The sequence below is a fragment of the Mesoplodon mirus genome, assembly GCF_964341445.2.
Source record: "Mesoplodon mirus genome assembly, chromosome: 6".
Lineage (NCBI taxonomy): Eukaryota > Metazoa > Chordata > Mammalia > Artiodactyla > Ziphiidae > Mesoplodon > Mesoplodon mirus.
Window position 1 is genome coordinate 7,226,440 of NC_138982.1, and position 72,089 is coordinate 7,298,528.

At 42.0% G+C, this 72,089-nt stretch overlaps 1 protein-coding gene across 1 annotated transcript; it reads left to right on the forward strand.

Annotated features, from left to right (window-relative positions):
- Positions 1 to 21,916: 21,916 nt before the first annotated feature.
- Positions 21,917 to 51,573, forward strand: TRIM42 (tripartite motif containing 42; the record flags this gene model as incomplete). The annotated part of the gene is made up of 5 exons (XM_082625087.1): positions 21,917 to 22,245; positions 27,440 to 28,137; positions 32,343 to 33,166; positions 36,231 to 36,455; positions 51,487 to 51,573. The coding sequence occupies 5 exons, from the start codon at positions 21,917 to 21,919 to the stop codon at positions 51,571 to 51,573; spliced, it is 2,163 nt and encodes a 720-aa protein (XP_082481213.1).
- Positions 51,574 to 72,089: the final 20,516 nt, after the last annotated feature.

The window sequence follows — 72,089 nt, forward strand, 5'->3', positions numbered from 1 at the left end:
ACATCACTCAATTAACTACTGGGTCAAAGATAATAGATAAATAGCAATTGTCAAATATCTAAAAAATAAAATAATAACATCACAAATTAGAACTGGGATACATTCTAATTGTACCCACAGGGAGATTCATAACTTTAAACACTTAAACACAAAAATAGACAAGAATGAATATAAATTAAATAAGCATTCAACATAGAAAGTTAAAAGGGAAAGAAAAAAAAAGAAGTTCAAGGAAAAACAATGAATTTGTGATCAAAAAATAATAGAATTAAAGATTTTAAGATCAGGTTCTTTAGAGAAAAAAATCAACACAACTAATATGTTATTAGGTAGCCTAATCAAGAATGAAAGAAAGTGCAAAGTTATAAAGTTAGAAATGAATAAAGAAAACAAATATGCAAGAATAATTCAAAGATACATAAGAAACATTTTGCCCAACACCGTATTAGTAACTTTGAAAATACGAATGGAATATATGATTTTTAAAAGAAAATATAAATTACCAAAACTGCCAAATTAAAGAGAAAACCATGGTAGAAACTAAAAAATATGTCAAAGAGCTACCCCATCAAGATCTCACATCTGCCCAAAATACTACACCCAGATGATTTTACTAATGAATTCTAGCAAATATTTGAGGGGCAGATAATCCTCATTTTTTTTCAAAATTGTTCTAAAGTAGGTCCAAAGGAAGGGGATAAACGCTCTACCACCAGGTGAAAGAACTCACAGTTTCACATTTTAAGAAGAGCATATAGGATGGGAGATATTGTCATGCCCATAACTGGAAAATACAGTCTCACTTTCATACCCACAATTCTGGTCTCCTTCATAGTACCTGAGCTGTCCTTCAAAGCTCTAAAAAATAGACTTTTGACTGTTATGAGAACACCACAGAAAAAGTATACTTGATGCTGTCTTGCTGTATTTACTGTCCTACATCCTTCTGGTTGAAGCTGAGGCCAACTGTGCCTGCTGAAGTCGGGTGAGTATAATTGTCAGTTTGAGCCTAGGACCACAAGACAGGCTTTGTCCTTCACAAGTGTCTTTAAGTTCTTGTTCTACTCCTCTTGAAGAAATCCAAATTAGAAACTGTGGACATATGTACTCAAAAAAAGATACATACTCGAAGAAAAATGGCATGGCCATACTGAAAAACTTGGTGAATTTGTGTGCAAGTATATATTTTATGGTAAAATTAAAAGTTTAAGGTACAGGAATTCTGCTTCTGTAACAAGAGTAGTTTATATCAGATAAACTTTCCCACAGATATCAGTTATAAACTCTGGACAAACTTGGGGAAAATCTAATCTACCTGGAAGCATTAAAGAGCAATCAAAAACAGGTAGATACTGGAGGAGCTTGATAAAAGGGGACAGCACTGGATATTAGTTTGTGCAGATTTTCATCTGCAGACTTTCCCCAATCCATACAAAGTGGGGCTGGAAGTCAAGCAAACATCCACATCCACAGTTCTGCAGCCTTAAGGACTCAGAGAATGGAATACATGGCTTCCAGGGTGGCTGGAGAGTCAGGGGGCTACAGAGGTAAAGCCTACAATCTGCATGTAAAGCCTACCCAAATCCTCAGTTGACCCACGAATTACACACACATGGAAGAAAATACCTGGAGCCTTGGCAGAAAGCAACAGTCAAAAGGCAGAAAGAGGGGCTTCCCTGGTGGTGCAGTGGTTGGGAGTCCGCCTGCCGATGCAGGGGACACGGGTTCGTACCCCGGTCAGGGAAGATCCCACAAGCTGCGGAGCGGCTAGGCCTGTGAGCCATGGCCACTGAGCCTGTGCATCCGGAGCCTGTGCTCCGCAACAAGAGAGGCCACAACAGTGAGAGGCCTGCGTACCGCAAAAAAAAAGATAGAAAGAACTGAATGCATATTTCATCTGTTGCCCATCTTAGAAGAGACAGAGTTTGGAGTTTGAGTGCAACCAAGAAAACTCCTTCCTAAAATGAAAATCACCAGTCTTTGGAGGAAAATAAGAAAATCTAGAGTTTCAATCATGTGTCATCCATAATGTTTAGTATACAATTATATCTTACTAGACAATATGAGGAAACAGGAAAATGTGAACCATAGCTAAGAAAAAAACAATCAGTCAATATCACCTGTCTCTGAGATGACTCTGAGATGACACTGGATTACCAGTTAAGGACTTTAAAGCCACTATTATATTTTCAAACACTTAAAGGTAAATATAAAAATAGATGGACAGAGGAGGATCCTCTGCAGAGAAATGGAAACTATGCAAAAGAACCAAATGGAAATTTTAAAACTAAAAAGTATAATATCTGACATGAAACTTTTCTTGATAGGCTTAATGGCAAATTGGGAATAACAGAAGAAAGAGTCATTGAACTTGAAAGAGATCAATATCAGTTTTCCAATGTGAAGAGCATGGAGAACAAGGAATTTTTTTTAATGAAAGGGTCACAGTGTCCTATGGGACAATAACAAGCAACTGCAGTCCCAGAAGGAGAGGAGATGGACAATAGGGAAGAAAAGGACATTTGAAAAAATGATGGCAGAACTTTTTTTCAAATTTGGTTAACATCAATTTATAGATCCTGAGGCTCAGAGAAACCAAAACAAAACAAATACTAAGAAAATCAGAGCTAGGCATGCCATGGTCAAACTGCTGAATTCCAAAGATAGGTGAAAATCTCAAAAGCAGTCACAGAAAACAACACACTAGATTAAGGGGAAAATATATGAATAATGGCCAGTTCTCTTTAAAAACAACCGAGATCAAAGTACAAAAAGTGGTATCTTTAAAGTGCTGAAAGGAAAAATTCAGAATTCTATAGCCTGTGGAAAATATTCCCACCCAAAATAAAAGTGGATAATGACATTTTTAGATAAACTAAGATTGAGGACATTTGCTGTCATGGGAATAATACTTCAAGAAATGCTAAATGGGGCTTCCCTGGTGGCGCAGTGGTTGAGAGTCCGCCTGCCGATGCAGGGGACACGGGTTCGCGCCCCGGTCCGGGAAGATCCCACATGACGCGGAGCGGCTGGGCCCGTGAGCCATGGCCGCTGAGCCTGCGCGTCCAGAGCCTGTGCTCTGCAATGGGAGAGGCCACAACAGTGAGAGGTCTGCGTACCACAAAGGAAAAAAAAAAAGAAATGCTAAATGAAGTTCTTCAGACTAAAAGGAACTGATATCAGATAGAAATTCAACCCTACACAGAAAGGCTGAAGAGAACTGAAGTAAAGATGTGTGTAAATACAAGATATTATACAAATCTTAATTCCTTTAAAAGACACATGACTAAAACAAAAACTATAACACAGTTTTGCAGGCTTTTAACATCTGTAAATATAATATATAAGAATAGCACAAGGGACTGGGGGTAAAATAGAACCAAACTGCTATAATAATCTTACTATAGAACTTAAGTATAATACTAAAAACTATTTGATTAACCCAAATAAAGATAAGAAAGAGAGAACAAAAGATAAAAACAACAGATGGGGCAAATAGAAAACAATAAGATACTATAATTAAACCCAACTTCAATAATTGCATTAAATATAAATGGACTAAGAAAATACAATAAACTAGTGAATATAACAAAAAAGAAGCAGACTCAAAAATATAGAGAACAAACTAGTGGTTACCAGTGGGAAAGGGAAGGGGGGAGGGGCTATATAGGGGTAGAGGATTAAGAGGTACAAACTATTAGGTATAAAATAAGCTACAAGGATATATTGTACAGCACAGGGAATATAGCAAATATTTTACAATAACTATGAATGGAGTATAACCTTTAAAAGTGTGAATCACTATATTGTACGCCTGTAACTTATATAACATTAAACATCAACTATACCTCAATTTTAGAAAGGTCAGAGGTTGTCAGACTGAATAAAAAAGCAAGAACCAACTATATGCTGTCAACATGAGATGAACTTTAAATATAAAGGAAAAATAAGTTAAAAGCAAAAACAGACTCCATCAAATACGGAACATTTAAAAATTGGTGGTTAATTAATATGACAGAATCATATTTTTAAAAATACCTATTACAGGGACTTCCCTGGTGAAACAGTGGTTAAGAATTCGCCTGCCAATGCAGGGGACACAGGTTTGAGCCCTGGTCCGGGAAGATCACACGTGCCACGGAGCAACTAAGCCTGTGCGCCACAACCAATGAGCCCACAGGTTGCAGCTACTGAAGCCCGTGTGCCTAGAGCCTGTGCTCAGCAGCAAGAGAAGCCACCGCAATGAGATGGCCACGCACCACAATGAAGAGTAGCCCCTGCTCACCGCACAGCTAGAGAAAGCCCACACGCAACAACAAAGACCCAACACAGCCAAAAATAAAAATAAATAAATAAATATACCTATTGCAGAAAAAAGAGAGCTAAAAGAACCAATTCATTAGGCACTAATATATGTGTATGTGCTTAATATCTGAGCTTCCAAAATAAAGCAAAATCTGACAGAACTAAAGAAATAAATAGATAAAACCACAATCATAGTTGGAAAATTTCAACACACCTCTCTGAGTAATTTATAGAAGAACTAGTCAAAAAAATGACTAAAAATACAGATGATAAGAACATTATCAAGTGCCTTGGACTAATTGATATTTATAGACAACTGAAGAATGAACATGGGATGTTCTCCAATCTAGAACATATGTTGGCTCATATAAGGCTTAAGACATTTCAAAAAATTGAAATCTTACAGAGTACATTCTTGACCACCATACAATAAAAAATAAGAATAGAAATGAATAAAATTGAAAACAAATAGTAAGTAACATCAATAAAACCAAGGTTTTTTATTAATAAATTTAAAAATCCCTAGTAAGAATGGCAAGAAAAAATAGAAACAAATACAAAATACCAATTTCAGAAATTGAAGCACAAACATCACTACAAGTCTTGTAAATACTAAATAATAAGAGATTATGAATACTATGCCAATATATTCAACAAGTTTAAAAAATACATAAGTTCCTTTAGAAACACAACCTACCAAAACTGACAAGACTTAGTATATAATATGAATAGCCCTGTAACTATTAGAGATATTGAATCTGTAGTAAAAAAAAAAAAATTTCCTGCAATGAAAACTCAAAGGACATATGGTCTTATTTGTGAATTAAGAACATTTTTTAAAATACCATTTGATTGTCTCAATAAAAGCAGAAAATTATTTGATAAAGTAACATCCATTAATAATTTTAAAACTATGAACAGAAGGAACTTATAAAAGGAATATAATTTAAAAACTACAATCAATATCAATAAAACTACAGTCAACATTACTCTCAAGGGTAAAAGATAGAATACTTTTCCACTATGACTGGGAACAAAGCAAGCATGTCCACTATCACCACCTCTATTCAGCATTGTACTGGAATTCCCAGCCATTGCAATAAGTAAGAAAAAATATGAAAAGGAAAAAGTAAAGTATTTATGCACAGATGACATGATGGTGTAGAAAATCTTAAGAAATCTACAATGAAATTATTAGGATTAATTAGTGAATTTAGCAAGTTCATAGCATACGAATTCAATACACTAAAATCAAGTTCAGCAGAAAACAAATGGAAAATGAAATTTAAATGTTCAGTTACAGTGCAGTCAACAAACTTATTCTTTCAGGAATAAATTTAACATAAGATGTGCAATACCATCGCCATTTTAATGGCTCCATTATTTTAATGGATATAATGGGATCTGGAAATAGCAGAGAGACCAGGTGGTAAAAGTTAATCACCAGGAACAAGATTGGTGTAACCAGCATGCTGGGAAACTTAGATACAGTGGCTATCAAAGTTTTGACTCCATGGGACTTTGGGCAATGGATAATTGATCACAGCATCCCTCGGAATGAAAAAGGTTGACAACCTACAGAAGAATTAATGTATCTAGATAGCTGCAAGTACTCTAGGTTGGGCAGGAAGAAGCCTGATGAATCAACTCACAGAAGGTTAGAGCCTACATTGATTCAGAGGCAGTGGCTAAAGGTTTGGCTATAAGGTCAGGGTTTGGAAAGAAAAGAATTGGTGACCAGGAAGTCTGGAGGGGAAGTAGGTGGATGGACCTCTAATAATGGACATAACATCTGGATATGCGTATCTATCTGATTGCTCATTCAAAGGAGGTTGTTATTATCAGGGGGACAAAATAGAATCTGTTGATGTCAGTCAACCTCTTGCCCCAGTCACCGCAGTGCTTGCTCAACGAGCCCCTGAATGTAGTGACAGGGATGGAGACTATACGTGAGCTCAAAATGGACCTCCCCCACCAATTCTAACCTGCCTAACCACTGCTGAGTGGTGACCTGCCAATAACAGAGATCAACGCTGGAAGCCCAACCTGGCACCACTCCCTGGGGAGCCATCCAGTCACCTGGTGGTACAGTGATTACCATGCCACCCTTCCATCCTAGAGGAGCAACAGTGTGACTTCACTGAAATAGGTCCCTCTACTGAATATGGATCAGCCCTACTGAGCGCACAGCCATCCGTGAACTTAAATGTTTATTCACTGTCTCATTACCCCTCACAACACTGTTTCTGACCAAATAGCTCATTTTCACGGCAAAAGAAGTACAGCACTGGCTCACACTCATGGAATTCCAACCCATCCTACCACCTACCCCATCACCTAGAAACAACTGGACTCCTAGAATCAGAGAACAGCCTTCTGAAGACTCAGCACAGAGCCAGTTGGGAAACAATACCTTGCAAGATTGGGGCGCTCTCCTAAAGGATGTTTTTGAACCTATATCCAATATATGGTAGTTTTCCCTACAGCTAGTGTACATGTGTCTGAGAATCACAAGGTGAAAATAGGAGTAGCCCTACCCATGATTACACCTGACAATCCACTTGCAGAATTTTTACTTGCTGTCTCTATACCTTTGGGCTCTACTAGTTTTACAAGTCTTAGATGCAAGAGGGAAGTCTTGCCACTGGATGACTTGCCACTGGAAGTCCTTTGAATTGAAAGTCAAGATTGAGAGCTGGTCAAGTTGGACTCTGCATGCTAGTGATCCAACAAGCAAAGAAGTGGATTACTCTTCTGCCTGGGATGATTAATCCTAACTATTGAGGGGAAATTTGGTTGCTACAGGGAGTGCTGATGCCTGGAACCCAACTACTGAGCCCTTTCTACCCAGTGAAGACAGGATTCGCCGGTCTGGCAAGGATTCAGATTGTTCAAGTAAATGACATTGACCAGTTACTGTTAAGCTAACTCAGGGCTGTCATAAAATGAGAGTTCTGAATAATAAGGCTAATGTTCCCTGTCATATAATTAGCACAAGAGAAATATGAGGTTTTGAATGTAGCTTGGAGCTAATACAAATTAAATAGGCTGTTTACTTAATCCAATCAAGAAACTACTTATTTTCCTGTGGAATTCAAAAATCTTTTACTGCGAATTAAACATGTGAATATGTCATAGAAAAAAAAATGTGTCTACCTTTTGGGAGTATAAATGTCCCCCAAATTGGTTAATGAATAAAAATCAACCAAAATGATTTCATAAGAAGAAAGTAATACATTGAAGAACCTTGTTGCCAACCCTGAGATATAGTCCCTGTCTTAGTCCATTCACACTGCCATGGGCAGAGTGGCTTAAACAACAAAAATTTATCTTGTCACAGTTCTGGAGGCTGGGAAGTTCAAGATCAAGGCACAGATTTGGGATCTGGTGAGGACCCCTTCCTGGTTTATCGACGGAAGTCTTCTTGCTGCGTCCCCACATGGCAGAAGGGGCAAAGAATTCTTTGGGTCTCTTTTTTTTTTTTTTTTTTTTTTTAATTTGGCGGTAAGCGGGCCTCTCACTGTTGTGGCCTCTCCTGTTGTGGAGAACAGGCTCCAGACGTGCAGGCTCAGCGGCCATGGCTCACGGACCCAGCCGCTCCACGGCATGTGGGATCTTCCTGGTCCGGGGCACGAAACCGTGTCCCCTGCATCAGCAGGCAGACTCTCAACCACTGTGCCACCAGGGAAGCCCTGGGTCTCTTTTTTAAGGCCACTAATCCCACTCATGAGAGCTCCACTCTCCTGATCTAATCACCTCCCAAAGACCCCATTTCCAAATACCATCCCACTGGAGATTAGGTTTCAACACATGAACTTCAGCGGGCACACAAATATTTGGTCTATAGCAGTTCCAAACTGACTCTATTTCCTTGAGTCTTACTGCATATTGACTCAGGAGCTTCCCAAGGACTAGAGATCTCCCACATTGAACTGAAATGGGCTTCCTCAGGCAGAAGGAAGAAGCTTCCCAACACTAGAGAAGTACAAGGAGAGGCTGAGGGTGCATGAGTCGAGGTTGTTGGTGGAGTGTTGCTGTGTCTGTTCCAGTCCTGCTGGTATGACCCTCTTATCAGATGCTCGAGCCAGCTGCCAACCCTCTTCTCCCCTCACCTCTTCTGCCCCCAGAGCGTGCTAACCACTAGTAAGATTTAGTACTGAGACAAACAGGTGGTAGGTTGTGGTCTGGAAACCAAAGATCCATCTAATACCTTGGTTTGAAGCAGGTGCATGGAAATAGCTTTCCTTATCCCAAACTGTCATATTAGCTTTATTTACCACAGGCTTGCTGCTGATGGACAGCAGGCTCTAGAAAATCCTAATAGTGATTTCTCACATGCCAGACATGGCGAGAGACTCTGCAGCATCTCACTGATATATAAAAATGACCCATAAATTGGGTCCTCCTATGGTATCCTTCCCATTTCACAGATGAACAAACAGCAACTTTGAGAAAGTGATTTTATCCAAAGCCACATAGCTAATGAGTAACCACACTGAAACTTGAACCCAACCAGACTGACTCCAAAGTCCCCAAACTGGAGTGTGCTGAGGCTGCTGGTCCAAGGACTACACTTGGCCTTCAAGTCACATCTCTATTCTGCCTCCCAATAGAGTGGATCACTATTTAGCCCCTACTAGAGCCAGGCATGGCAGAGGATGCCCTATAGCCTTTACACCCTTAATTGCCACAACCGGCCTATGAGGTAGATATTATAATTCCCATTTAACCAAAGAGAAAATTGAGGCATTGAGAACTAAAGTGCTTACCCCAAGTAAGACAGATCTAAGAGGCAGACAGAACTCCACCCAGATCTGGCCAACCCCCAAATTATCCTCTTTACCCTTCACCAGGTTACTCTGATCCACTTGTCCCCATGGGAACTGGCAGGTTTGTTTACAGTGCAGTAGTTCGTGGATCAAGAAATGAAATATTCTCCCAGAAAATTAGGAGGCCACAGCCAATAATGATTCCAGAAGAAATATTACTACAAACTGTGGTACAATCCCGTGCTTTTGACAATTCTCTCAAGAGAAGATGCATTATGTTAGTTTATCACTTTAAATAAATTCTCAACAAGCTATTTACCTGCCAGTTTGTATCTGTGGAGACTGTTTTTGTAACATCAGATAAATGAGCAATTAGAGACTTTAAAAGGCTCTTAAATGCGGTGGAGCTTATAAACCTGAACTCTCAGGGACGGTAAATGTCACATCAAATGTCTTCAGCACTCATTTCCTGTCTACCCTTTGTTTCAACAGCTGTGATATGGCACTCCTTATCCTAGTCTGAGGACACCTGCCTTCCAGCAGGATGTAATGGGAAAATTGGGGACCTGGGATATAGGTCGCTTGGATTCTAGACCCAGCTGTTCTTGGATGACCTCGACCAAGTCAACATTTCTCTCAGTTATTTGTAAATAAAATGAGAGAGTTGAAACTAGAATATTGTTACGAGCTCTCCAGGCTCCAACATGAATGACTTCACGGATCTATGACTATGAAGAGCTTCATTCTTTATAATCCTAGGCAGGATCCTAAACATGGACAAGTTTAGCCCTCAATTAATATTAGTTACCATTGTCATCATCATTATTATCTGATGAAGGAAAAAAAATCTATTTGTAGCAAAACAAGCAGAACCATGATCTAAAATTCCACCGTTAGAGATTCATTTCTTTGGAGTTAGAGGGTTTTAAAATATCTCAGACAGGAGAAATGCTGTAAGACAATGGGTTATTTTTAAGAAGCAGGAATCTTCTTGCTTTTAAATAGAACTCTTTAGTGAGCCCCTCTATACAAACCATAGATATTGAACTTTCTGGTAAAGTGGGCAATGAAGCAGAGGCAGGGGGAATGGGTGGGAATACCTGGGAGTTCCTCCATTTAGGATGTCCTGCACCCTCACATGGCCCCAAGGCACTGCCTCCAAAACCTAGGATTCATTGGACAACCATTGAAAACATTTCTTTAAGCCACTACCAGCTCACATTCTTTAAGGATTAAAGAACCGATAGAGATTAAGATGAGTGATGGGGAATGGAGAACAGTGGTGTGGGTGTAGAGGATGCCAGTCTTATCTCAGTCATCTCCCACCTGGGTCACAGCCACGACTTCCTAACCGCTTCCCCACCTATCCAGAGTGTCCTATCAACATAGCCACTCTGCCCAGAACCACCGATAGATATGCTCTGATAAAAGCCAAAGTCCTTCACGGGCCTCCAAGGACTGCATGATCTGGGCCTGATCCCATCTGACTTCATCTCCTGGTTCACTCCACATACTCTCTGCTACAGCCATGCTGCCTTCCTGCTGCTCCTGGAAAATCTCAAGCACATTCCTGCCAAGGTGCCTTTGCACTGGTTGTCCCCTCTACTTGGGACACCCTTCTTTTCTCCAGATATCCACATGGCTCACTCCCTACCTCCTTCAAACCTTCTCTCCAGTGTCCCCTTCTCAACAAGTTTCCCTATTTAACACTGCAGGCTGCTCAACCCCTTGGACACTTCAATCTCCCTTCCTGTTCTGTAAATCCATGTTAAAGTCCCAAACCCCAATAACTCCAAATCTGACCTTATTTAGAAATAGGGTCATTGTCAGTGTAATTAGTTAAGATGAGGTCATACTGGAGTAGGGTGGCCTCCAGTCTAATATGACTGGTCTCCTTATAAAAAGGTCAAATTTGGACATTGAGACACACATGCAGAGAGGGAGAATGTCATGTGAAGACTGAAGTTAAGATGCCACCGGAACTACCAGGGAACTACCAGAAGCTAGGAGAGGTGCCTGGTACAAATCCTCCCCTAGAGCCTGCAGGGGAGCCTGGTCTTGATCTCAGACCTCCAGCCCCCAGACCTGTGAGACAATACATTTCTGCTGTTTATGCCACCCAGTCTGTGACATTTTGTTACAGCAGCCCTAACTAACTAATACACTTCCCCTGCTCTGCTTTTCCTCTTTCCCACAGAACTTTAATGTATCACAGAATCTACTCATTCATTCCTTTTAATGTCTATTGTCCATCTCCCCTTTTTGGATTATTACATCTGAAGGGGCGCAGATCTTGGTCTACTTTGTTCACTGCTGTGTAAGCTAGTAAGCATGAAGTGAATGCTTTCAAGTGAAGGATAAATGCACACATTTGGCTCCTTTTTTCTGTGTTCTCAAGAAACCATCATACAGTTCTACCTCACTCTACTGTCTTAGCGCTCAGACTGACTTTCCCTGACCGAAGCCCCTGCCCCACCTTACCCACTCTCAGTGCCCATCTTCCCACCCCTGGAGGAAATGCCAGCGGGTTGCAGAAGACTGTGGCCCAAGATGGTGCAGTGAGACTCATGTTGCACATATTTAAACCTCATAGTAACCCTGTGAAGCAGATGTCATAACTCATTTTATGGGTAAGGAACCCGAGGTTCATAAAAGTTAAGCAATGTGCCCATTGCACCCTGTGCAACTTATACATGTCGACCTTTCTCCTTCCCTCATTAGCATGGCAGCTTCCAAGGGACAGGAACTGCATCTTTACTGCTGTATCACCAGCTCCTAGGCCAGCCAGGCCCACAGGAAGTGCTCCACGAACACTGTTGAACGCTCCACAATGACACCACTGGTAAGGGGCAAAGCTGAACCGGAACGCAGCCTGATCCCACAACCCATGCTCATGCTACAGAGCTCATCTGCCAGTGACAGAGGCCACGTCATAGCTTCCTCATATTTTTACCAGCGTTTTTCAGCAGCCTCATCTCTCCACCATTCACCCAAAACACTTTCCCACTCCCCCGACCCCAAGGAACCCACGTCAACACCCCTCTGGACTCCCTCTCATATACACATAGTACACAAAAATGCACAGGTAGAGTTTTTGTCTTTTTTTTTTAATAATGAGGTTTTTTTTATATATAACGACCCAATAATGTCTGGTGGTCTCTGTTTGGCTCTATTAGCAGTCTCTGGGTCGTTGGGTATCTGTTGCTGTGCGAGGGCTTTTTCTATTTGCGGCGGCGGGGGGGGCTACTCTTCATTGCAGTTTGCGGGCTTCTCATTGCAGCGCCTTTTGTTGCGGAGCATGGGCTCTAGGTGCATGGGCTTCAGTAGTTGTGACACACGGGCTCGGTAGTTGTGGCACACGGGCTTTGTTGCTCCACGGCATGTGGGATCTTCCCGAACCAGGGCTAGAACCCGTGTCCCCTGCATTGGCAGGGGGAATTTTAACCACTGTGTCACCAGGGAAGTCCCTACATTTACTGTTTAATATAATCATCTATTAGCAGTTCCTGGTGATATTGTCTAGATTCATCTTTTCAGTAGGAGTTGCAATGGATGATATTTCAATTCCATCCCTCTTCATTTATTAGCTGGGATACTTCTATATAGAGAAAATTCCCTTTATCAACTCATTATCCTGAAGCATAGTTCATACAACAGAGTCTAAATAAATTCTCCCCCTTTATTACAAGGTTTCAAAATAACAAGTTAGTTTCCTAGTACCCTCTAAGTGAGGGTTGTTGGGATTTTTATTTTATTTTGGTTATCTTTATGAATTCATAGGTTTTTAAATGTGAATGAAGGGTTAACAAACTCTTTCTCCTTCTCTATGAAAAAAATGACCTTGAGTTAACTTCCTAGCTCTGTTCCCCTGGAAACATAATAAAGGTGGAAGTCATCTATGTTACCAGGCAACCTTGCTTACAAAATGACTTCTAGTTAGTAAACTACACCTTGCCTGGAGGACTACAAATTGCTTATAAATAAATACCTAGGGGAAATCCATAGTTTGAGCTTCTCTGAATGCAGTGCATTCTTGTAACGGTGCATGCCCCTTGCTAGGACCCCTGGAAGTTATTCCCCTGGGAGGAAATAAAACATATTGGCTTATATGGGGGTGGGGCTTATAAGCCTGAATGGCTCCCATACCCACCTCTTGGTCCAGGTTCCCCAAGAAACAAACTACTAGATGGAGATTTATGCACAAGAGGTTTATTGGGGAGAGTTCTTAGATAGTGAAGAAGACAGGATTGTGCAGCGGGAAGAGCTAAACTATAATATAGTTACAACTGAAATCTTCAGCCATTCCAATAGGACTTCCTCAGGAGCTGGGATGGCCCTTTAAAGTGGTCCCAATTTAGGCAGGACTGCTCCCTGAATAAGGGTGTAATCTTTGGCAAGGCAGCTCCCCTCCACTGAAAGCAATTTCCAGAGAAAGATTCAGGTGTGCGCTGCAAGCAGCCAACACTCCAGACAACAAGAGGAATGAGTATCTCAGACTTAACAAGGACACCTTGATGGTGCACTGCAGCATCACTATACCCACTCATTTGGTCTCCTTCCTTTATACCTGAGCTGTCACACCTTCCCCTGCCCTGCTGGCATGCTGTTCTTCTTGTCCTGTATTCTCTAGCAAAGCTAAAAGAACTAGTGCCAAAAGGGACCTGTGGAATTTTGTAAAATGTAGATCTAAACCCACATTTGTCTTGTACATTTCCTGCCCCAGACCTGGAATCACCCATTTCTCCAAAGAGCCCTGGTTCGTTTTACTGAAACTCAGAGACCACAAGGAGGTTCATTATTAGTGGGTAAGTCGTGGTTTCTGGACCTTTTCAGTGGCCAGAGTTAAGAAATTTTTTTTAAGGTGAAATACATCATGAGTTGATATTGGTATTTTTAATTGAAATCAGGACTACTGATTTTCTTAACTTCAGCAGTCATCCATCTGTATGTTTTCTCCCATGCCAAAAACTGTGATTCTCGTTGACATCAACAAAATTTCTCATTTATTTTATTGAAAAATACACACACAACCCTTTCAGAATAACAATACCAACCCTACCATTAACAACATGATTACTGAAAGAACATAAGATTTCTCTTTGTTTTGTTTTGTTTTGCTTCTACTTAGGGATAAACCCCACTGGGAATGTACAATCAAATTACCGTGTTTTAAACTAACTTAGAGAATGGACTTGAGGACACGAGGAGGGGGAAGGGTAAGCTGGGACGAAGTGAGAGAGTGGCATGGACTTATATACACTACCAAGTGTAAAATAGAGCTAGTGGGAAGCAGCCGCATAGCACAGGGAGATCAGCTTGGTGTTTTATGACCACCTAAAGGGGTGGGATAGGGATGGTGGGAGGGAGGGAGACGCAAGAGGGAAGAGATATGGGAACATATGTATATGTATAACTGATTCACTTTGTTATAAAGCAGAAACGAACACACCATTGTAAAGCAATTACACTCCAATAAAGATGTTAAAAACTTTTTTTAATAAAAAAAAATAAACTAACAAGATAATTCCTCTTTGTATGGCTATGCCACCAACTCATGTCACAGGCTCATTTTTTCATTTTGCTTTTAGTATTAGGATTGCTCTTTTTAGTTTAATTTTGTGCTATAATTATTTAAAATAATTAAGTGGTTTCTAAATCAATTGTATAAATTAAGATATATTTTCCCCTCAACCTTATTCTTGCACTCCCTCATAAATCTAAATTTTTGGTTTATCCTTCTAACTCATATGTCAGGATACACCAATGACTTAAGACCTTTTCTGAGATGAATGGTAGGATATTATACGCACATTTCTACGCCTTTTTGCATTGAGAAAAATACCTTGGAAATCATTTTCAAACAATCAGCAGAGGTTTTTTCTCATTCTTTTCTATAACTGCATTAGATACCATTGTGTGGATGTACTTCAGTTTATCAATTCCTCGAGGATGGACATTTGGATTGTTTCTAGTCTTGTGCTATTACAAATAGTGCTCTAATAAATAACACCATGAACGAATCTTTACTGTATTTTTGTCAGTATATCTTTGGGAGAAAGTCTTAGAACTGGAATTGCTGAGTTAACAGGTAGATGAGATTTGGAGAACTATGTCAAATTCCCCTCCCTAGTGTTTGTGCCATTTGTAACATTCTCACCAATAATATATCAGAACTTCTGTTCATCTAGAGCTTTGCCAAGAGAGTATGTTCTCAATTTTTTGGAATTTTGGTAATCTGATGGGTGGAAAATGGTATCTCAGTGTTGATTTATTTTGCATTTCACTTATGATGAAAACAAAGGTAAGAACCTTTATATTGATTAAAGGCTAATAACGTTTTTTCTATAAACTTCATATTTTTAGCTCATTTTTCTGAAGGAAACCTGATCTTTTCCATCTATAATATTTAGAAGCTCCTTAGATGTTAAAGATATCAAATCTTTGCCCATAGTTTACACATTGTTTTCAATTTTTCATTGTTTTTCTACTTTGTTAATGGTGAGTAGGTTTGGTACTTTTGTGAGGGTTTTGTTTCACTTTTTTGTTTGTGTTTTGTTTCAGTCCTTTAAAATATTTTTATTTATGTAATCAAATTTATCAATCTTCTCCTTTATTGCTTTTGCATTTTTGTCATAATTAGGAAGGTTTTCCATACTCCCAAGTTATAAAGCCATTAATCCATGTTTCCTTTTATTATTTGTATGATTTAATTTTTCACCACATTTAAATCTCTTATCCATTCAGCATTTATCTTGGTGTGAAGAATGGATTAAATTTTATTTTTTTACAGAAGACTATCTAATCCTCCTAACCACATAGCTTAAATACCTTGTCTTTTCCCCATTGACCTGAGATGCTGCCTTTATATACATATTAAATTTCCATATGCAATTTGGTCTATTTGAATTTTTCTATTTCTCTTTCAGTGTCAGTCTATTTCTTCACCAACACCAACTCTGTTTAATTATAGAGGCATTAAAATTTAAAAAAAATATTTAGTACAAGTACACCCCTTATTTCTATTCTCCATCAGAATTTTCCTGACTATTCTTGCTTATCTATTCTTTAAGTAAACATTATAATCAACATTTCTAGCTTCAGAAAAAAATTCTATTTTTATCAGAATTTCATTGAATGTGTTAATTTAGGGAGACTGACATCTTTAAGATGTTGAGTTTTCCTATCCATAAATATGGTACATATTTCCATTTGCTCAAGTCTACATTTAAGTCTTTCAAGGGCGTTTTAGAGCTTTCCTGATATAGATTTTGAAACTTTCTGGTCAAGTTTATACCTATATACTTTGTTTTCTCCTTTTGTTTTTTTGTGAATGTAAATGGGTATTTTTTCCTTTTACATCTTCTGTTTTTGTTTGTATATATGAAGGTCATTGATTTTTGTATGTTGATTTTTTTTCCCCAGCTTTACTGAGGAATAATTAAGAGGTAAAATTGTATATATTTAAAGTATATAACTTGATGACTTGATATACGTATAAACTGTGAAACGATTACTACAATCAAGTTAATTAATACAGCCATAACCTTTGGTATGATGAGAATGCTAAGATCTACTCTCTTAGCGAATTTCAAGTCTATAATATTAACTCTATTCACCATGTTGTACATAAGATCCCTAGAACTTATACACCTTATAAATGGAGGATGTACTCCCTAACCAACATCTGTCCATATCCCCCCACCCCCACAGAAACCACCATTCTACTTTCTGTTTCTACGAGTTTGACTTTTTTTTCAGATTCCACATATAAGTGAGATCATACAATAATTGTCTTTCTCTGTCTGACTTATTTCACATAGAATAATATCCTGCAGGCTCATCCATGTTGTCGCACAAATGGCAGGATTTCCTTTTTTATGACTGAATATTCCAGTACGAGTGTGTGTGTGTGGATCACATTTTCTTTTTCTACTTACCTGTCAGTGAACACTTAAGTAGTTTCCATATCTTGACTATTGTGAATAATGCTGCAATGAACGTAGGAGGGCAGACATCTCTTCAAGATACTCATTTCTTTTCCTTTAGCTATATAACCAGAAGTGGGATTTCTGGATCATATGTTAGTTCTATTTTTAATTTTTTGAGAAACTGCCATACTGTTTCGACAGAGGCTATATCATTTTACAGTCCCACCAACAGTGCACAAGGCTTCCCTTTTCTCCACTTCCTGAGGTGATAACTCATTGTGGATTTAATTGGCATTTGCCTGATGATCAGTGATGTTGAGCACCTTTTTATGTACCTGTTGACTGTCTGTATGTCTTCTTTGGAAAAAGAATGTTCATTAGGGTCTTTTGCCCACTTTTTAGTTGGACTATCTGGGTCTTTTTTTTGTTCTTGAGTTGTATGAGTTCTTCATATATTTTAGAAATTAACCCTTAATCAAATATATGGTTTGCAAATATTTTCTCCCATTTCATAGGTTGCCTCTTCACGCTATTGATTGTCTCCTTTGCTGTGCAGAAGTTTTTAGTTTGATATAGTCCCACTCATCTATTTTTGCTTTTGTTGCCTATGCTTTTGGTGTCATATTCAAAAACATCATGTAAAAGTATTTATATTCACAGATGGCATGAAGTTTAAAAAATAAAAAAAAATGTTTTTAAAGATTAGAGCTAATAATGAATTCATCAACGTTGCAGGATACAAAACCAATATAGAAAAATCAGTTATATTTCTATGCACTAACAATGAACAGTGCAAAAATAAAATTAAGAAACAATTTCATTTACAGTAGTATCCAAAAAATATACTTAGGAATAAACTTAACCATATAAGTGCCAGATTTGTACACTGAACACTAAAAAACATTGTTGACAGAAATCTTAAAAGACCTAAATAAATGGAAGAGCATCCTGTGTTCAAGGATTGGAAAACTTAATATTGTTAAGATGGCAGTATTCCCCAGAGTCATCTAAAGATTAAATGCAATCCCTGTCAAGATTCTAATGGCCTTTTGTGAAAAAATAGAAAAGCTGATCCTAAAATTTATACTGAAATACATGAGGCTCAGAATATCCAAGATAATCTTTATAAGAAAAAAAGTGTGGAGAGCTCACATTTCCCAATTTTAAAACTTACTACAAAGCTGCAATGTCAAAACAGTGTGGTTGACATAAGGATAGACATATAGATCAAAGGAATAGAATAGAGTCTAGTAGTAAACTGTACATCTATGGTCAATGGATTTTCTCAAATCAAATTAAAAAATTAATTCAAAATGGGTCAAAGATCTAAGTGTAATAGCTCAAACTATAAAGTGTTAAGAGAGAACATAGGTGTAAATCTTCATGATCTTGCATTAGGCAAAGATTTCTTAAATGACACCAAAAGAACAAGCAATAACAACAAAAATATAGATAAATTAGACTTCATCAAAATTAAAGCTTTTGTCCTTCAAAGGACACTATGAACTTGCTGTACACCTGAAACTAACACAATATTGTAAATCAACTATACTCCAATAAAAAATTTTTTTGGCTTCCCTGGTGGCGCGGTGGTTGGGAGTCCGCCTGCCGATGCAGGAGACGTGGGTTCGTGCCCCGGGCTGGGAGGATCCCACGTGCTGCAGAGCAGCTGGGCCCGTGAGCCATGGCCACTGAGCCTACGCATCCAGAGCCTGTGCTCTGCAATGGGAGAGGCCACAACAGTGAGAAGCCCGCATACCACAAATAATAATAATAATAATAATTTTTTTAAAAAGGACACTGAAAAAAAGTGAAAAGACTAAAAACAGAATGGAAAAAAATATTTACAAATCATATATCTGGTAATGGTGTAGTATCTATATTATTCAAAGAACTCTGTTACAACTCATCAATAAAAAAGACAATTTTAAAATGGGCAAAGGGGGACTTCCCTCGTGGCAAAGTGGTTAAGAATCCGCCTGCCAGTGCAGGGGACACAGATTCGAGCCCTGGTCAGGAAAGATCCCACATGCCGCAGGGCAAATAAGCCCATGCGCCACAGCTATGGAGCCTGAGCCCTAGAGCCCACGAGCCACAACTACTGAAGCCCACGTGCCTAGAGCCCATGCTCCACAACAAGAGAAGCCACCTCAATGAGAAGCCCGTGCACTGCAACAAACTAGAGACTGCTCACCGCAACTAGAGAAAACCCACGTGCAGCAACGAAGACCCAGTGCAGCCAAAAAATAATTACTTAATTTAAAAAATAAATAAATAAAATAAAATGGACAAAGGATTTGAGTAGACATTTCTCCAAAGAAGATATACCAATGGCCAATAAGCACATCAAAATGTTCTCAACATCATTAGTCATCAGGGAAATTCAAGTCTAAACCACAATGAGATTCCACTTCATACCCACCATGATGGCTATAATAATTATTATTTTTAAAAAATGATAACAAGTTTTGGTAAGAATGTAGAGGAATTGTAACACTCATAATATTGTTGGTGGGAATGTAAAAATGTAAGATGGTGCAACTGTTTTGGAAACAGTTTGGAATTTCCTCAAAAAGTTAAACATAGAGTTACCATATAACCCAACAATTCCACTGCTAGGTATATACTCAAGAGAAATGAAAACACATGTTCATACAAAAACTTGTACACAAATGTTCACAGTAACATTATTCATATTGGCCATAAAGAGGGAACACTCCAAGTGTCCAACAATTGATAATGGGTAAACAAAATGAGGTATGGCCATACAATATTATTCAGTCATATAAAAGGGAAATATTGATACATGCATGAACCTTGAAAACATTATGCTAAGTGAAAGAAACCAGATTCAAACGACCAAATATTATATGATTCCATTTATATGAAATGTCCAGAATAGACAAATCTATAGACACAAAAAATAGATTAATATCTGCCAGAGGCTGTGGGGATGGGGCGTAGAGAATGATAGCTAATGAGTACAGTGTGTCCTTTTGGGGTGATGAAAATGTTCTGGAAATAAATCATGGTGATAGTTACACAATCTTGTGAACATATTAAAAACTATTGAACTGTTCACTTTAAAACAGTGGGTTTAATAGTCAGTGAATTATGGGACTTCCCTGGTGGTGCAGTGGTTAAGAATCCACCTGCCAATGCAGGGGACACGGGTTCGAGCCCTGGTCCAGGAAGATCCCTCATACCGCGGAGCAGCTAAGCCCGTGAGCCACAGCTACTGAGCCTGCGCTCTAGAGCCTGAGAGCCACAGCTAGTGAAGCCCACAAGCCCACAAGCTCTGCAACAAGAGAAGCCACCGCAGTGAGAAGCCCGTGCACCGCAATGAAGAGTATCCCTGCTCGCTAGAACTAGAGAAAAGCTCTCGCGAAGCAACGAAGACCTAACACAGCCAAAAATTTAAAAATTTTTAAAAATAGTGAATTATATCTTAATAAAAATTTTATTTTTCTTTTTCAAAAGAGGAAGTCTTGCACCGACCAATGATGAAAATAAATTCAGGAGTGAAACTCAAACCTCTGTGTCTAGAGAACAGATAGGAATATTGATAAAATTCTGTTTGAGAAAGCATGTGTGGAAAAAGTGTCTCCCATATATCACTGCTGTCAGTATGAACTGTCATATTCATTTAAGTAAGCAACTTAGTAATTATAAATAAATACATAAATAAAGTACATAGCCTATGATCCAAATTTTTCATCTGTAAGAATCTAAAATCAAAGTGTGGCTGGAACAGTTAGCACTCAGTGAATGTTCTTTCTTATTATAAAGTGATAATCATAGGGAGAGGGAATATATTATGCAATAAATTCCTACAGCCAAATTCAGCTCCCACCTCTGCTTCTTTCTGGAAAAAAATAAGACAGTGTTCATATCATATATATGGTATGATAATGAAATTTCTGCTCTTTCAATCTTTGCAAGCTGCATAAAGTGGAAAGCAAAATTCTCTCCTAAAATAGGTCATTTCTAGAGATGCTGAGCATATACTAAAAGAAGAGATAAAGAGTCTCATGTAGAGTTCCAGCCTCTTGATAAAAGGGATACAGTGAGATAGGACTGGGGAAGAGGGCAGGGGCGTAGGAAACAGAGCTTGAGTCTCAGCCTAATCCCATGAGGCTGCAAAAAATGCCAAGAAATATTCCCAGTGACTAATGCCTGAAGCCTCATAAAAATCAGCAGTGACTATGCAGCAACTGACAAACTCAATCACTACTGACAGAAGTGCCTTAAAGAACCTATATCTGTTTTTCCTTTAATTCTTTCTCCAAATGGTGATTCCCTTTATATATGACATTATTGTCCGTAAACACTGCACTTTGTTCATCAAATAAAGAGTTCTAGCGATACAAAAAAAGCCCAAGGAGAGGAATATCATGTCAGTCTGTATTTTCCAATGCATCATACCCAGGCTTTCAGCCCATGAAGACATACCCTGAAGTCAACTTGCCCAAGTTGCAGGAGAAGGACCAAACAAAGAGAAATGGCTTCTGAAATCCACCCAGTAACCCAAAGTGTGATACAGGACAGGATGCTCTTTTCATTGACACTCCTCTGAAGCTGGTCCTCTGGAAGCAGGGAGTTATCTGTCAGCCCACCTGCCACTACCCCCCAGATCCCACCCTCCCTCCCGTCCTGTATGGTGAGACATGGTGGGGAGACAGGCATTGTGACATAAGCCAATGGCCTGGAACTGATCTATGTCAATGCCAGCTCATGAGCTTCCGAGCAGGGACACCTCCTGTGAAGGCCTCACAACAGCCAACCTCTTGAAACCTCCAAGCTGACTTCCTCATTCAGGGGAGGAGGGACCCCTCCATGGGAGAACTGACGGCAGGATCCTGGTAGAGGAGGCATCAAGAGCTCCAGGGAGCGGGTGGCGATCACATAGGCGCCATGGAGACTGCCATGTGTGTCTGTACATGGCAGAGGTGTTGTCCCCGCTTATGCTCCTGCCTGTGCTGCCAGTTCCTCTTCACCTCGGAGCGGAACTGCACCTGCTGCCCCTGCCCTTACAGAGATGGGCGCAGCTGCCAATGCTGCCACTGCGCCTGCTCCGAGAACCCCACCTGCCACTGGTGCTGCTGCTCCTGGGCCAGTGACCCCAGCTGCAAGTGCTGTTGCGCAGCGAGCAGCAACCTCAAGTGCCACTACTACGAGAGCCACTGCTGCCGTGACGTCACCATCACGTTCCACGGGGGCCGCCTCCAGAGCATCCGTACCTTGTAAGTACAGTGCACCCGACGCGGGCCACCGGGGCTCAGGAAACCTGGGGGGCCCCCTGCCAGCTCTGGGGACAGGGCAGGTCAGCGGCCCCGCCCCAAGTCCACCTCTTTATCTGAAAAAGGGAGGCCAGGAACTTGGGAGCAATTAACTCCAGTTACAATATGTCTTGGTGCGAATACATTACATAGTCATTGTATGGTGAGAGTTGGTAACTAGACTTCATGATGATCAGTTTGAAATGTATAGAGATAGCAACTCACCATGCTGTGTCACAGGAACTGACATAGTGTTGTAGGTCAATTACTCTTCAAAAACAAACAAACTCATAGGAAAAGATCAGATGTGTGATTACCAGAGGCAGGGGGTAGGGGTGGGGCATTGGATGAGGGCAGCCAAAAGGTACAGACTTCCAGCTATGATAGACAGGTTACTAGGGATGTAATGTACAACAGGATATATATAATGATTGCTGCTGTCAGTTATATATGAAACTTAAGAGAATAAGTCTTGAGTTCTTAGCCCAAGAAAAAATTTTTTTAATTTTTTATTTTTTTCTATTTCTTTAATTTTGTATCTGTGCAAGTTGACGGATGTTCATTAAATTTACTGTGATAATCACTGTGTGGTATTTGTAAGTCAAATCATTATGTTGTACACCTTAAACTTATACAGTGCTATATGTCAATTATATCTCAATAAAACTAGAAGAAAAAAAGAGCTAAAAAATACCATAGGGCTTCCCTGGTGGCGCAGTGGTTGAGAGTCCGCCTGCCGATGCAGGGGACATGGGTTCGTGCCTCGGTCGGGGAAGATCCCACATGCCGCGGAGCGGCTGGGCCCGTGAGCCATGGCCGCTGGGCCTGCGCGTCCGGAGCCTGTGCTCCGCAATGGGAGAGGCCACAACAGTGAGAGGCCCGCCAAAAAAAAAAAAAAAATACTATAAAGTCTGTTTTGCACTTAATGTAACAGTGAAAATATATAATCAATGGCGTTATTATTTTAAATATTTTTTTGCGTTTCAAAATGTAGCAATAAAATTTACCTCAACTGCAAAAAAAAAAACCCAAAAAACTACACTTTGTAGCAATTAAGTGTACGTGTCCTAAAGAGTCACTAATCAGTATAGACCTGAGTTCCAAATCCAAGCTCCCCCACCTGTGTGAGTGAGTGCTGAGCTCTCCTGAACCCCACCACTCTCACCTCTACAAAATACTAATAGCTAATACTTAGTGCGTAAGCAACTTGCCGGGAACCACGTGCGTGACCCCAGGTAACCCCTACCTCATGCCCATCATACCAGTGAAGAAACTGAGCATTTGAGAGGTTGACTGGCCCAAGATCACACAACTAGTAAGATGCAGTCAGAATTTGAACCCAGAGTCTGTGTGCTTAAATTAAAATGCTGTCCTGCAAAATGGAGAGTATGGTACCTGCAATGATTCAGGGGGTTAATATTGCTTTGAAATCTGTTCTGTGATATAAAAGTATAAATTGCCCTTCCTCCTCTGAACCCTTGATAACTGCAACACTCATTGGAAAAGCAGTAACTTCCACAGGCCGCTTTCAACCCCTATGGCCTGTGTAAGTACCCCAGGTGGCCATGAACTCCTGCCAGGCTTCTCTTTGCTCCTACCCAGAAGTCACGGCACTGAGGGTCTCAATTTCTCACTTAGGGCATTAACCCTCTGTGTCAGGCACTGCATAGCCTCTTCCTGCCCTGACCAAGGTGGTCTCTTCATGTCACACATGAGGGGCGTCTGGAGTAGCAGAGGCAGACTTCTTAGAGGGGAAAGACCAAAACTCAGCACTCTAAGATGACAGCACTTGGAGAGGCGGAAAGATGAGAGGCAGGTTGGAAGCCTTTCAAGGCTGGAAAAACAATTCTGTGAGCAAACGCTCAGTGAATTCAGGGGAAGAATATGATCTCTCTCACAGTTCAGCACTTTGTAGCTGGTTAATAAAAATTACTCTCAGCTCATGGACCTCGCGTGGTGTTGGCACGAACAGAGAATCCAGGGGTTCTGGATGCAAGTGCAAAAGTTCTAAGGTGCAGAAAGTAACTCTCACACCCCTCTCTCCTCTCAACTGCCCCATTTTCTGCACATCAGCAATGAAGAGTCACCAAGCCCATTTCAACAGGGGAAGGATGACACCGGTGCTTTGGAGATGCTTAGACCAGTAGCCCCCAAACCTTGTTTTGCATTAGAATCACCTGAGGATCTTTAAAAATTACTGATGCCTGGCCCCCACCCCCAGACATTCTGATTTCATTGGCTTCAGGTATGTCCTGGGCATCAGAATTTTTTAAAAAACTCTCCTGCCCCCAGGGGACGCTAAAGTGCAGAATGGCCTGGAGGGAACAAGAAGGGAAGCCAGGAGCCTTGCCAGGTGATATATGGGAACCCAAGTACAAGGGGAACGGGCCTAAATCTGGGAGCAGGCTGCCACTGTACAGAGGGGCAGAGACCAGTTATCTCAACAAAAAGACAAGGCTGCTGGGCTTGGTGATGGTTTTGGCATGGAATCAGGACCACTGAATGCCCAAGTCCAAGCCTGAGGCTTTCTGGTGATGGTCAGAGATGCTATTGCAATTGTCAGGGGGTTGGTGCTGGGTACGCTGAGGCTTATCTTCCACCTGGCCTCTCTCCTGGCGTCTGGACCACCGCCTCCCCTGTTCCTCATCACTGCTTCCTTCTCAGCATCTTCCTCATCCTCTTTGCCTTACTCATCTCTTTTTCTCACTTCCTTTTTCACCTTCACCCCAACTCCCTGGGCCATTAACACCCGTCTCTTCTCCCTGTTCTCTCTTTCCCCAGCACCCTCCTCTCTCCCTCCTTCTTTCTGATTTCTCGTGCTGTCTCCCTTTATATTACACACTGAGCCTCATAGCCCCACCTTATGAAACTAGAGAAATCCACCCAGCTATCCTGTATACATCTGCCCTCCTCCTCCAGATGACCCCTCCAAAGCTGGAGCAGGAGAAAGCAGAGAGGCTGGGAAAGCAGAGAAGGAACAAAGCTGAGAACATGGAGTCTGGCAGGCTTGGATACCAGCACCCAAATCTCTAAGGGATGAGCTTTCCAGGTGCCCGAGTCTCCATAACCGGCACTGTCCCCATGGTGCCACTCCCTTCCAACATGTTTGAGTATCACCCTTGACTGCCTGGGCTCTGAGACCTGGGTCCCTGGCCAAGGGAATGGGGAAGGATCCAGGGGCACACAGGGACTGCAAGAAGGCAAAAGAGAACACAGGCACAATGTCAAATGCAACCCCTAGACATCACTAATACAAACAGAGGAGAAGGGATAGGAATAGTCACAAAATCAGTATGTTTTTTTTTAACATCTTTATTGGAGTATAATTGCTTTACAATGGTGTGTTAGTTTCTGCTGTAAAACAAAGTGAATCAGTTATAGGTATACATATGTTCCCATATCTCTTCCCTCTTGCGTCTCCCTCCCACCCTCCCTATCCCACCCCTCTAGGTGGTCACAAAGCACCGAGCTGATCTCCCTGTGCTATGCGGCTGCTTCCCACTAGCTATCTATTTTACGTTTGGTAGTGTATATATGTCCATGCCACTCTCTCACTTCGTCCCAGCTTACCCTTCCCCATCCCCATATCCTCAAGTCCATTCTCTACATCTGTGTCTTTATTCCTGTCCTGCCCCTAGGTTCTTCAGAACCCCCTTTTTTTTTTAGATTCCATACATGTGTTTTAGCATATGGTATTTGTTTTCCTCTTTCTGACTTACTTCACTCTGTATGACACACTCTAGGTCCAAATAAGTATGTTTTATACCTCCATCCCTATGGCTACTTCATTTATTTTCATAAACTGCTTTTGCCCTGATTGTAGCTTCTTAGAACATACTCTTGAAATTTTACAAGTATGCACTTACTTCATCCATAGTTCTTACAATATATGAAATCAGCCTCAGATATTAGACAAAGATTCAACACACACGCACACACCGTACAAGCACATACTTTTCATAGACTTGACCACTGTCTTCTCCTGCTGTGGACATGAGCTGGCTAGGAACAGAGAGGAGTCATTATAGTGGCCCTTTATTGAATGCTTACTATGTCCAGGCAGTTAAGCACTTATTATGGATTATCTCATGGAGACTTTAAAATCCTCATGAAGGAAGTAGTATTGTGAGCTTTGATTTACTGAGGAGAGAGAGGTGAAGAAACTTATCTCAAAAGTGCAACTCTAAAGCAGCGCATTTCACCCTGTGCAACCTGCCCCTAGCACCTAGCCCCTTAAGTCCTAGTTGAGGTCTGGTGATCAGAACACACGGGTTCTGGGCTTGGCTAGGGAACTAACCTTTTGGTGTCCTGGGAAGAACACTTTGCCCATCTTCTTCTATGTTCCATCTCACACAATAATAATGTCAGTGCCCAGAGGAGACTGGATTTACTGGCCCAGTGCAACAACTGAGTGATACACCACGAGCAAGTGTCAGGTGTCTCCGTAAGAAGGCATCACTAAGTTAGGTGAGGACACAGGGGTAAATCTCCTATTAGGTATCTTAATAAATCTTGCCTAGAAGGTGGGAAGAACAGAGTTGAGCCTGATGCTGCAACTGGTGAAAAAGCAGCAGTCACTGTCCTTAACCAGGACAGGGGATGTTTGATCATTTTTGTGGTTTGGACAATGTTCTTGCTTTTGTCTGAGTTCAAACATGAAGAAGTGGTCTTGTTTCTGTTTTGCTCCATCACCGTCCCAGAATGGCCTTGTCTGCTGTGGGTGGTCTGTGATATTATCCAGGGCCAACAGAACCCCAAGACCCAGCTGACAGTGCCGGCCCCTCTGGACTGTTTTTCTCTTGCTCAAAAAATAACAAGCAGTTGTATCGCACTTACTGTGTTCCAGGGACCGCTCTAAGGCCATGCAGGTATTCAATTCAATTTTAATTTTCTCAAGAAACTCTATCAGGTGAGTACTAATTTTATAAGGAGGAGAGAGGCAGAGAGAGGTTAATTAACTTACCTGGCGTCGCCCAGCTAAAGGATGGTGAAGGGGGGTTTAGAACCCAGGCACCATCCCCCCGATCCCCACCCCCACCCCCGCACAGCCATGCCCCTCCCCATCACACCACAAAGCGGCTCAGTGACACCCCGGTTCCTTCCGAGGTGGAGAAACGGAGCTCTCCTCCTGAGGTCCCGTGTTTGCTTCCCCTTGCAGCTCCAAGACGGCCCTGCGCATCGGCAGCAGCGACATGCGGCTGCATAAGGTGAAGATGATGCCCGCGAACAGCAACCTGGTCAGCCACCTGCTGTGCCCCATCTGCAGCCGGCTGCGCCTGCACTCCTTCATGCTACCCTGCCACCACAGCCTGTGCGAGAAGTGCCTGCGGCAGCTGCAGAAGCACGCCGAGGTCACCGAGAACTTCTTCATTCTCATCTGCCCCGTGTGCAACCGCTCGCACTGCCTTCCCTACAGCCACAGGATGCAGCTGCCCGAGAACTACCTGCGCGGACGCCTCACCAAGCGCTACATGCAGCAGCATGGCTACCTCAGGTGGCGCTTCGACCGCTCCAGCGGGCCTATCGTCTGCCAGGTCTGCCGCAGCCAGCGCATCGCCTACAAGCGCTGCATCACCTGCCGCCTCAACCTGTGCAACGAGTGCCTCAAGACCTTCCACTTGGACGTGACCATGCAGGACCACGTGTTCGTGGACACCAGCGCCGAGGACCAGGACGAGAAGATCTGCATCCAGCACCCGTCCAGCCACATCACTGAGTACTGCCGGAACGACGACCAGCTGCTCTGCAGCTTCTGCAAGACTGCCTTACACAGTGACCACGACACCATCAGCCTCATCGACGCCTGCTCCGAGAGGGCTGCCGCGCTCTTCAGCGCCATGGCCAGGTTCAAAGCAGGTACTGGTCCCCTCTTCTCCCTCCACCACTTCTAGCTCTGGAACTGATAGGGAAGGTGATTTGGGAGGATCTGTTTAGAGAGAGCCTTACCCCCACCTGGTGGGGCAGTCCAAGCCCTGGGAGACACGGAGCCAGGCTGCAAGTCAGTGGCCTGGAATCCACATCTGGCAACTACCGCCAGCCACGTAACCTCCCTGTGCCTTGGTTTTCTCATCTATAAAATGGGAATAATGGTGTTACCCAATGCAAGTTCGTGCGCCCGGCACACAGTGAGGCCAAACAAACTGACAATAGGTTGGAGTGTGGAGCAGAGAAAGATTTATTGCAGGGTCAGGCAAGGAGACAGGTGGCTCCTGTCCCCCAAAACCCCAAGCTCTGGGAGGGGTTTCAGCAAAGCACTTTTAAAAGCAAGGTGAGGGAGGGGTCAGGTTGGTTGCTGCCAGCTTCTTGGTGTCTGTATCCTTTGCTCTTGCAGCTGTCCACGTAGGTCAGGTCACCATGTTCCTGGAAACCTCCAACAAGACGAATGTTATTCTCTGTTCTGCAACTTTTTATCTCTATGTGAATGGACTTTTAACGATGAGAGCCTTGAGAACAGGCCATCCTGTATATTTCAGCCTATAGGCAACATTCTTTTACAAAAGGTACAGAGCCTGCAGGACTAACCACATGTTAACAAAGCACAAAGGTTAAAGCAAAAGGAACAGATCTAATACGATGTCAGATTTGTCCTTCCCTGAACAAAGTTCTTTCCTCATTGGGTGGTTGAGAGGATTAAATGAGATACTCTAACGGAAGCATGCAAAGAACCATCTAGCACATAATAAGTACATAAAGCTTCTATAATCTTGGTTATAATTTTCATGACCTTGGGCCTCATTTCCTCCTTTGGAGAACAAAGAGCTTGATCCTGTAGTATCCTGAAGTTCTGTGAGCCTTTCTAAGGTGTTTTGTCCCTAAAGATGGATTTCTCCAGTATCTTCCCAATTTAAAGGGGAAAAGAATTAAGTCGATGCTGAGAGTTACCTCAGTTTTAAATTTCCCCTGAAGTGGCAAGCAGCACAGTAAAGGAACTGATAGCAAATACATAATAAAGGGAAAACCCAGAAAGAGCCAGTAATGTTCTAGTCAACAGCTCGCTTTTCCTCTGCATGCCTGCTCATGGTTATTTTATGTTGGCTACATATAATATAGTTATAGTTTCTCTAAGGGAAACTGACTCAGGTTTTCGTGATGGAACCCAGTACAGTGATATTTTACAGGGTTCAGCAAAGAGCCCAATAATTTCTGGGTGTATATCCACCAGGTAAAACATGAGGATCTCTGGGATCCTTTTAGGCTCTTTGCCCCTGGGAATAGCTTCCTTGAACAGAGGCCTCCTTTACCGGGGCCTTTTAGAAGACTTATGTCTAATCCTCTCCATAATCCTACAGTACAGGCACTAAAACTTCCCCCCCAGGATAGACAACTGGGATTCCAAGAAGGAACTGGCACAAGTCCCCTAGTAAATGGCAGAGCCAGTCTCTCTGACTCCAAAGCCCATGTTAATTCCACAACATTCATTTGACAACCTGTTCTGCTAAACAGTGACCAGAATCTAAAGATAAAGAGATTGAAAAACAGTGGGAACCACCACCACACCTGTGGTCTGTTTCCCTACGTGGTGGCCTAGAGTCAAATGACCAGCATGCTCCAGATCAACCCAGCCTCTCCCCTGTCAGAAATTTCAGTGTCTAGACAAACAGGTCTGAACAGATTGACAAGGGGGCAGCTTTCCGCTGAGCTGCACAGGAAGGTCCCATTGGACATAGAAGTGGGTCAGAGACAGACTTTGCTAATATGTCCCCCAGGACCTCTCACCAGCATGAATATTTCAGGAATACCTTGATTTCTCAATTGCTCCATGCCTAGAAACATTGTTTGTCAGTTGACACTTATTCAATTTGGGAACATCACCAGGGAAGCCCCTATATTAAAGAAAGCCTACAGGAGCCGCGTTGCCAGGCCAATGAAGCCCCCATTGGTTCCTAGAGGGTTTTCTTAAGGTGGGACCCATGGCCTGAGCTTGGTTGGATTCTTTTTTAAGTAGCCCAGGTGATTCTGTTGTCACATAGGACTGAGAAGGGCAACTGGAGCAATTAAGAACATAGGCTCTGGAGTTAGACAAATAGAATTAGGGACAGGCCCTGGGTCCTTCTAGTTACTTGCTGTGTGACACTGGGCAGTCATTTAACCTCTCTGAGCCTTAGTGTCCTCATCTATAAATGGAAACAACATCTTCCTCTTCTGAAGTTATATGTAATGTATGATAATATATAGATATGATCCATATGTGTGATACATGATAATGTATGGATTGGATCTATATAAACTTTAATAAGTAGTAGCTAGTTTTAAATATAGTGCCTGAAAGAGACCTTGCTTTGACTTTGTTCTAAGACCAGCTCTTGCAAAGCTGCCTTATTTGTAAGGGGCATCTGGGGGGGACTAGTGCTCCTGGTCTCCTCTCTGTTTTCTCTTCTGCTGGTGCTCCCTTTTCCCCCTCATCTAAGACATTTTTATCCTACCTCTCCAGACTCAGCTCTAAGGAGCCTAACTAATCCCTAATAAAGCAAGGAATTTCCTATTCAGATTTCTTTTAACAGTGAGTAACTATTGAAGAGTCTAAGGAATTAATGTATAACATGGAATTTCAGGGGCCCTAAGTCACAGCAGGGCTTGCACGTGGAGAGGGCAGGGAGCATTTCTCAGCACCGCTGCAATCACATTCTGATAGTCTCCTGTTCAGCCCCCATCTGTATGGCCTCCCCATCCCTTCTGGGCCAGTGTGAGGGAGGAGGTGAGCAGAGGAAATGGGGGCTTCAGAAAGCAGGCCAGAGAGCAACACTGCTGATGTTCACCCCAAAGATGTTAGAAAACAGGACAGAATGGCTTTCACTCAACAAACACCATTCTAGCATCTCTACACATCCTAGTCACGGTGGTAACTGAGACAGCTGTGGTCCTGTTCTCACGCTCTGCCAAAACCCAAGGGCTTCTCCTACTCTAATGCACGTCTCTGTGCCACCACCCACAGAGATCCAACTTACTGTGGACCCAGGGCTATGTTAGGAAACACGACTTGGTCACCCCCACTGCTGAGTAAAATTTGGAGAGGATTATAGCCCATCAAATCACTGCAGAGTCAGCCTTTCATGGGGAGGACCATAACCCTAGAATAGGCCACAGAAGGTTGACATGTCTTGAAATCACTGCCTAATGCCTAAGACCCTATAAATGGCAACTGTGAAGTTGCCATTTATAGCAACTACAGAGGTAGTTGCTATAAATGGCAAAGACAGAGGTGGGCCACATGCTCATCCTGCCCCAGCATCCTCCACAATGCAGTATCGTTGGGTTTATGCGTGCCTGGAACATCAGTGGCCTCTCACACTCATATCTGTATCCCTAGCGCCTAGAAAAGCATGTGACATGGAACAGGTGTCACATGTTTGTTGAATGACTGAGTGAACTTAAAATCCAAATGCCATGTGAGAGGTGGCAGGATAAACTCGGTTTTCCTTGAAGTGTAACAGCAGATGCTTTCTGGAAAGTAAGTGGGGAGTAAGCAAGAGAGGGAGCCCAGCTGAACCCAAGAGAGTCAAAGTCCCCAGCAGAGAAAAAGAACATGTCAAAGAGCAGCCACAGTGAAGGGGAACTCTGCTGATCTGCCACCATTGTCTAGGGCTGGATTTTGGTGAACAAGACAAGGCAGTATTTAGTAGTCATCAGAAATTTAGTTCTTTCTCCCACCCCTGCAAAAGCTTAAGCTTTCACAGAGGGAAAATCCATCACTTTGTGACATCATCTCTTCTCAAGTCCAACTTGCTGACAAGTGAAGTCTGGTGAAAACTAATATCAAAGGTGACCTTGAACTCCCAACTTTAGACCCAAGGCTGCAGGGATTACTAGATAGAAGTATGCCAGGGAAGTGTGGCTGTCATACCCAAGGAAAGTATTACACAAGAAAGAGAGGGGTGTATGGAGAGATGCCACATTCATTTTATAAACCTATGCTAGCATCTTTCAGCCCAGCAACAAGTGGTTTCCCTCCCTTTCCACCCACATCTTTGGAGGCCAAGTTAGTTTGCTCCAGTTTGCCACTGGCTTTGACATCTGGGGAAATGAAAAATTTAACTGAAGTAACTCACTTGGTTGTTTTGCAGTCCGATATGAAATTGATAATGACCTCATGGAATTCAACATTTTAAAAAACAGATTTAAGGCTGACAAGGAGGTAAAGCGAAAAGAGATCAGAAATGGATTCCTCAAGCTGCGCAACATTCTCCAGGAGAAAGAGAAAACCATCATGGAGCAGATAGAGAATCTGGAATTGTCCAGGCAGAAGGAGATTGAAAAATATGTGTACGTCACCACCATGAAAGTGAATGAAATGGATGGCCTGATCGCCTACTCCAAAGAAGCACTGAAGGAGACAGGCCAAGTGGTGTTCTTGCAGTCGGCCAAGGTTCTGGTGGACCAGATCGAGGACGGCATCCAGAGCACCTACAGGCCAGACCCACAGCTCCGGCTACATTCCTTGAACTGCATGCCCTTGGACTTTGCTGAGCTCTCCAATGCCATCTACGAACTCTTCCCCACGGGACCCAAGAAGGTGTGTTCCTCAGAGGACTCCCTGCCATCACTCTATCCCCTGCACTCAGAAATGATGGTTGCCAAGAGGGTCACTTTCAGCACCCACAGCTTCGGCAACCAGCAGATATACCAGCGAAGCTCCTCCTTATTGTCCTTTAATGCCCCCAGCTGTGAGAAGACCAAGATGGGTCCGGAGACCAATGGGCGAGCCCATTCAGCTGCACCTGCCAAGCCCACAGATGGCCTCTACACTTACTGTAGTGCAGGGGTAGAAAACCAGCCTGTGCAGTACAGCAGCAGCTTCCACAACTGGTCCTCATTCAATGATAGCTCCCTGAAGACTCCAGGCCCAATTGTTATCTACCAGACTGTGGTGTATCCAACAGCTGTCAAGGTAAGAAAGGCTCTGGGCCCTGTAGGGAAGATAGGAGGGTGTGGGCTATGGAATGGAGCGGGGTAGTCACGAAAGGTTGCACTTACTTGTTTGACCTCTAGGGTCCGGTCACTCAAATCTGTTCCTCTAGACTCTTTGTGGTCAGTCCATTCAAAAGGGATAAGTTCCCGAAATCTTAAGTAGCCCAAGATTGTTTTAAACCAAACAATGTATTTAACTCATAGCCAGAAGTACATCTGAAAGCCCCAACTCCACTTCAAAGGCAGCTTCTCTACTGAAAGAGAACACAATTTGGGAAACAAAGTAATTTGAAGAGACTTCTTGGAGAGGGTAATATTTCCCAGAGGAAAACCTGTAGCAGTAGAGGGAGCACAGAAATTGGAATTAGAGAAGCAGGCTCTGTTGTCTATCAGCTGTGATTCCTCTAAAGTGCTACTTCTTCGAAAGAAAATATCCAGACTCTTCATGATTTGGAAAGATTAGAAGGATAATCCCCAATGGAATTCCAATTCTTATCTCCCGAGATTCAGCTTTTTGGGGAAAGGGGGGTGGCATTGGAGGTGTGTGGATGTCTCACAGACCTCTACAGCTGCCATCACCCAGCTTCAGGGGACATGACTCTTCTTTGACTTTCTAGGCCTAACATGAACAAATGGCGCATCTCTTAACATTCCTTTCAAATCCAGCTGAACCTAAATTGAATTGTTTATAGAATGTTTTATTAAAGTCCAGGGAGGAAAAAAGATATTCTATCAGAGCATATCTTGCCTCCTCTTGGGGTCCTACAGGGATATCTCCCAAGCCAACCCACTGCCTGCTTCCATGTGGCAGAGCCCATCTTTTGTCTCCATGATCCAAGAACACTCACAAAGACTTTTAGCATCCTTGAATCCTAAACTAGTGGTTCTCAAATATTAATATGCACCTGAGGATCTTGTTAAAATGCAGATTCTGCTTCAGTGGGTCTCAGTGGGGCCTGAGATTCTACGCTTCTAACAAACTTCCAGACGTTGGCATTGCTGCCGGTCTGCAGACCACAATTTAGTATCAAGGGCCTAAAAACAAGAAAATGAAAGCCAGACACTGACCAAGCCTTAATTTTCTATTTTCCTGAGACATTATAATCTATGTTTTGGCATTTATAATTGACCCCAAGAATGACCTTATGTTGCAAGGTAGAACATATAGAACATATCCTCCCATAGGCTGTCAGGCACAGCAAAAGGATCTCTGCCCTTCACATAGCAGATGCCCGCACCGGAGCAGCTGAACCTACATTTCCAAGTGATCTTAGATCAGCAAAACCTGCAGTGTATGTGATATTATATCAGGGATGGCATTAGGTCTCATCTCATACAACTCAGACCACTTGGAAGGTGGGCAGGATCTTGCTCTGCAGGGGAAGGACTGGTGATACCTGCTCTGTACTTGGGCTTGGAGAACAGTCACCCTATGCCACCTATAAATGGTCCCTTGATGAGCTCAAGAAAGGACCCTACACAGAAAAAATCCAGTCAAGTTATTGACTCTCAAGATAGGACACCTAAACCTACTGCCAAACAGTGGTATTTGATGTAAAAATATCATTGATCCTTATTTCAGGATCATGGGATGTAATTCACACAGGAATCATGGTGCTCAGTAATGCAGGAGACGAAATCTGTATTGGCATCTCTCTCAAGTGATGGTTGACTAACAGTGCTCTTTTGGCATGGGAAATAGTCTTTAAGTCAGCCTTATACTTGTCACTCTGTACCTTAAAAATCCTAAAGAGTTTTTTCATAAAAACTCAACTTTATTTCTAGAACTTGTTCCCAAGGAAGTGATTAAAAATTCAATGAAGATTCATGCCCCAAAGTGTTCAATGCATCATTATTTATTAGAGTGTAAAATTAGAAACAACCTAAATGTACAGCTATAGAAGGAGTAAATCACTTATAGGGCAGTTATTAAAATGGTGCTTTGCTGAATTTTTAATGATATAGGGACATATATAAAATGTAATAAGTGAAAGAAAGCAGGAATCAGAGCAATATAATCCAAATTATATATATTTGTGTGCTTGTGTATATTCCAAAATTGGAAAGAAATATAATGAATTATTAACTGAATTGTGGGATTAAAAGAGATGTTTATTTTCTTTCTTTCCTTATCATTTTTCTATATTTTCCAGGTATGTATTTTAAATGAGTATGTTTTGATAATCAGAAAAGATAAGTTAATTTTTATTAACAAGTCATGTAAATGTACAGTTTTAAAAGTGTAAATTCATTTAAAAATTATAAATTAATTATACAAATCCATACAAATTTTAAAATTTATATACTTATGAGTAATTATAAATTAACTTTATACACAATAACATTTAAATTGATTAAAATTTAAATAAAGCATGCAATATCTGTTTAAAAATGCAATTATTATAAAATATTTATATGCCAGGCACGATCTGCTAATTGACACTTGTTAATATACCTCTTCCCAAGAGTTGACATTTTATGCTTTGAGTGTGAACATATATTCTCCATGACTTGGATAAGTCACTTCACCTCTTTGGGACTCTACTTCCTAGTGTATGAAATAGAGAGTTGAAATAGATACACTGTTCAACTTTAGTAGTCTGTGGTTCCATTGGAATTGCTGAATGTAAGCCTTCTGAGCCTCCACTGTAAAATGGGATAATGAAATCTCCCTCCTAGGGAACTGTGAGCACTAAATGAGGCAGGCAATGTCTGACACAGAATCTGATGCATAATATGTGTTCAATAAATGGTAGCCACTTTGGTTAGTGGTGTCAGGAGGACAAGTTCACCTCCACATTGACAGGAACAGAAACCAGAAGAGCATTCTTCTGTTCTTGAAACGCATTGCAAGCCTCATGTCAGGATTCATCACGAAGCCTTTCAGGACTGTTGCACAAGGTCTAATTCAAAGTCTTCAGCAGCAGCTAGAGAGGATGAGTCCGCTTAAACTCACTCCAGAGAGTCCACGACACAGATCTTCATGGGAAAGAAAGCTGAATGGCGTGTGCCAGTACCCCACTGACATGTTCATTTCTTCCCAGATTTACTGGACATGCCCAACAGAAGATGTGGACTCTTTTGAGATGGAATTCTACCAACTCATTAATTCCCCTCCGAACAATGTGCAGACAGAGCTCTGTGGACAAATTCGGGATATAATGCAGCAGTACCTGGAGCTGCACTACCTGACCCCCAACACCGAGTATCTGTTTAAAGTGAGAGCCATCAACGATAACGGTCCTGGGCAGTGGAGTGACATCTGCAAGGTACCATGCACTTTATTTCTCAGATAGATAGTCTTCATCCACTCTGGATGCAGCTCTGTTAGGATCGATTGTGAGGTCATGGAACCCACCACAGGACCTCCCTCTCTGCTCCCAGGAAACTCATTAACTCAAGGGCACAGAGAGGGCCCCTGGCCTCAACCAACGTTGCAAATGAGAATCGTCAGTTCGTTTTGATTCAGAAAACATGTGTGCCAGGTATTGTGTTAGTGTGTAGAGTGCCGAGGAAAATAAGATGTAATTCTTGCCTTCAAGGAGCTCAGGGTCTAGCAAACAAATAATTGTGGTGTGAGAAGGACAAAAAAAAGAGTTAAGTATTAGTGTCAGTGGTGAATCAAAGCAAGGAGAGGGTATCAGGTTTAAGCAATATAAAGTAAACATAATTAATATAAATTTAATTATAAATTTAAGTTTATAATTATACACATGCAGGGAATAAATTTTGATTGTTAGTATGTCTCATGCAGTATTTAGGATATACGTATAATACTAAAAAAATTTATTTGTTGTTTATCTGTAAGTTAAGGAAGAGCCAGTCAGTAAGCCAGGATGGACTCCAAATAAAGGAAGGGACAAGATTATCCCTATCTTTTTTGTGAGGCAAGGTTGATTCTGTTTTATATCCCCAGGGGAAATACATTCATGGGTATAATTTTATTGATATTCAAAGGAGAAAGGGAAGAAAAATATCAAGACTGCCTAGAGCTATCTTACTGTACAGCCATGATGGTGTTCTTAGGAATCAGAGTAGATTAAGTCTTAATCAGAGATTCTTTAGAAGTAAAGAGAATAAATCCATTCATTTCGGCTATTGAAAAGCCGAGAGAGAAGGGAGTCTCATGAGACCACTTCCAGCCAGGACATACATCTGATACCCAAAAAAACTGGAAAGTCATCAGTTTCTCTCAATCAATATCTCTCTCTCTACTTCCTCCCTCTGTCTCTCCCACACCCCCTCCTTCCATCTCTGCTTCTCTCTAAAGCTGCACCATTTTCAGCTAGCCCATTGTTTCTCCTCCCCTAAATTCAGCTTGCATGTGGTTTTGGAGGTTCCTGGCCCATGCTCTGTGCGGCCAACACAATCTGACTAGCTTCACGCCCTTGGGCTCTGGTCACATGTTTGCAGAAGAGAATCTGATTGGTTGCTACCTCTGGTGATAACGGGAAGCAGGAGGTAGGGTGGGGCAGGATTATGCTCTTGGTCATTATACCAGAAGCAAGTCTCCTGGAGGGGGGCAGAGGGGGCTCTCTACTCCATCCCCACACTCTGCTTCTGGAGCCCGGCACCCATGTGCATCCCCTCCCCCTCCACGGAGGTCAGACACTCACACGGGAAGGACGTGGGATGAGAAAGTTGCCTGGCTGCTCCTCCTGTTAGACCCCAGCCAGGTACCCTGTCCGTCAGTTGCCCCATAGACCAATTCTTGTTGATACTCTTCTCTCCAGAGCACGGAACACCCACAGTTGCTACCATGTTTGACAGCAGGTCCTTTTGACTATGGATTTTTCCTTCAATCTAATTCCATCTGCCTTCCCATTTTTAAAAAATTCCTCATGAAGGGCGCACTCAGTGCTGTTACCATTTTTTTTTTTACATGTATCTTAAGTCATTTTTAGATGCTAGGAACAAGGACGGGGGTGGAGAGACTTTCTCAGGTAGATATTTTGTCATCCCTCATAAACTCTGAACCCCTTGAAAACAAAATTCGCATCTAATTCATCTCTCCTTCTGCCACAATGTTTTACCAGCACTGTGCACATAGCTTAATGGTTCTTAATGGTTATTGAATTAATACATGAGTGAAAATGTGACTAAACAAATGAATCTATGAACGAACGTCTAAATAAATAAAATGAATAATTACAAAGTACCATAAGATGCCTGAGAGCTGTTAAGTGCTTTTTACCATCAATCAAGAAATAACAATCTCCCTGAAATTGTGTTTATGTGATGAACTTGTGCTCCCTATAAGGGAAGGAAACTCATTCCAGTTTCTTTGCTTTTTAACACAATTTCTTAATGAGCGGAGCACTAACTAATGAGGTTTTCTGGAAGCTTCATTTTCATCAGACTCACAGAGCTGCAATATAGCTTTTTCCTTCAGAAGAAATTCCTCCTCCCTCTTTGTGATTATATTAGCATTCCACGGGAAGCTTGGCTTTCCTTCCCATTTGTCATGATTTGCATAAGTAAAGGCTTCAATAGCAAATGAAAAGAAGATGGTGTGTTTGAATGACATTTATAAAGCTTCATAAAAGGAATGACTTTAGCTCCTTCCTATGAAACTGAAATATTTTTCCTTCAGCATCAGTTCTAAGCAGGTATTCCTGAAAGGTTTCATTTAAAATGCTGTAACAAGGCAGCAGAATCATTTCTTATCCAAAATGCAATATTTCCACCATACATCCTTTTGTAAAGGAAGTGAAATAACACCTTTTATATTTGATTTTCATAGTCTGTGGCTTGATTTTTTTAAGGGATTTTATATGTAGTCTAATAGACAAAGCATGAAAATTAACTTTAATGCTTTTTAAAGGTCTCATTTATTGAAGGCTGACTCTGTGTCAGACACTGTATATTCATTATCACTGATCATCCCAACCGCTCGGAAGGCAGGGAGTTATTGCCTCCATTTTAGAGATGAGGAAACCGAGGCTCAGAGAGGAAAAGAGTCTGGCCTTGTGTAACTCGAAGGAGTTGAGTGGGAGCCTAGGTCTCATCCAAGGCAGGAGCTCTTCGTCCCCTGTACCATAATCAGATAATCAGATGTAGCAAAGTCTAGGCAGAGTGGGCTCAGCCTTAGGGACCTGGCACCACACTCTGGGAGAGTGTTGTCAGAGCAACAGCCATGAGAGCGGCACTTTTATTTTTCTTGCGAGGCAAGATCATGCATTGGGAAGATCTCTGGACTTGGGCGGGTGTACCTGGGTCCAAGCCCCCAGTCTGCTAGGCGGCAAGCTCAGTGAGGACAGGCATCGCGCTGGCCTTCCTCACCTCTCTTGGCTCCCAGTCCCCAGCTGAGAGCTTCTAACGCTCCAGCGCCTTGTTGATATTTTCTGAAGGAATGGAGATGTGTTTTTAGGCAAATCACATACCCTGTGACCTCAGTTCCTCCTCCTGCTTTTCATCTAAACCTCAGATCTAACCCCTGTACCTGATGACCACGGTCCCCATTTTTGAAAACAGCCTCCTCACTTTGATGTCCCCCTCTGACTGCAAATCTCTGCTAACTTCCAGGAAGTCTTCCTATGAAATATCTAACTTTCCACATGCGCACTGGTCTCCTGTTGCTGCTGTAACAAACTAGTAGCTTACAATACAATTTTACCTATTAACTTACAATTCCGGAGATCAGAAATCTAAGGTGTGAGCAGGGCTGTGTGCTTTCCGGAGGCTCTAGGGGAAAGTTCATTTCCTTGCCTTTTCCGGCTTCATGCAGCTGCCCACATTCCTTGGCTTATGGCCTCTTCTTCCATATCCAAAGCCAATAATGTTAGGCTGAGTCCTTCTCACACCATCATCTCTCTGGTTCAATTCTACCTCCTCTTCAACTTTGAAGGACTCTTGGGATCATATTGGATCCACCTGATGATTCAGGATAATCTCCCTATCTTCAAGCCAGCTGACTAGCAACCTTCATCCCCCTTTGCCATGTAACATAAAATGTTCACCGGTCCCTGGGATTAGGACATGGACTTGGGGGGCCATTATTCTGCCTACCACAATCTGATGTAAACCAGATGTCCCAGGTTACATCAGACTTGGCGGTAAATATTCAGGCCCCAGAATAGTCACAAACTAGTACTGTTCCGGGTCTTTCCCTATAGCTCTTCAGGAAAGGCACCCACCCTTCCCCCCACCCATCCTCTCAAATTCCTTCTCAGTCTATACTGGGTCCCACCCCCCCAACAGTGCCTCACTTGTGCTCAGGAAGTGGTCCTGCCCGATAAACTGAGCATCTGCAGTACCACTTCCTACCTGCTCAGGCTGCACTCAGGCTGGAACTCCAGCCACAGAGCAGGGCTGCTTGGCTTTCCTGGGCGTCTTACCCTGGTTTCATGAAATCCCCCTCTGGTTTTTCTTCTGTCCTTACTGCAGACACTCTGCCTTAGTCTGAGACACACATCTTCAGGGGTTGGGGTTAGAGGAATTTGAGTGAGCAACACTAGTCCATATTTGGAATAACTACCCCAAAACTACCCACTCACCTACCCACATACTCACCGTGACTCCATGCCCTGAAATGAAATCAAAGTGGTTTGCATTCATCTCCTTAGAATTCATTCTTTTCCAAAGGCCTCTTGATCATTCACGTAAATAGAACCCTATTGGTCCCTCCCTACTTGCCCTGCCAATAGGTTAGAACCCTGGAATGAGTCTAATTTAGGCTCAAGCTGGACCTATCATTTTTAACCTCATACACAGAAGGTTGAATTAGTCAGACACCTCAATTCATGGTCCTTTACCAGCACTGGTTCATGCAAGGCCCTTTTCTTGTTTATGTATTTGTTTCCCTTTGTGATCCCTGCTAGATATCCATTCTAATATGTTTTATGTGCATCCTGTTGCTTTTATGTGTTCTTACATGGCGTGTATTGTTTTGGATGTGTTATTAATTTGCACAAATACTAGTTTTGTTACACAACTTACTGTGTCTTACCGTTTTCCCCTGAACACTGTGTTTTTAATGATCCATCCACGTCGCTGGGCATATTTAGTCCCTAACTCCTAATGCTGCCTCATCTTTTACAGTGTGCGTTTGTTCACCACGTTTTACCTGTCTATTCAGCCAGGATGGACACCCAGGTGACCTCCAATAATGCTGCAGTAAACAGCCTCATTCATGACATTTTGTGGGTGGGATAGGGACGTGGTACTTTCTCTGAGACATTGTATTAGTTTGCTAGGGCTGCCACATCAAAATGCTACAGATTCAGTGGCTTGAACAACAGAAATGTATTTTCTCACAGTTCTGGAGGCCAGGAGTCTAAGGTCAAGGTTTTGGTGGGTCTGCTTTCTTCTGAGGCTCCTCCCCTTGGCTTGCAGACATCTGCCTTCTCCCTGTGCCCTCACAGGGCCCTTTCTTGTGTGAGTGCACCTCTGGGGTGTCTCTGTGTGTCCAAACTTCCTCTTCTTATAATGACAACAGTCAGATTGGATTAGGACCCTCCATAATGACTTCATTTTAACTTAATCACCTCTTGAAAGGCCCTATCTCTAAATAAGTCACATTCTGAAGTACTGGGAATAGGACTTCAACACATGAATTTTGGGAGGATACAATTCAGCCCTTATCAGACATACACCATGAGTGAAATTGCTGGGGGGTAGAGTGTGTGCGTACTTGATTGGACTGCACGCATGTACACTTCCATAAGGAATGAATGAGGACCCCATATCTTAAGCCCCACCTACATTTGACATGATCCAGCTAGCCGGAAGGGAGTCCAGGAAAAAGTCTGGAGCTGCCGAAGAGGCAAGAGACTTTTTCTTTCCTCTGTTTCCTGGTGCACGAGGAGAGGGGATTAAGTGCACCGCTTAAAGGAGCTCTAGAGACGGACGCGAGCCGCAGCTAAAGGCGTGGACCCCAGAGACGGGCATGAGACGCTAAGGCTGCTGCTGCCGCCGCCAAGAAGCCTGTGTGCGAGCGCCGGTCACTCTCCACACCGTTCCTCCCGGGAGCCTGTGCAGCCCGCCACTGCCAGGGTCCCGGGATCCAGGGACGGCTTCCCTGGGAGAACGCACGGCGCGCCTCAGGCTGCTGCAACGTCACGCCAGCCTCTGTCGCCGCAGGCTTGCCCCGCATCTGCACCCCTCCCTCCCCCCAGCCTGAGTGAGCCAGAGCCCCCAAATCAGCTGCTCCTTTAACCCCGTCCTGTCTGAGCGAAGAACAGACGCCCTCAGGTGACCTACACGTAGAGGCGGGTCCAAATCCAAAGCTGAACCCCGGGATCCATGTGAACAAAGAAGAGAAAGGGGAATCTCCCCCAGCAGCCTCAGGAGCAGCGGATTAAATCTCCACAGTCAACTTGATGTACCTGCATCTGTGCAATACCTGAAGAGACAACAAATCATCCCAAATTGAGGACGTGGACTTTGGGAGCAATGATATTTTTTTTTCCCTTTTTCTCTTTTTGGGAGTGTTTATGTGTATGCTTCTGTGTGTGATTTTGTCTGTATAGCTTTGCTTTTACCATTGGTCCTAGGGTTCTTTCTGGCCATTTTTTGTTGTTTATTTGGTTTTTGGGGTTTTTTTTTAGTATAGTTTTTACCGCTTGTTCTCATTGGTGGATTTGTGTTTTGGTTTGGTTGTTCTCTTCTTTCTTTCTTTTTTTTATTACTTTAAAAAAATTTTTAATAACTATCTTTAATTGAATATCTTTATTTTATTTTATATTCATTTTTCTTTCTTTCTTTCTTTCTTTCTTTCTTTCTTTCTTTCTTTCTTTCTTCTCTCCCTTTTATTCTGAGCCATGTGGATGACAGGCTCTTGGTGCTCCAGCCAGGTGTCAGGGCTGTGCCTCTGAGGTGGGAGAGCCAAGTTCAGGACATTGGTCCACCAGATACCTCCCAGCTCCACTTAATATCAAACAGCAATAATCTCCCAAATATCTCCATCTCAACGCCAAGACCCAGCTCCACTCAATGACCAGCAAGCTCCAGTGTGGGACACCCTATGCCAAACAACTAGCAAGACAGGAACACAATCCACCCATTAGCAGAGAGGCTGCTTAAAATCATAATAAGCCCACAAACACCAGAAAGACAAGATCCAGCCTCATCCACCAGAACACAGGCACCAGTCCCCTCCACCAGGAAGGCTACACAACCCACTGAACCAACCTTAGCCACTGGGGGCAGACACTAAAAACAACGGGAACTACGAACCTGCAGCCTGCGAAAGGGAGACCCCAAACACCATAAGTTCAGCAAAATGAGAAGACAGAAAAACACACAGCAGATGAAGGAGCAAGGTAAAAACCCACCAGACAAAACAAATGAAGAGGAAATAGGCAGTCTACCTGAAACAGAATTCAGAATAATGATAGTAAAGATGATCCCAAATCTTGGAAATAGAATGGAGAAAATACAAGAAATGTTCAACAAGTACCTAGAAGAACTAAAGAGCAAACAAACAGTGATGAACAACACAATAAATGAAATTAAAAATTCTCTAGAAGGGATCAATAGCATAATAACTGAGGCAGAAGTATGGATAAGTGACCTGGAAGATAAAATAGTGGAAATAGCTACTGCAGAGCAGAATAAAGAAAAAGAAAATGAAAAGAATTGAGGACAGTCTCTGAGACGTCTGGGACAACATTAAACGCACCAACATTCAAATTATAGGGGTTCCAGAAGAAGAAGAGAAAAAGAAAGGGACTGAGGAAACATTTGAAGAGATTATAGCTGAAAACTTCCCTAATATGGGAAAGGAAATAGCTAATCAAGTTCAGGAAGTACAGAGAGTCCCATACAGGATAAATCAAAGGAGAAACATGCCAAGACACATATTAATCAAACTATCAAAAATTAAATACAAAGAAAAAATATTAAAAGCAGCAAGGGAAAAACAACAAATAACATACAAGGGAATCCCCATACAGTTAACAGCTGATCTTTCAGCAGAAACTCTGCAAGCCAAAAGGAAGTGGCAGGACATATTTAACTTGATGAAGGAGAAGAACCTACAACCAAGATTACTCTACCCAGCAAGGATCTCATTCAGATTTGACAGAGAAATTAAAACCTTTACAGGCAAGCAAAAGCTAAGAGAATTCATCACCACCAAATCACCTTTACAGTAAATGCTAAAGGAACTTCTCTAGGCAGGAAACACAAGAGAAGGAAAAGACCTACAATAACAAACCCAAAACAATTAAGGAAATGGGAATAAGAGCATACATATCAATAACTACCTTAAATGTAAGTGGATTAAATGCTCCAACCAAAAGACATAGACTGCCTGAATGCATACAAAAACAAGACCTGTATATATGCTGTCTACAAGAGACCCACTTCAGACCTAGGGACACATACAGACTGAAAGTGAGGGGATGGAAAAAGATATTCCATGAAAATGGAAACCAAAAGAAAGCTGGAGTAGCAATTCTCATATCAGAAGAGACAAAGAAGAACACTACATAATGATCAAGGGATCGATCCAAGAAGAAGATATAACAATTGTAAATATTTATTCACCCAACATAGGAGCACCTCAATACATAAGGCAAATACTAACAGCCATAAAATGGGAGATCGACAGTAACACAATCATAGTAAGGGACTTTAACACTCCACTTTCACCAATGGACAGATCATCCAAAGTGAAAATAAATAAGGAAACACAAACTTTAAATGATACAATAAACAAGATGGACTTAATTGATATTTCTAGGACATTCCATCCAAAAACAACAGAATACACTTTCTTCAACGTACTCATGGAACATTCTCCAGGATAGATCATATCTTGGATCACAAATCAAGCCCTAGTAAATTTAAGAAAATTGAAATCATATCAAGTGTCTTTTCCGATCACAACGCTATGACACTAGATATCAATTACAGGAAAAATTCTATAAAAAATACAAACACATGGAGGCTAAACAATGCACTACTTAATAACCAAGAGATCACTGAAGAAATCAAAGAGGAAATCAAAAAATACCTAGAAACAAATGACAATGAAAACATGATGACCCAAAACCTATGGGATGCAGCAAAAGCAGTTCTATCAGGGAAGTTTATAGCAATACAATCCTACCTTAAGAAACAAGAAACATCTCAAAAAAACAACCTAACCTTACAGCTAAAGCAATTTGAGAAAGAAGAACAAAAAAACTGCCAAAGTTAGCAGAAGGAAAGAAATCTAAAGATCAGATCAGAAATAAATGAAAAAGAAATGAAGGAAATGATAGCAAAGATCAATAAAACTAAAATCTGGTTCTTTAAGAAGGTAAACAAAATTGACAAAGCATTAGCCAGACTCATCAAGAAAAAAAGGGAGAAGACTCAAATCAATAGAATTAGAAGTAACAACTGACACTGCAGAAATACAAAGGATCATGAGAGATTACTACAAGCAACTATATGCCAATAAAATGAACACCCTGGAAGAAATGGACAAATTCTTAGGAATGCACAGCTCTCTGAGACTGAACCAGGAAGAAATAGAAAATATGAACAGACCAATCACAAGCACTGACATTGAAACTGTAATTTAAAATCTTCCAAGAAACAAAAGCCAAGGACCAGATGGCTTCACAGCGAATTCTATCAAACATTTAGAGAAGAGTTAACACCTATCTTTCTCAAACTCTTTCAAAATATAGCAGAGAGAGGAACACTCCCAAACTCATTCAACGAGGCCACCATCACCCTGATACAAAACCAGACAAAGATGTCACAAAGAAAGAAAATTACAGGCCAATAACACTGATGAACATAGATGCAAAAATCCTCAACAAAATACTAGCAAACAGAATCCAACAACACATTAAAAGGATCATACACCATGATCAAGCGGGGTTTATCCCAGGAATGCAAGGATTCTTCAGTATACTCAAATCAATCAATGTGATACACCATATTAACAAATTGAAGGAGAAAAACCATATGATCATCTCAATAGATGCAGAGAAAGCTTTTGACAAAATTCAAAACCCTCCAGAAAGTAGGCAAAGAGGGAACTTACCTCAACATAATAAAGACCATATATGACAAACCCACAGCCAACATCGTCCTCAATGGTGAAAAACTGAAACCATTTCCACTAAGATCAGGAACAAGACAAGGTTGCCCACTCTCACCACTATTATTCAACATAGTTTTGGAAGTTTTACCCACAGCAGTCAGAGAAGAAAAAGAAATAAAGGGAATCCAAATCAGAAAAGAAGAAGTAAAGCTGCCACTGTTTGCAGATGACATGATACTATACATGGAGAATCCGAAAGATGCTACCAGAAAACTACTAGAGCTAATTTATGAATTTGTTAAAGTTGCAGGATACAAAATTAATGCACAAAAATCTCGGGCATTCCGATACACTAATGATGAAAAATCTGAAAGTGAAATCAAGAAAACACTCCCATTTACCATTGCAACAAAAAGAATAAAATATCTAGGAATAAACCTACCTAAGGAGACAAAAGACCTGTATGTGGAAAATTATAAGACACCCATGAAAGAAATTAAAGATGATACAGATAGATGGAGAGATGTACCATGTTCCTGGCTTGGAAGGATCAACATTGTGAAAATGACTATACTACCCAAAGCAATCTACAGATTCAGTGCAATCCCTATCAAACTACCACTGGCATTTTTCACAGAACTAGAGCAAAAAGTCTGACAATTTGTATGGAAACACAAAAGACCGCAAATAGCCAAAGCAATCTTGAGAAAGAAAAACGGAGCTGGAGGAATCAGGCTCCCTGACTTCAGATTATACTATAAAGCTACAGTAATCAAGAGAGTATGGTACTGGCACAAAAACAGAAATACAGATCAATGGAACAGGATAGAAAGCCCAGAGATAAACCCACACACATATGGGCACCTTATCTTTGATAAAGGAGGCAAGAATATACAATGGAGAAAAGACAGTCTCTTCAATAAGTGGTGCTGGGAAAACTGGACAGCTACATGTAAAAGAATGAAATTAGAACACTCCCTAACACCATACACAAAAATAAAGTCAAAGTGGATTAAAGACCTAAATGTAAGGGCAAACACTATAAAACTCTTAGAGGAAAACATAGGCAGAACACTCTATGACATAAATCACAGCAAGATCCTTTTTGACCTACCTCCTAGAGAAATGGAAGTAAAAACAAAAATAAACAAAATGGGACCTACTGAAACTTAAAAGCTTTTGCACAGCAAAGGAAACCACAAACAAGATGAAAAGACAACCCTCAGAATGGAAGAAAATATTTGCAAATGAAGCAACGGACAAAGGATTAATCTCCAAATTTTACAAGCAGCTCATGCAGCTAAATATCAAAAAAACAAACAGCCCAATCCAAAAATAAGCAGAAGGCCTAAATAGACATTTCCCCAAAGAAGATATACAGATTGCCAAGAAACACATGAAAGAATGCTCAACATCATTAATCATTAGAGAAATGCAAATCAAAACTACAATGAGATATCATCTCACACCGGTCAGAATGGCCATCATCAAAAAATCTAGAAACAATAAATGCTGGAGAGGGTGTGGAGAAAAGGGAACAGTCTTACACTGTTGGTGGGAATGTAAATTGATACAGCCACTATGGAGAACAGTATGGAGGTTCCTTAAAAAACTACACATAGAACTACCATACGACACAGCAATCCAACTACTGGGCATATACCCTGAGGAAACCATAATTCAAAAAGAGTCATGTACCAAAATGTTCATTACAGCTCTATTTACAATAGCCAGGAGATGGAAGCAACCTAAGTGTCTATCATCGGATGAATGGATAAAGAAGATGTGGCACATATATACAGTGAAATATTACTCAGCCATAAAAAGAAATGAAATTGAGTTATTTGTAGTGAGGTGGATGGACCTAGAGTCTGTCATACAGAGTGAAGTAAGTCAGAAAGAGAAAAACAAATACCATATGCTAACACATATATATGGAGTCTAAGGGAAAAAAATGGTCATGAAGAACCTAGGAGTAAGACGGGAATAAAGACACAGACCTACTAGAGCATGGAGTTGAGAACATGGGGAGGGGGAGGGGGAGGCTGTGATGAGGTGAGAGAGTGGCATGGACATATATACACCACCAAGCGTAAAGTGGATAGCTAGTGGGAAGCAGCCGCGTAGCACAGGGAGATCAGCTAGGTGGTTTTTGACCTCCTAGAGGGGTGGGATAGGGAGGGTGGGAGGAAAGGAGACACAGGAGGGAAGAGATATGGGAACATGTGTATATGTATAACTGATTCACTTTGTTATAAAGCAGAAACTAACACACCATTGTAAAGCAATTATACTCCAATAAAAATGTTAAAAAAATAAATAAGAAGAAAAATCCCTAAAATGGCTTAGATCACAAAAGTAATCTTCCACATATTCTTTTATTAACTTTAGTTTCGCCTTTCAAATTTAGGACTTTAATCCATCCATAGTTCTCCTTTGCATGTAGTACTACGTAGAGATGTACTTTTTTGGCCATCTAGTGGGCCAGTTTTCCCAATACCATCTACCTAGCAATGTCCTCTCCATAAGAATACAGTGAAGGTTCCACTTTAATCTTGTATTAAATTGCCATATATTTAGGGGCGTGTCTCCGAGTTCTCTATTGTATTCCATGGGTCAATTTGTCTGTTCTTATATTAATACCACACTAGTTTTATTGTTGTTTAACCTCAGCTTTATGCTACGTCTAAATGAACTGCTAAGGTAAACCTGCCTGTTACCCTTCCTTCTTTTTCAAGGTTTATATGGCTGATTATAGAAGTGGATTCCTTCATATGAATTTTGTAAAAATTTTCAAGTAAATTGAATTCCTTTAAAAAAATCCAGATAGAATTTGATTGGGAAGGCACTGGGTCTCTAATTTGGAGACAATGTTTTTGTAATATGTTTGATTTTTATTCAAATCATCTTCTATATGCTCTACTAGGGCTTTTAAACTCTTCCCATAGAGGTACTATATATTCCTGGTTAAACCAGATATTTTACAGACTTAGTGGATATTATTAATGTTATTTTTATATCTGATTATACTTTCTAATGTACTGCTGGTTTAGAATAAAAACTACTGTGTTTGTAGGATAATCTTGATTCTAGCAATATCAATAATATCTCATTATTCTGAGAGTCTCTCTGTTGATTCTGTTTGTTTTTCCAGGCGTATGATCCTATCGTCTATAAATAATGATAGTTTTATCTCTTTCCTTGAACCTCTATTTCTTTTTGTTTCCTTATAGCTTTGGCCAGCGCTATTGGTCCTACAGAAAATGGTGGCTGTGAGAGTTAATATCCTTGTCTTATTCCTGACCTTAATGTTTCTCCATTGAGCTATGATGATTTTTGATTTAGTTTTTTTTAACAGTGTTCTGACTTTTTATTTTTTATAAAAGCTTTATTAAAATATAATTCACATACTAAGAAATTCACTCTTTTGAAGTGTATAATTCAGTGGTAATTTTTTACATATAAACCTTATTAAGTTAAGGAAAATTCTTTCTACTTCTAAATTTCTGAGAGCTCGTGCAACTTTGTGAATTTTTTGTATTATTTAAGATAATCATATGATTTTTCTCCTTTAGGCATTAATGAAATTAATTACACTGATTTTTCTGATGTTAAACTCTAGTTGCATTCATGGACTAAACCCTATGTGAGCACGATGTATTATTTTTTTAATATACTTGGTTTTAGTTAGCTCATATTTTGTTTTGCAGTACTGCATCTCTCATCATTCGTGAAGCAGACCTATAATATTTTGCTTATATTTCTTTTGTCTGGTTCTGGAATCAATATTTTACTAGCTTGAAAAATGAACTAGGAAACTATTGCTCTTTTTCTATTTTCTAGAACAATGCTTTCTTAAAAGTTTGGTAGAATTCATTTGGAAAACCATCTGAGCCTTTTGGGCAGGGGAGGGAAGGTCAACTATCATTTCAATTTCTTTAGTATCTCAAGTTCTGTTCTCTGTTTCTTCTGTCCTGTTTCATCTGATCCTCTGATTCACAGACACACCTCATTCCCCACTGCCCCATTCACATGTCACACTCAAGTCTTTATCTCTGGAGATCCTGACTATACTTTAAGGCAGAACTTAAATTCCCTATTTTTATGAGTCAATTCCCAACCCACCATAACACTGTTATTCCTTCCTCATTGCCCCCTGATAGCTCTGTGTGTATATCTTACACATTTATACCACGCTTATCGGAATTATCTCTATGTGTTATGTCCATTTTTATCCAGCAATGAAAAATCTAACATCATAGGTATAACATAATCTTTATCTTGCATGAAGCCCTGTTCTCTCTAAAACTAAATGTAAATTTTGTAAAACTAGAGAGCATAATAATAATGGTGTCTATTTTTTGCCCTTTCCCTTTGAATACAAACATAAAAGCCTTTGTATATACTTTGTACTTTGTACAAACATTGCTCTTCCTCATCCAAACTGCACCCCTAACCCCATCTGCCCCATGAATCCTGATTGATCCTGTAGGCTGTCTCTCATACCTGGATCTTGACCTCACTCCCTAAATGCCTTCTCAGTAAATGTGTATTAGGAAGGAATAGGAATGCTGCCAGACCAGAGTTGTGGAGAAGTCCACCACCTTCAAGGTAAGGCATGGAGCTCCACATCTAAGCTGAGTTGGCGAGACTTCTAGGAGGGTTCTGCTACCCAATGTCAGCTGCCTTTTCTAGGGAGCATTGACTATTCACTGTGATCAGAGATAGTATGATGCTGCAAAGAGAAACAGTTGGCAGATGTACAAATAATGGTTCTATTCACCTTTCATTCACTTTTCTAAGAAACTTCTCTGTACCATAACCACTGCTGGGATTACAGAGGAAAGACTGTCATTGCCTCCACATCCCATTTAAGGTGCTCACAGTCTGGTAAGAAAATTAATGAAACACACTCACTGAAATTTACAAATGATAAGAGCTGTGACAGAAGCAATTTCTAGGGACTGGGGGAGGACCCCGGGGGCTAATCTCTGGTGAAGCCCACCTGGGGTCACAACCACAACACAGTAATCAGCAGTCAGTCCTTGAACTGCCTTAAAGAAGTGGGACCTTGTCTGCGAAATCCCAACCCCACCACATATTAGCTGCGGGACTTCAGGAAAGCCACCTGGTTCTTCTGAGCCTTAGCTTTTTCATTGGTAAAATGGGGTCAACAGCACTGGCCTCATGTGGTTGTCGACATGAGGAGCTAATGCTGTGATCTGTGTAGCGCCTGGCCCGCAGCCGGGCCCGGGCTCCTGGGAGCTGCTGTTTCCCTTGTGGCTGGTGCCATGGCTCTCTGCTTCTGATTGCAGGTGGTAACATCGGATGAGAGTGAGAAGAACCAAGCTAAGTGGGGCCTGCTGAAGAGTATCCAGACTGCCCTCCAGAAACGCTTCTGAGTGCCCCCGCAGAGCAGGCAGCAACCTCAGAGACATACCACAAAATAGACATATATAGACACACACACATGTGTATATGTATTTTTCTCACCACATTCTTCAATGAGGTTGTAGACGATGTTCCCGGGACATCTGAGCCATTTCAGCAGAAGTCTACTAAGAGCTAATAAAAGGAAATGCCTGATGTCATGGCTTGCTGTTTGCTCATTAAATAGAAACTAAGATACAAAAGTCAGCAAGTGGCTACATTTCCATGAGCTCAGACCTAATCCTAGGCGCAGAATTCTGCGGTGTTTTGTATGAGGCAACGTTGGTTGAAAAAAATTAAAAAGGCACTCTCTTTGAAGTCAGGCTCCCTGGGTATGCATGTTGACCCTGGTCTAACTAGCTCTCGGTGTTTGGGCAAGTCACTGATTGATGGGGAGCTCATTCCCTCACTATGCAGTCTATTTTAATATGAAAAGGCCAACATTGTTAGAATGCGCTTCCTAGTTATTGAGCCTGAACTTGCCTTCCCATAGCTCTGAGGTCTGCCCCAGAGCCATAAGAATGAGAGTCCTCCCTCTTCTCCTCATTCCTTCTTATCCCCAAGCAAAGGAAGAGCAGTAGAATGCCTGGTGGGAGGCACCCCCCTATGGTTCTTTGAAGCATGGCAAGAAAGAATGGCAGAGTCGTGTGTCGGCTCCAGCCTCACTGAACTTGGCCAGGCCCTTCAGACAATGTGAAGTACCCAAGCTTGACAAGGACCCATCTGCCTGGAACGACCCACTCCTGAACCCCACCCCACTGCTGCCTAGAAAATACCACCAGTCTTTCAAGACCCAGCTCAACCACTTCTGTGAAGCCTTTGCTGATTCTCCAGGTGGTCTAAGTGGGGATGATACCTCCTTCCTCTCCTGGGTTCTCACTAAACCCCGAGCCATCCTCCCCCACCCCATCCCCCACAGAGACATCTCTTCCAGCCCGTGATGCTCAGGAGCTCTCATTGGTCCCCAGTCTTTAGGACAGAGATGGCATCTCATTCATTCTGTCCCAGTGGCTGGCTCAGTGAAACTCACATTGCACATGAATGCCAGGGACAGAGGAACTATGGCTGGAAGGCAGGCACACAGAGTCACCCTCCTGTGAACCCACCCCTGACATGTCAGTTTGCACCATGAGGGTCTACACACAGAAGTGGGTGTGGGCATGGAAAGGGACCGGTGGTCAGTGGTCTCCATCTCCTCTAATCCCATCCTTTTCATGAGCTGTCCCGTGGCAGGTGTGGCCAGCTCATCTGGCTTCACCTGGAGGACCATGGCTTTGCAACCCATTATTTTGCCCAGAGGCTCAGCATCAGAGCCAGAAAAGCCCCTTTCCCTGTGAAAGATCCCTAGTGATGATCTTCTAATAATGTGAGATGAAGCCAAGCAGATTCCTGCCCCGCCCCCCAACAGCATTACAAGAAGGAATACCGGAGGGAGTTTCGTTATGCTCTTATTACTATAACTGATGGCTTGAATCCACCATCAGATTTGGTATTACCATATAATCATTTCTGTAAGAGCCTTCAAGATCATCATTAGCATGGGGAGCAAATTAAATGACATGCCAGCAGGGATTTTACTACTGATAAACTAAAAGGAAATTAAACTAAAAAAAAAAAGAATGATATGAATTTTGCATTACAATGATCACACCTACTCACAGAGCCAAGTAGGATGGTCAGAATCAGATAAGCACCAGCATCCTGACCTTGCCTCTCTAGAGAACGTGTAAACTTGCATTCAGCAACCAAGAAGTTAGTGGGATTCTCTGAGAGGCCCATTTAAGCGGTAGCTGAGCTGTTCTTCCAAACACAAGATGAAATTTCTTAATGATGCAGAAACCCTTGCACATCATTTGTTCCCTGGGGTAATGATTCACATAGAGTGTACCCTCCCAGGACCCTTCCTGTGGTATAAAAAGGGAGGCAAGGACCTGGTGTAATACCAGCACTTTATCTTTACTAACCAGTTGCATGGCCTTGAGCAAGTCCCTCTCTCACCCTGGATGTCAGTGTCTTTGTCTATATGATGATGTGGTTTGATTAGGTATTTTAGAGCTGATTTTAATTAAATAAGAATATTGTTTCTTTCCCTGCTTCTTCGGATTGTTATCAAATTCAAATGAGTAATATACACGAAAGCATGTTACAAAGTGGAAAATACTGTTAAAGAGGAAAGTTTTTGAATTGAAGTATAGTTAATGTACAATATTATGTAAGTTACAGGCATACAATATAGTGATTTGTAATTCTGCATGTGCACAGTAGTACATATATGTTTGTGTATATATATGTATATATATTTATGTGCCAAATATAACAAAGAGATTCATCTATATACACCACTGTGTCCAGCCATAATCTCTCTGTATATCTATGTATTTCAGCATCCTTATCAGTCTTTCTTTAGAGAACAGTGTATGGCTATATGAACAGATAATTAGTGGCAGTGTCTACTTGAAAAGAGCTTATAGTGTATTAGTACAGTTGATAGCTAAGAAAATGGTAGTTTTCTGACACCTCTCCTCTTCTTACTTTTTTTCTTTTTCTTTTTCTTTTTATAGTCACTCTAGATTCATTCATTCATTTAACACATCTGTAATGAGACTTGGGTGCAAGGAACACAGTGGGAAATTCAACAGGCATGGTCCCTGCCCCACATATTTTATAGTCTAATGAGGAAGACAGATAAAGCTATAAGTATATAGATGACTAGAAATGATGAAAAGTGCTAGGGAGGAAAGGAGCATGGAGCTGGGAGGTATCGATTCTAAAGACGGTGCAATGGCCTGAATGTTGTGTTCTCCAAAATTCATGTGTCGAAACCCTAACCCCAATGTGATGGTGTTTCCTAATTACCTTGGGAGGTAATTAGGTCTTGAGAGTGGGGCCCTCAAGAATGGGATTAGTGCCTTTATAAGATGAAGCCAGAGAGCTAGCTCACACTCTTTCCACCACAGCGAGAAGACAGCCATCCGCACCCCAGAAGAGGGTCCTCGCCAGAACCTGATTATGCTGGCACCCTATCTTGGACTTCCAGCCCCTAAAACTGTGAGAAATAAATTTCTGTTGTTATAAGACACCCAGTCTATGATACTTTGTTATAGCCAACCAAACGGACTAAAACAGAGGCTGTCAGTGAAGGGCTCCCAAGAGGTGAATTTAAACCTGTCTCCTTAAGAATGGAGAGGAACCAGTCATGTGACAAGCAGAGGAGAAAAGCATTTTTGATAGAGCTGCAGCAGGTGCCAAGGTCCTGTGGCAGGAAGAAAAACAGGAACACAGCGCCAGAGGCTTCATTGCAAGAAACAAGGAGGAAAGAAGGACGGATAAATGGCCTTGGCAGAAGTTGTGGGTCATCACAGAGGTCATGCATCTCAGGAAGCTGTAAGCCAGGTAATGTCACAACCCTATTTATATTTCGGTAGTGTTACTTTCGGTTCTGTATGGGCAGTGAGTTGCAGGGAGCCAAGAGAAAAGGCAGGAGGACTGTCAGCACAAGTGTGGTTACTTGGGCTGAGGGAACAGATTCGAGGTGGAATCAAGAGCCCTTTTGGACCAGTGGGGTGTGTATGAGTGAGCAGGAGAGAGTAATCAAGGATGGTGTCAAAGATTCTGGATTAAGCTCCAGGTGGGTGACGGATCCAAACAGGAAAGAATGGACAAGTTTCAGTTTTGGGAAATATTAGAGTTCTGCCTTGGATGAATGGAGATACTTGAGGGACTAGTGAGCAGAATCAAATAGCAGCAGCTGGTTATTCTATCAGCCTGATTCAATCTGGAAAACAGAAACCATACCAGTCCTTTTAACAGAGAGAACTGAATATGGGAATTGGTTCAATAGATTTTGGAGGACTCAGGACAGAAAAGGGACGCTGGGATAACACAGAGGTGGCAACTATCACCCCTAGGAGCCACTGTCACCCCTAGGACTGGGGAAATGAAGAGAAGAGGATGGGGTTATCAGAACCAGAGGCTCAGGGGAGGAGCCCTGCTGAGCTGGGGCCCAGATCTCTGAGTGAGGGTCGCTGCCAGACTGGTACCAGTGTCTCTGGGGGAGTTCCAGGAGGCCAGTTCTAGGAGTGTGGGGAAAAGATCTGGAAACTGACAGTAACAGCTAAACTCCACAGCCTGGGAAGGACTATCACTGGGAAGGGCAGTGATGCCACCCAGAAGAGGGAGCAAGACAGAAAGGAGCTCTTTCATTCACCCCCTTCAAGGCATCCAGTCTTCCTCTGGTGTCCCCTAGTAGCAGAACCACATGGAGCCAGCTGGGAAAAAAAAAAAAAAAATTGCTATCTGCAGAGCCCCAGCCTCAGCATCAGAGACCGAGTCCAGAAAAGCGGGGTGGGGCTGGGAGACACCAGCTTAATAATTGGCACAGTTTTGTAAGACTAGGACCCAAAGGATAGGCCTGGGCTAGGGACACAAACTCGAGTCATCAGTGAATGTGACTCTGTGATTTGCTAGAATGCTAATGGCATCAACTGTCCCCAGCTCAGCTAGGCTCTTCAGGAGAGACCAGAGAGACATAAAGCTAGTTCCCATCCTCACGTTGCTTCCTAACCACGAGGCCAACTGGAAAGCAACTGGGCATATTGCTTGGCCTCTGGAGCTACCCCCACCCCAAGTGAGCATTGGAATCACCGATGGAGCGTTTTAAAAATACAGATGCCCTGGGCCCACCCCAGAGCCACTGATCAGATTATATAGCACAGGGGCCTGGGCACTGGTGTTTTCTAAAAGCCTCTGGGTGACCGTGAGGAGCAGCGTTCTCCCAGACCAGCAAACATTTGGGACCCACTAGATGGTGGCCTGAGTTGTGAGAAGATGGTTCCTGGCTGCAGTAGGACCAGAGTTAGCCTCTGAAGAATGGGCAGGAATTGGACAAGGCACAGGCCAGAGGGAAGAGCACCACAAGGACGGATTGCAAAAGGGCAGGGAGACAGGAATGAACGGGGAGCTGGGCACCACAGGTCCTCAGAAAACGCTCATTGATTTGAGTTGTTAAACTCTGAGTTTACCCTGTGCTATATCTCTCTCTTTTTGCTTTGAGAGATAATGAAAAACAGGATATGTGGGGAAATGTTGATATCGTTTAAATTATCGATATCATTTCAACAGTTGCTCTGTTCCAAGATAAATAAAGGGGTACATGCAGGGAACAGAGAGATAATATGAACCCCAAAATGGCAGGAGCCCTGCTACCCACAAGTACCCCTGTTTCTGCCCACTGCCATGTCTTCCTGGTACAAACTCTCAGCAGCACCCAGACCCACACACTCAGCTGTGTCACACGCACACACACACATACACTAATATACACACACTCACACTCATGCACACACATGGGCACACACATACATGCACACAAGTGCTCCACATTCACCGCATCTGAACATGACATCCATTCCAAGGTCAGTGAAATTTTATACACACACACACACACACAAACAAACAATGTACTATATACGTGCGTATGTAATCGAATATTAATGGAATGGAATATTATTCAGCCATAAAAAACATCAAAATAATTCCATTTGTATCAACATGGGTGGACCTACAGATTATCATACTATACTAAGTGAAGTAAGTCAGACAGAAAAAGACAAATATCATGATATCAATTATATGTGAAATCTTTAAAAATGATACAAATGGAGAGGCAGGGGATGTGAAGATAGAGGTTGGAGTGACACAACCGTTGCCTGGAAGGGGACCACAGAACACATAATGCGAGCATCCCCTAGAAGCTGGAAAAGCAGGGCATCATGCACGTGATCCCCATTTGACAGTCCCACACTACCTTCCATTTGGAACAAGCAGTTTAGGAGTCACCTGGTGGCAAAATATGTAAGAAAGGCCTCAATAAGAATCAGCGAGAGATTAGGAACCAAGATGGTGGAGTAGAAGGACGTGCTCTCACTCCCTCTTGCGAGAACACCAGAATCACAACTAGCTGCTGGACAAACATCGACAGGAAGACACTGGAACTCACCAAAAAAATACCTCACATCCAAAGAAAAAGGAAAAACTACAGTGAGATGGTAGGAGGGGCGCAATCACAGTAAAATCAAATCCCATAACTGCTGGGTGGGTGACTCACAGACTGGAGAACACTTATACCACAGAAGTCCACCCACTGGAGTGAAGGTTCTCAGCCCCATGTCAGACTTCCCAACCTGGGGGTCTGGCAAAGGGAGGAGGATTTCCTAGAGAATCAGATTTTGAAGCCTAGTGGGATTTGATTGCAAGACTTCGACAGGACTGGGGGAAACAGAGACTCCACTCTTGGAGGGCACACACAAAGTAGTGTGTGCATTGGGACCCAGGGGAAGGAGCATTGACCTCAGGGGAGACTGAACAGACCTACCTGCTAGTGTTGGAGGGTCTCCTGCAGAGGCGGGAGGTGGCTGTGGCTCACAGTGGGGACAAGGACACTGGCAGCAGAAGTTCTGGGAAGTACTCCTTGGCATGAGCCCTCCCAGAGTCTGTCATTAGCCCCTCCAAAGAGCCCAGGTAGGCTCCAGTATTGGGTTGCCTCAGGCCAAACAACCAAGAGGGAGGGAACCCAGCCCCACCCATCAGCAGTCAAGTGGATTAAAGTTTTACTGAGCTCTGCCCACCAGAGCAACACCCAGCTCTACCCACCACCAGTCCCTGCCGTCAGGAAACTTACACAAGCCTCTTAGATAGCCTCATCAACCAGAGGGCACACGGCAGAAGCAAGAAGAACTACAATCCTGCAGCCTGTAGAACAAAAACCACATTCACAGAAAGATAGACAAGATGAAAATGCAGAGGGCTATGTACTAGATGAAGGAACAAGATAAAACCACAGAAAAACAACTAAATGAAGTGGAGATAGGCAACCTTCCAGAAAAAGAATTCAGAATGATAGTGAAGATGATCCAGGACCTCGGAAAAAGAATGGAGGCAAAGATCAAGAAGATGCGAGAAATGTTTAACAGAGACCTAGAAGAATTAAAGAACAAACAAACAGAGATGAACAATACAATAACTGAAATGAAAACTACACTAGAAGGAATCAATGGCAGAATAACTGAGGCAGAAGAACGGATAAGTGACCTGGAAGACAGAATGGTGGAATTCACTGCTGCAGAATAAAATAAAGAAAAAGAATGAAAAGAAATGAAGACAGCCTAAGAGACTTCTGGGACAATATTAAATTCAACAACATTTGCATTATAGGGGTCCCAGAAGGAAAAGAGAGAGAGAAAGGATCAATAAAATATTTGAAGAGATTATAGTCAAAAACTTCCCTAACATGGGAAAGGAAATAGCCACCCAAGTCCAAGAAGCACAGAAAGTCCCATACAGGATAAACCCAAGGAGAAACACACCGAGACACATAGTAATCAAACTGGCAAAAATTAAAGACAAAGAAAAATTATTAAAAGCAACAAGGGAAAAATGACAAATAACATACAAGGGAACTCCCATACAGTTATCAGCTGATTTCTCAGCAGAAAATGTACAAGCCAGAAGGAAGTAGCATGATATACTTAAAGTGATGAAAGGGAAGAACTTACAACCAAGATTACTCTACCCGGCAATGATCTCATTCAGATTTGATGGAGAAATCAAAAGCTTTACAGACAAGAAAAGCTAAGAGAATTCAGCACCACCAAACCAGCTCTACAACAAATGCTAAAGGAACTTCTCTAAGTGGGAAACACAAGAGAAGAAAAGGACCTACAAAAACAAACCCAAAACAATCAAGAAAATGGTCATAGGAACATACAAATCGATAATTACCTTAAACGTGAGTGGATTAAATGCTCCAACCAAAAAACACAGCCTTGCTGAATGGATACAAAAACAAGATCCATCTATATGCTGTCTACAAGAGACCCACTTCAGACCTAGGGACACATACAGACTGAAAGTGAGGGGATGGAAAAAGATATCCCATGCAAATGGAAATCAAAAGAAAGCTGGAGTAGCAATACTCATATCAGATAAAATAGACTTTAAAATAAAGAGTGTTACAAGAGACAAGGAAGGACACTACATAATGATCTAGGGATCAACCCAAGAAGAAGATATAACAATTATAAATATATATGCACCCAACATAGGAGCACCTCAATATATAAGGCAACTGCTAACAATTATAAAAGAGGAAATTGACAGTAACACAGTATTAGTGGGGGACTTTAACACCTCACTTACACCAATAGACAGATCATCCAAAATGAAAATAAATAAGGAAACAGAAGCTTTCAATGACACAATAGACCAGATAGATTTAATTGATATTTATAGGCCATTCCATCCAAAAACAGCAGATTACACTTTCTTCTCAAGTACGCATGGAACATTCTCCAGGATAGATCACATCTTGGGTCACAAATCAAGTCACAGTAAATTTAAGAAAATTGAAATCATATCAAGCATCTTTTCTGACCACAACGCTATGAGATTAGAAATGAATTATAGGGAAAAAATGTAAAAAACACAAATACATGGAGGCTAAACAATATGTTACTAAATAACCAAGAGATCACTGAAGAAATCAAAGAGGAAATCAAAAAATACCTACGGACACATGATGATGAAAACATGATGATCCAAAACCGATGGGATGCAGCAAAAGCAGTTCTAAGAGGGAAGTTTATAGCTATACAAGCCTACCTCAAGAAACAAGAAAAATCTCAAATAAGCAATCTAACCTTCCACCTAAAGGAACTATAGAAAGAAGAACAAACAAAACCCAAAGTTAGCAGAAGGAAAGAAATCATAATGATCAGAGCAGAAATAAATGAAATAGAAACAAAGAAAACAATAGCAAGGATCAATAAAACTAAAAGCTGGTTCTTTGAGAAGATAAACAAAATTGATAAACCATTAGCCAGACTCATCAAGAAAAAAGGGAGAGGACAATCAATAAAATTAGAAATGAAAAAGGAGAAGTTACAACAGACACCACAGAAATACAAAGCATCCTAAAAGACGACTACAAGCAGCTCTACGCCAATAAAATGGACAACCTGGAAAAAATGGACAAATTATTAGAAAGGTATAACCTTCCAAGACTGAACCAGGAAGAAATAGAAAATATGAACAGACCAGTCACAAGTAATGAAATTGAAACTGTGATTAAAAATCTTCCAACAAACAAAATTCTAGGACCAGGTGGCTTCACAGGCGAATTCTATCAAACATTTAGAGAAGAGTTAACACCTATCCTTCTCAAACGCTTCCAAAAATTTGCAGAGGAAGGAACACTCCCAAACTCATTCTATGAGGCCACCATCACCCTGATACCAAAAACAGACAAAGATACAACAAAAAAAAGAAAATTACAGACCAATATCACTGATGAATATAGACGCATATATCCTCAACAGAATACTAGTAAACAGTATCCAACAACACATTAAAAGGCTCATACACCATGATCAAGTGGGATTTATCCCAGGGATGCAAGGATTCTTCGATATATGTAAATCAATCAATGTGATAAACCATATTAACAAATTGAAGAATAAAAGCCATATGATCATCTCAATAGATGCAGAAAAAGCTTTTGACAAAATTCAACACCGCTTTATGATAAAAACTCTCCAGAAAGTGGGCATAGAGGGAATCAACCTCAACATAATAAAGGCCATATACGATAAACCCACAGCAAGCATCATTATCAATGGTGAAAAACGGAAAGTATTTCCTCTAAGATCAGGAACAAGACAAAGTTGTCCACTCTCACCACTATTATTCAACATATTTTTGGAAGTCCTAGCCATGGAAATCAGGAAAGGAAAAGAAATAAAAGGAATACAAATTGGGAAAGAAGAAGTAAAACTGTCACTGTTTGCAGATGACATGATACTATACATAGAGAATCCTAAAGATGCCATCAGAAAACTACTAGAGCTAATCAATGAATCTGGTAAAGTTGCAGGATACAAAATTAATGCACAGAAATCTCTTGCATTCCTATACACTAATGATGAAAAATCTGAAAGAGAGATTAAGGAAACACTCCCACTTACCATTGCAACAAAAAGAATAAAATACCTAGGAATAAACCTACCTAGGGAGACAAAAGACCTGTATGCAGAAAACTATAAGACATTGATGAAAGAAATTAAACATGATACCAACAGATGGAGAGATATACCATGTTCTTGGATTGGAAGAATCAACATTGTGAAAATGACTATACTACCCAAAGCAATCTACAGAGTCAGTGCAATCCCTATCAAATTAGCAATGGCATTTTTTATGGAACTAGAACAAAAAATCTTAAAGTTTGTTTGGAGACACAAAAGACCCTGAATAGCCAAAGCAGTCTTGAGGGAAAAAAACGGAGCTGGAGGAATCAGACTTCCTGACTTCAGACAACACTACAAAGCTACAGTAATCAAGGCAATATGGTACTGGCACAAAAACAGAAACATAGATCAATGGAACAAGATAGAAAGCCCAGAGATAAACCCACACACCTATGATCAACTAATCTATGACAAAGGAGGCAAGGATATGCAATGGAGAAAAGACAGTCTCTTCAATAAGTGGTGCTGGGAAAACTGGACAGCTGCATGTAAAAGAATGAAATTAGAACACTGCCTAACACCATACACAAAAAAAACTCAAAATGGATTAGAGACCTAAATGTAAGACTGAACACTATAAAACGCTTAGAGGAAAACATAAGAAGAACACGCTTTGACATAAATCACAGCAAGATCTTTTTTGATCCACCTCCTAGAGTAATGGAAATAAAAACAAAAATAAGCAAATGGGACCTAATGAAACTTCAAAGTTTTTGCACAGCAAAGGAAACCATAAACAGGACGACAAGACAACCCTCAGAATGGGAGAAAATATTTGCAAATGAATCAATGGACAAAGGATTAATCTCTAAAATATATAAACAGCTCATGCAACTCCACATTAAAAAAACAAACAACCCAATCCAAAAATGGGCAGAAGACCTAAATAGACATTTCTCCAAAGAAGACATACAGATGGCCAAGAAACACATGAAAAGCTGCTCAACATCACTAATTATTAGAGAAATGCAAATCAAAACTACAATGAGGTATCACCTCACACCAGTTAGAATGGTCATTGTCAGAAAATCTACAAACAACAAATGCTGGAGAGGGTGTGGAGAAAAGGTACCCCCCTCTTGCACTGTTGGTGGGAATGTAAATGGATACAACCACTATGGAGAACAGTATGGAGGTTCCCTAAAAAACTAAAAATTGAATTACCATATGACCCAGCAATCCCACTACTGGGCATATACCCAGAGAAAACCATAATTCAAAAAGACTCATGCACCCCAATATTCATTGCAGAACTATTTACAATAGCCAGGTCATGCCCATCAACAGACGAATGGATAAAGATATGGTACATATATACAGTGGAATATTACTCAGCCATAAAAAGGAACGAAATTGGGTCATTTGTTGAGACGTGGATGGATCTAGAGAGTGTCATACAGAGCGAAGTAAGTCAGAAAGAGAAAAACAAATATCATATATTAACACATATATGTGGAACATAGAAAAATGGTACAGATGAACTGGTTTGCAGGGCAGAAATTGAGACACAGATGTAGCGAACAAACATATGGACACCAAGGGGGGAAAGCGGCAGGGGAGGTGGTGGTGGTGGTGTGCTGAATTGGGCGATTGGGATTGACATATATACAGTGATGTGTATAAAATTGATGACTAATAAGGACCTGCTGTATAATAAAATAAATAAAATAAAATTCAAAAAAAGTTTTTAATGATACAAATGAACTTATTTACAAAACAAACAGACTCACAGACATAGAAAACACATTTATAACAACCAAAGGGGAAAGCTGGTGGGGGGGTGGGGATAAATTAGGAGTTTGGGATTAGCAGATATACACTACTGTATATAAAATAGGTAAACAACAAGGACTTACTGTATAGCACAGGGAACAGTATTCAATATCTTGTGATAACCTATAATGAAAAGAATCTGAAAAAAGAATATATACACATAGAACTGAATCATTTTGATGTACACCTGAAACCAACACAACATTGTAAATCAAGTCTACCCCAATAAAAAATAAAGAGGCACAGCTCTGGGACAGGAAAGGAACAGGGAGGAAGGGAAGGGCTGACGTGATGGAAGGGATAAGGTGGGACATTTCCCTGTCACCCTGGGTTCCAAATGATCTGTGAGGACATTCTGGTTTGAAATCAAAGGATTTCTTTGCCAGTGAACAATTGGAAGAGTCAGGCTGTGTAGAAGTTCTCAGAAAAACTAATGCACTCGAAGGCAAATAATTGACTGAATCTAGGAAAAGATGCAATTTGGGGAGAAGCCCAAGAGACACAGGTTACTGCAAAGCTGAACCGAGCCCAGAAGCTTGAATTTTTTACCAAAGTGTAGAAGGTAGCAAAATAGAGTCCCAAACAGAGTTCTTCAGCTGCTGTGAATCTATGCATGACTACATTTTCATTCCTTTAATTCCACCAGGAGCTACAATTTCTAAATTTTCCTTTAGGAAAAAAATCATTTAGTTCAGAAATAATGCCTTCTATATAAAACTGTAGATGTTTCAGGGTTTATTTCTTTGATTTTTTTTTTTTTTTTTTTTTTGCCTTCCAAGAAAATCAAGATAAAGGGAGTCTTTCATCTTAATAAAGCCAGGCCTAGGAAGTTTCTTTCCGAACACCAAAGTAGACCACAAATTCACTCCATAAAAATTGACCAAGTACTGCACCAGCCAAATAGAGGAGCACACAGAGGAGGCTCTGCCCTCCACAGGCTTCCACACCTGAAGCAGTGGGAGAAAGTCAAGGCCACCCCTACTGGGCTCTGTGTCCAGACCAGGTTTCATGGAAGGCACGCAACATCCCTGGGGTCACAAAAGTTGAAGGGAATTAAAGGAACAGAGAAACGGGAAGTAGGCAGGGGAACAGCACAAAGAAGGAGGTAGAAGCTGGACTAGTGTGTCAAATGCATGAGTGTAAAACAAAAAGAAATATATACATTAGTCTCTGCCCTCGGTTCCTGACACAGAATTTCTAAAACCCTTGTAAATAGGGGTTCTAGGAGAATCTTTTGTTCTAACATTTAGCCTTTGACCCCAGTTTCTGATGCAGAGCTCCTAAAACCCTTGTAATTTCCTAAGGGATGAGAGTATCTTTTGTTCTATTGAGGTGACTCTGGGTGGGCTCCTACGTGGCTCTTTGATGGGGGTTGGTCACCAGAAAGGCCAAACCATGACTGGAAGTTTGCAATTTTTCAGCACCACACCTTCCATCCTCCAGAGAGGGGAGAGGGTCTGGAAATGGAGTTAACAATCAATCATGCCTTCATGATGACGCCCCATAAAAATCCCAATAGTACAGGTTCTAGGAGCTTCCAGGCTAGTGAATACATCCGTGTGCTTGGAGGGTGATGCACCCCATCTCCACGGGGACAGAAGCTCCTGAACTGGGAACCCTCTGAGACCTCACCTATTGTATCTCTTCATCTGGCTGTTCATCTGTATCCTTTATTATATAATAAACTAGTAAACATAGGTGATTGTTTCCCTGAGTTCTGTAAGCTGTTTTAGCAAATGATCAAATCCAAGGAGGGGTTTTAGGAACCCTGATGTGTAGCCAGTGGCTCAGCAATGCAGGTAAAGACCTGGGTATTGTGACAGGTCTGAAGTGGGGAGAGTCTTATGGGACCAAGCCCTTCCCTGGTGGGATCTGAAGCTGACTCCCGGTAGACAATGTCAGATTTGAAGTGAATTAAAGGACACCCAGCTGGTGTCATGCACAATTGCCTGGTGTGGGAAAACCCTCACACGTTTGGTGACCAGAAGTGTCAGAAGGAAAAATACACAGGCATGTGTTTTTCATCTCCAATGAGTGATAAGCCTGAGTGGGGATTTGTAGCCAGATTAGGGGGGTCAATGAAAAACAAATTTTAAGTTTATCCTGTGGTTGATGAGGAGCATATATAGGTTGTTGAGCTGAAAATGAATAATAATAGTAATTATAACCAAAAGAGCTAACATTTATGACTCCATTCCAGGCACTGTATCAAGCATTTTACGTGTACGGGCTCATTTACTTTTCACAAAACCCTATGATGTAGGCACTATTATTATCTCCATTTTACTGGTGAGGAAACTGAGCCACAGAGAGGTTAAGTAACTTGCCCGAGGTCACACAGCTTGTAAGTGGCACAGAGAGGTTGAGATAGAATGCAGCCTTGCCTTCACCCCGCACCCTTTTCTCACAAACAGCTAGTCTGAGAATGAAGCTGAAAGGTGAGAGGTTGGCAGGGGGAGGGGGGACGGTGAGGGTGCTGGGGACACAGAGATGAGGGGGGCACTGTCCCGCCCTCAGGAGAGAAACCTAGTGAAAAGGGCACAGCGCGTGCAGAGCAGGCTGGGTCGTGTTGGGAGGAGGGCTGAGATGCCCTGGGAGTCGAGAAAGGGTCCCAGAGGAGGCAGATGACACCCGAGGGATGGCATGGAGGGTGAGTGGAGTCTGCCAGGTGGTCTGCAGGACAAAGACACTGAAAGAGGGGCCCAGGTCCTCACCTGGGCCCAGAGACACCCACCAAGACCCTGTGACAAGGTCCAGACAGGCTCTTCCCCTGCGCTGTTGTCCCATCTCAGCAGAGGCTGTGGGCACCTGTCCCCAGTGACAGAAGGGCCACTGATGTCCAGTGTCGGACATTAGCACCCTGAACTCAAGTGTTTGTTTCCCACTCTAAAAGCAGCGGAGGTCTTGTGTGGGCAAAATTGAATGGCTAAGCTGTAGAGAAACGAATGAGGCACCTTCCCTTTGGACCAGCCCAGCACTCTGTGGGTTTGCAGGTGAGAATCCACCTGCTGATTTCTTTTTAATTTTTTTTTAATTTATTTATTTATTTTTGGCTGCCTTGGGTCTTCGTTGCTGTGCGCGGGCTTTCTCTAGTTGCGGTGAGCGGGGGCTACACTTCGTTGTGGTGCGTGGGCTTCTCATTGTGGTGGCTTCTCTTGTTGCAGAGCACGGGCTCTAGGCGTGCAGGCTTCAGTAGCTGTGGCACACAGGCTCAGTAGTTGTGGCTCACGGGCTCTAGAGCGCAGGCTCAGTAGTTGTGGTGCACAGGCTTAGTTGCTCCGCGGCATGTGGGATCTCCCCAGACCAGGGCTCGAACCAGTGTCCCCTGCATTGGCAGGCGGATTCTTAACCACTGTGCCACCAGGGAAGTCCCCACCTGCTGATTGGAGGGACCTCACCTGAGACTTTGCCTGTGAAGTGTGGATTTTCTCAGGAGATTGACACCAACTCTAAAAACAAGGTCTCCCTCCCAGCCCTCCAGGAAGAGACAGGATGGGAAGGCAAAGTCTCTCACACATTTGCAGGGACTCCCAGGAGGACACCTCATTTGAGCCATTGTCGCCTTCCCGGGGTGATTTCCCAGAGGGGCACCAGCATCGAGGCACCAGACCTGGGCCCCTGTCCAGTCTCTGCCACTCTGTCTCTGCAGGACCCTGGCGGGGTGTTGACACTCTCTGAGCCTCAGGAGTTCACTCTGTGAAAGGGGAGAGTAATGCCCACCGGGAAGGACACTCATGAGGACCACGGGTCACAGAAGGAGAATACGTCCCCACAGCCTCAAGCACAGCGCCGGACGGACGCAGATGCCCAGTAGTTGGGATTTGTTGCTACAATTTTGCAATGATAATCCATGCGATTGCCATCATTCCATTCAGCCGTGTCTTGATGAGACCTGCATCTTTTAACACAGAGCAGTTCCGAACTTTTCCCAAATTCCTAGACTCTCTTTGAGAATCTGGAGAAATGACAGACCCTAGCGAAAAGCACACACACACAAGATCTGGTACAGGATTTCAATGCAGACCAGAAGCCCCTCATCCAACCTCCATGCCCCGCCCTGCAGGAGTCCAGGGGCTCCAAGATCAAAGGCCCTACATTTAGGAGAGTTTGCCCATCTATGAGCTCTTTAGTTTTACACTGAGATGAGGGTAAGAGGGCCTCTTTGCAGTTTTTCCCAGGGCAGTCTTGGGAGGCCCGTCACCATCGCTGCCATGAAAGGCTTACAGAGGTCTCCTGGCCTAGGAACGCCCAGTATTGGGTCACAGAGCAACCAAAGAGCCCCTGGAATTGGCATGTTCACCAAGCAGTGTGCGCAGCCTAAGAAAGTAGCAGCACCTGTTCCACACACGAGCTTGCATTTTTCAAACTTGATGCTGCTGCGGCAACGAACAAATGCAATATACAAAGAGCTTCCGAAAGCACAGGCACAGCCTGTGGAGGTACCAGAAATAGCTCGACATTTAGGGAGACCCTCAAACTTGACAAGGTCAGAAATCCCTGCTATGGTCCAGCTACCCTTCCCCAGCCCCCAGCACAGCATCAGCATCTGTGACAGAGGGTTGCCTAGGCAATGCCTGAGCATTGGGCCTCCTGTGGTGACTAATATAATTAAAGTGGAAACCTTTTAGAGCACGGTTTAAATGGAAGAGAATCATGCCCCTTTTATTTAGCCCCTGCAAATAAATCCCTTTTCCAGGGTCCCCGGGTCACAGATTCTCCTCACAGCCACTTTGCCAGTTCTCTAATACCCAAAGAGAAAGGTTGTGGTTAGGTTGGTTTGTTTGTCTTTGTTACTTTTTTCTTTCATCTTGCTCTCTTAAAGTTATAGAAACTAACGTTAGAAAGATTAAATAGTTTTGCCTGATTTTCAAATGTGGGAAGCCTATGTTTCAATTTGCTCCCAAAGAGCTACTCAATCAAAACAGCAGGTTTACACTGTCTTCAACTTACTATACTGTAGCCAGTGAAATATGAAGAAATTTAATCATAGTAACAAGCAGAGGTGCCTTAGGACAAGAGAGTTGAATAAATGAATCTTTTTTGGAAACCCTCTCCATCACCTGTGTTCCTCCTCTGATTCGAAGCCTGTGCTTCTTCCATCCCCTCTCCCCAGCTCTTGCTGAATCTTCCGAGGCCGTTTGTCTTGAAATAAAGGTGAACAAATCTTATCACTTCCTTTTCTCCGTTGTTTCCTTCTTAGTAAATGATCGATTGCCTGCATTACCTGTTATTCAGGAAGCTCCCGCCAGGGGGCGATACTCCTGTTTTGCAGACCCAGCAATAATATTTGTATGAATCAGGGCCAAAACACCCAACTTATTCTATAGGCCTCTAAGTGGTGAGATTATGGGGTAAATCTTTCTCTGCATCTTTATACATTTCTTCTACTTTCAAAAGAGACTATATTTCTTTAATAATCACAAAAGAAATAAGTTTAAAATATTTTATATTTATTACAATGTAATAGTATTACTCAAATAACAAAGACAGAAGAATAGATGCTGGGATATTACCATTTATTACCATTCAATATAAGAGTTTATGTTCCATGGTGTACATGATGAATTCAGGGAATCTGGATGCAATCATGATCTATAGCTTGTCCATCCCATTAAGTGGCTATGTATTATCTGAACGGTCCTTCTTGTCACTCCTGCATTTGGCATGTTAGTCTGGCTCAGAAGACACAAAATGCTGCTGCTGCAAAGAATCTGGAGACTCTGCAAAGAACCAGAAACTCCAGTAACTGGTCTCTCCTTTGGTCTTAAGATATTCTTTCAACCTGGCACTATAACCTGGCAATACATTCTTTCAAGCAAATATACAACAAAATTTAGAGAAAGGAAAAGGGAGCAACTGAGGTGTTTTTCTTGCCTGTATCTTCTCAACTCTAAATCAGATTTACCATTGGGACTTTCCACTTTCACATCAGAATTGCCAGTATACACAAATGTAAAAGAGTAATGCCTCTGGCAGTAGTGGTTGTAAAGAAATGTTGTATGGAAATATTATGTTAGCTTTTAATTTCCCCATGAAAAACACACAAATTATTTTTTGGAGTTTATTGCTAATTCAGCAATCCCACTATTAGAAATATATTCTATGGAAATAAACAAGCGTATAAAGATGCATGTCAGGAATACTTCTTGCAAAGCTGTTCAAAATAACAAAACAATAAAAAACTAATTAAATGCCTACCATTTAAGAGCTTGGGTATTTAAATAATGATATCTCCATACTTTGAAATACTCTAAGGTCTTTAAAAGGAATGAGAGTTTATATGTTGGCATGGAAAGGTGTCTACTGATTGGTGTTGCAGGGGAGTAGGGGGAGAAACAGACAATCCTGTACAAAGAGACCAGCTAATTGGACTTTTCTTCTGGTTGGCTGAAGCCCCAAAGCTGAGAACAAAAGGTGGTACATATACACCCATTCTAAAGAGAAACCCTAGACACATCCATGCAGGACTAGTTACAAGACAGCAAAACCAGTCCAGTAACAAATACTCCATCCCACTTATAACTGAGAAGATGAGTCATTCAAAGAGAGTTCATTGAACAAAAGTAGGATTCGAGAACTGGTCTCCTCCCTTCCTCTGCTGTGGAGGGGAAGGTGTGTCCCCGCTCAAGACAGGAAGAGAACTCTTTGGAGAGACTGAAGGTGCTTGCAAGAAGGAGGGCTGGCAGTTTGCTCTCCAGCTAGAAGCTGAGTTGCAGAAACGAAATCCCATCTTAGTGACTGTGGTAACCTAGATTTCTACTGAGCAAATATTCCTTCCAATCAACCGTCTCCATGGGGGTGTTCTTTCCTACCCCACTGATTTTGGACTTGGTCATGTGACTTGTTTTGACCCCATGGTGAGCAGAGTACACCTACCTCCTCACCTCTGGATTTGCACTCAGTCACGGGACTTGTTCTGACCAACGAGATATTAGCAGACAGGGTAATTAGCAGAGATTGGAAGTGTGCGTGGTTTGTTCTCTTGTGCTTCTGTCATCTCCCGGGCTTAGCTTCCCCAGGGAAGCTGCTCCCCCTTTAGTTTTGGCCCTGAAGGAACACACATGAACCAAACCTGAGCCCAACCAGCAGCAAGGAGCCAAGACCTCCTAGAACCATCACTTGAAGCTGAGCTGCCAGACAAGGCAAACTTGTATCAGTTGAACTGAAGTCCCACGACTGTGAGAATAAGTGCTTATTGCTACATGTTGCTGAGTTTGGCGGGCGGCTTGTTACATAGCGTTCATTATTGCACCAGTAGCTAACTGATACACCTTGATAAATTGCTCTGGGATTTGTGATACATGAGCCTAGAGACTCATGCCTGGAAATATAAGGGCAGAGCCTGACAGTAGCTGCCCATAATGTCAGAACAAGGAGAGATGGGATAGAGTTGGTGGCTGCACTGCCACCATTTGGTGGGACAAGGATGTATCAGATTCCCATGTGTCCAGTGGACACAGGAGTTAGTGGGCTGGAGGCAGTCTGATGGAATCTCATTCAAAAGCAGTGACTGCCAGGTGGAGTAAGATGCTGTGGGTGTACCTTTGGGGGAAAAAGTAGTGGGAGCAGGAGCCAGCAGCAGGGCCATGGAAGGACATCAAGGAAGCAGGACAAGGTCCCTGTACCCTCCTTTCCTGCTGTGGATCCCTCAGTTTGGCTCATTCTAACCTGGAAGAAGAAAAGTGAGATGTGAGATTAGGATTTTTATTTAGATCCGACTAGACCTTTTAACACCTAAAAACAGGGTTCTTGTGACCAAGAAGTGACCAGAAAGCGATAAAATCTTCTAAAGGTAACATTATGGAGAGAGAAAGATGTAAGAGAACATATTGGAGACAGTAACGGGGCTTTAAACCACTCGATAAAATGGTTGCACCATTATATAAACTATATAATTTATAAATTATAATATATATAATTATTAAATATGATATATGAAGCATGTCAAGATATTTATATTTTTATTTCTATCTTGAGAAAACAAATGGCCAAGGGTGGGTCTGAGCGAGGCTGGGGTCTCCGGCTGTGGGAACAGACTGCTGCCTTGTCTCCTCGGTTCCCTTGGCTTCAAGTATGGCTCACACTCAGCAAATTTCCCTTCAAATGTTCAGCCTGTGGCAATGAGATACTTTCATAGCTTTTTATTTACCATCCACCCGAGAATGATCTTGCTTTTACAGGGTGTTACCAAGAAACAAAGGCAAAAAAACACATTTTAATTGTTCAAGCAATTCACTCTTCTTCTTTTGGATAATAGAGAAATCAGAAGACTGTAGGGCAGAGAACTGGACCCTGGAGTCAAAAGGTGGGGGATTATGTCTGGTCAGTGGCCCAGACTCCCCAGGTGACCTTGAGCTAGGCCCTCAGTCCCTCTGAGCTTCATTTTCCTCTCATGTAGATCCTCTGCAAAATATGCTCCAAGCATCCTATGTGCCAGGATATCTTTTGTTGTGGAAAAACCCTGGACAAGGCTGATAATCAGAAGATGCATATTCTAGCCCTTTTTACTGCACCGGGGAGCACTGTTATCCCAAGCAAAGGAGTTAGCGTCATTTAGCCTCAGTTTCCTTACCTTTAAAAGAAGAAAATAAGTCACGCCTTAGCTATCTCCAGGTTTTACTGTGGTTTTCATG